Raw genomic sequence first — 69,392 nt, forward strand, 5'->3', positions numbered from 1 at the left:
CTGACTGAAACCGGGGCAGCAGGGTCAGGGGTGCTGAGCAGCTTCGGGCAGACCTCTGCCCGTTGCAGGCCTCTCTCTGGCTCCTGTCTGCTCCTCCCTCCAGCCTGCCCTGGAGAGCCCTTTGTCTTCTCCTAAGTGGCTCAAACCCTCTCTGAGCAACTCGGGACTCCTGGAAGCAGCTCTGCACACCTCTGAGCAGCTCCCAGGCTCTCCAACTTGCTCCCCAGGCCTGGGGTGGCACAGGGGTGGGGGATGGGTCTGTGCAGTGCTGGGTTGCCGGGGGTGCCTGGTGCCAGCCCCAGCAGAGGCTGGGCAGCACCCAGGCTCCCTGTTGGCCAGCCGGGGAGTCGCCATGCCAGCCAAGGTCTCTCCTCACAGGCCAGCAGCCCGTGGTGTCCGTAGCTGGGGGAAGAGGGCGCAGGCAGACGAGACAGATGGGTCGCTGCTGCAGGAGATGGTGGCCGTGCGGCTGGTAGGACAGACAACCCTGCTGTGGGCCTTGGGGAGGGAAGGGGCTGCACTGTGCCCGCGGGACGTGGGGTCACTGATCTCAGCGGGGATGAGGGAGGGGACCTGAGCCCCCAAACCTCGGCCTCCTCGCACACCCCAACACATGTCCCTGCTGTGCCTTGGCCTGTAGGAGGAGCAGCTGGCGTCAAGGAGGAATAGTATCGCTTCTTGGCTGAGGTGAGTTGCCTGGCGGGCGTGGGGTGCTGGGGCTCTTCCATCGGCAGTGGAATGAGAGAGCTGCCCGGGCCCCTCCCCTCAGTCCTGAGCAGGGAGTCTTGTGCCCAGCACGGTGCGAGGTCCCACGGTGCTGTTTGAAGAGGGTGGTTGGAAAGAGCTGAGACAAATTTGCCCCCAGCTCTGCCTGACCCCTCTCCTGTCCCGCAGGAGACTTCTTCTGTTCCTCGCCCTCCTGCAGATCCTTGTCCTCATCGTGGTCTTACTGAAGAGGGACATCCTTAACTGGGTCCTGCCACCAAAGCTGGCGGCCGCCTTTGGGAGCCGCCCAGCCAGGTCCCGGTTCTTTTGAAATGGCGCTAGAAAGAGAATAAAGACATCTCTGATAGCAGGACAAGTGCGTGACCTTGTCAATGAATGTCAGCTGACATGTTGGAGGGAGGTGGCTGCTGCTTTCCCTTCCGCCTGTGCGTGCCCCACGATGGCTCTGCCTCAGACCTGGCTCTTGCCCAATTTGGAGGCAGGAGGGTGTATCCAGCATCCTGCGTAAACGGCTGCCCTCGCTGCACCGGCAGGAGCTGTTGCCCGTGGCCCCTTTCCTTCTGCTGTAGAGCTCCAGCCCCCGGCAGAACCTCCAGCGGGACACAGGGAGCTCCTTCCTCTTCAGCCCCTGCCCGGGGGCACGACGACCAGGTTCTGCGAGAAACACACAAGGGTGCTGCCCCGTGGGCACTGCCGTGGCTGAGTACGTGTCCCAGAGACCACACAGAGCCACCCCACAGGTCCCCTTCTTGCCGGCTGCTCCAGATTGATGCTCACTGCAAACATGCAGCAGTTCCCTTTCCTTTCCCCGTTCCCTTTCTATATTCTTTTCCTGTGCTACCACCTTGTTGTTTGGGGGCAGAAATACCATCCATCCCTATGGCCCTACTGCATTTTTTGTGGGGGGAAATAAATCCCCCCAACATCGTACTCTATTTTATTGGGGGGGAACTAATTTTCATCCCATGGCCTCCTCTATTTTGCGGTTAGCAATAACTCATGTTCATCTTATTTTCCAGCCAGCCAAGTTGTGTGCGACTGCTCCCTGCAGGTCGTGAGCCCCCTCCTGTCCCTCCCGTTCCCCTCTCTGCAGCTCGGCAAGGGCCTTGGTGCCATTCAGCATCTGCTGTCCTCACCCCATCGCTGGGCAGGGCGAGGCGGGACTGTTGTCTTTCCACCGCGCGCTTTGCCAGCAGCCCTGCTGCAGCCGGCAGACGAGGTCATGGAAGAGGGAGAAGGCGTAAGGCAGATCAGGCAGCCCGCAGGCTACTACACATCTTCAGGCGCTGACGCCCCACCTCCTGCGAGCACATCGAGATCGAGAGCAGCACCTGGAAACCAGGCCAAAGAGGTGGAAAGGAGGAGTCTCGGAAGAGGGCTGAAGAGCAGCCCCCTCCTGCTGCCCTGTTGCGGATCACTCCTCTGTGCTCCGACCCCACGGCATGGGAGGCGGTACTGAGATGCTGGAGTGAAACGTTAGGATGCTGCAAAGGAGCAGGCAGCGACAGCCGAGAGGCAGATCCTCTCCTCGGCTGCATCGTCACTCCCGTGTTTAACAAAGTCGTTGGGCTCCAGCGGTGCCCGTGAACAGTTTGTGGTGCCTGGCAGGAGCATCGCAGACTAGTTGGGTCTCCTTCTGTGCTCTGAACTTGCAGAGAGCTACAGAGGTGCCAAAACGTCTTGGCCAAGAAGATCCTCCTCAGGTGACCCCAACGTGTGTTTGGAATGCACCCAGAGAGTATTTCTTCTTGAAGAAGAAAGCCAATCCCAAAGCATCAAGCTTTGGATGGCTGCAGCAGCTTTTGGCGTAAACAAAGACAGCAAAGTCAGAGCACTGCTCTTCTTGTTCATCTCAGCTACAGCACTGTTAGGTACTGCAGGGACGGGCAATGGATCAAGTCTGCAGATAGCTTCACAAGTTGGCAATAGAAACGTCAAGAGTGTCTGACGAGGGCAGACACGGTCTGCACAGGTCTGCCAGAGCTTCCTAGAGCCTGGAAGCCCTGGCAGCTGCTTCTGGCCAGGCTCCTTGTTGCCTTTACTAATAACAGCAGTGAAATATATTGTGGGTTTTTCACCTTTCTTTTTTCTGTTTTCTTTTTCCCCCAAGGAACCTTCAGAGGAATAATACTAAAAAGTCGAGCAAGAAAAAGCTCTGGCCGGTTCAAGGTATGGCCAAGATGCCTTCCATAAAAGGAGCCTCTCAGGACACAGGAATTCTTCAGCCACCTTCACCCAACCAAGCCTGCCTGCCGTGGCATTTTGTGAAGGGTGACGAACGCCACTCTGCCCCAGCACAAAAGCCGGCTCCTGAGCTCTGACCCTCTAATGAGCTCAGCAGTGAGGTAACTTTGCACCTCGGAATGTCAGATGCCAGCTGGAGGAGCGGTGCTAGAGGAGGCTTGCAAGCAAAGCTGACTTTGTGCTGGAAGGCGAGGTTGTGGGGCAAAACCAGCCACCCCGATTTGGGCAGGGGCATAAAGAGCCACTTGAGCATGTTATAGCACATCTCAAAACTCAAGGTCAAAAATAAGTGAAAAAGAATGGAAAGAACAGAAGGAAGACACTTTGTAAGGAATGCACCTGGCATTTAGACGTGTTAAAGATAAAACCTGTCTCCACTAACTAACAATAAGCATTAACACAAGGACGACTTCAAGGAAGATAGAATAGATTGCCAATACAGTGTCCGAAGGCTGACCCGCCTCATTATCCTGCGAAAACCACACCTTCTAGGTAGAAAACGCCCCCAACCCAAATAAGCCCCCTCCTCTCTGGGCATGCGTAGTGAATTAAAAGAGAACTGTCGCTTTCAGGTGAAGTAAGAAAGGTACCAACCAATAGCTAAGGGGTGGGACCGGTAGGCGTCACTCACTTTGCTAACTGTTTAAATACTTGTCATGATTTCAAGCGGGTGTGCATGCTAGGAGGAGAAATCCCCCATGCACCCAGCGCAGCAATAAACCAATGTCGGCTTTCTGAACTGTCATTTGGCTTTGGGAGTTTTCTTGGTTACGATTTTCCGTAACAGGCAGGGCAGGAGTAAATCCAGGTACCCTGCGTGGAGAAGGGGGAAAAAAGAGCTTCCCCAAGCAAGAGAGGGGAACAAAGAGCCGTCCCGAGAGGGACGTGATGAGAAAAAGCCGAGCAAGGCCGTGGCCAAACTGGATGCCCCAAGTAGAGGATAAAAAGAAGAAAACCTCCCTGAGTGGAGCAGGGGCTAAACTCCCTGCCCTGACTGAGCAGGAGTACAACTAACGGCCCCGAGTAGGACTGGGGAAACTAGATGACCCAGGTGGGGCAGGGGCCAAACCAGACAGTTCAAGTAGGGCAGGAATAAGAACCAGCTGCCTCGTCGGGGCAGGAACAATACAAGTGCCCGCCGAGCAGGAACAGGGGATTATAGCAGACGTCCCAAGTGAGGACTGCCCAAAACTACATAAGCCAAGCGGGGCGGGAATAAAACTGCCTCCAGCCACCCCGAGTGGGAATTGGGCAAAGCTGTGGCAGCCAGAAATCTCACAAACCCTGGAGGCGGGAGAAAATGTGAAGACGCTAAAAATTCGCTCGTGAACCCTTTTTGGAGCTCCAGGGTGGGAGAGCAGCTGGGTGGGGGCCTGGCAGCCAGCCAAGGTCAACCCTGCCCAGTTGCTGATTGTTCCTGTGGTAGCACTAGTTCAGAGTCAGCCTGAGGCTGTATCTTGGGGGGGCAGATGAAATTCATTGGAAACAAACCCGTAAGAGACCTGGTGCTTTGCTGCACGCGTCTCACGGACACAGTCCCGTAGCTGGGAAGAGCGGAAAAGAAACTCTCAGTAACCCAATGTGCCAGCCAAAGCTGTGAAACAGGCACGCTTACAGCCCTGGGCAGGTTTTTATTCCTCTGGCTGTGCGGCTCAGGGAAGAGGTGGGAGCTCTGCCGGCGGACGAACAGCCCTTTGCCAGCAGTGTGTGGGGAAGCCCAGCGGCTGCCAGCTGCTGGCTACGTGAGGTGCCCAGGCTGCAGCGGCTGCGTGGCCGCAGTGCGTCCCCATGAGTCCCCGTGCGTCCCCGTGCGTCTCCGTGTCACAAAGGGGCAGTGATGCGGCACCCGCCCGCTGCTTGTGAGCTCACCAGGCCAGGGCTTCATATCCTGAAAAGCGGGCCAGTGAAAGCCACTTGGGCTGAGCTGGCCTTCGGGATAACTTGGCTCCTTCCTTTGCTTCTTGCGTGGCTACGTTGTTCCAACCATTTATCGTTTACTGCCCACTTGGCCTCCACTTCCATCCTCTTTCAAAGGTAATTAAGATTTGACTTTCGGGACAGATCACAGAGTAGGTAGATACAGGATAAAAGTCTCCGCTGGTCTATACCTTCCGAGCTGTCGGCTGAGCTATTACACCTCTCTGGGCTGGCCAGATATGCGCTATGGGTAGAGTTCCTATTTGCTAATTCTGATGTCTCTACCGTAGCCTGGGATAGGTAAGTGGGGGGTGGGGGCAGCGTAGTCTGAGGCGTTGGGCTCAGCCTAGAATGACAAGGAGCCCACCCTGGCTGCTGCGGTAGGAAGGAAGGCAGAAAAGGAGCACGGCAAAGGCAGCCGTTAAAGTAGTGGCCAAAAGCTGGTCCGTCACTCCTGCATCCGAGGTGGGAAAGTGTGGGCTGGAGAGCCAGAGGGCTCTGCTGCTAAAGCTGGCAACAGGTCAGCAGCAGGTCCTCTTCCGAGAAGGTGACGCACATTTGAGCCTTTCAAAAGGGCCTTTGGAAGTGCTGTGAACCAGGGCCCCGTGACAGTGATGGTGAGGTCGTCAGCCTGCGGCTCTGCAGCAGTTAAAACTACCACGGAAACAGTTTTGATGGCAGATGCTGTTCTGTGAGTTTCCTTTGGGGTTTTCTTCCATCATTTTGTTGAGCTACAATTATTTCTTGGCGATCAGGTGACGGGATTGGCGCTGGTCTTCTCTTCCGCGAGCACATCCTGACATCCTTTGTCATCCCGAGCTTTCCCCTCTGTTCCTGAGAGGAGCGATGTCCGCAATGGGGAACGACTCCTGTGAGTAACAGTTTCCCCAGCAGGCTTGGACTTTGTGAATCCCCAAAGGCGATGGACGCGGCTGGTCCTCCATCCCTGAAAGCTGATGTGCTGACAACCTGGAGTGAAGTCTGGGGCGTTTCCTTATAGTGGCCAGATCTACCCAGGTGTTTTCGATTAGACACAGGAAACGGCGTTTTCTCACTCCTCTGCCACTCTGTACAAGACGTTGAAAGATGACATTGCTCATAGAAAGCTCTGACATCAGTAGGGTTACCTTCTGTGCTAGGGTCTTGCTTGTTTTTGTCCAGTTACAATCAGGAAAAGGGAAGACTTGACCTGATAATCTAATTCAAGAGCCTAGAGGGAAAGGAAGGTAGCCCGAGGCACAGAAATCAGAGTGTGGGTTTGTTGGACTTTGGGCAACGTAAGCGAGGGAACAGACTATCTTCCACAGCTGTTTCTTAACAAGCAAATTTCAATGGCAGCGTTAGGCTTCCCCCAATGTCTCTGTGTTGGAGGTTAGAGCTGGTTGTCCTGGGTGCTCCTGCACAGAACTCGACTTTGAAATATGCTTTTGTGCAACAGTATCGTCTCACCTCTTTTCAAACGTCGTTTCCCTGCAGTCATTGCCGAGGGAATGGCTCCACCACAAAGGATCCTCTTTCCCCCGGAGAAGATTTGCATGGGCTGGCAGCAACGACAGAGAGCTGGAGCGGGACTCCACAACCTGCACAATACGTGCTTCCTCAACTCCGTCCTGCAGTGCCTGACGTACACACCCCCTCTGGCCAACTACCTGCTCTCTCGTGAGCACAGCTTGTCGTGTGAGTACTTTTAGGAACAGCTCTTTGTCAATCTGTTGGGCACTTCCTGAGGATTCCCAGAACCTGGAATTTGATTTAGGGGAAAAGCAGCCCTTCTTTGTCAACCCCCCACCCCGCCCGCCCCGAGCGGGTGTCCTTTGAACGCTCAAGCCTAGAAGCCGCTTGTCGTACCTAGGCGTGTTCCTCTTCAGAAAGTCACCTCTTTCTAGCCCCGGGTCTCCGTCCCTATTCCTGCAGCTTAAACTCTCTTTGCTTACGGCACACAAAACTTCTGTCAGTTTAGCATCCCTCTGAAAAAAGTTTTCTACGCACAGAAATGTCCCGGGCTTGTTGGGACATTGTCACCCTAGGAGAAGAGAGTAGAACTCCTCTCCATTAAGTTTCCCGTTGCTACGGATATTTTGCTAAGCTGACAAATCGCTTTCCTCTCTCTCCTCAGGTCGCCAGCTAGGCTTCTGCATGATGTGCAGAATGGAAGCGCACGTTAACATGGTCTTGCGTTCCTCCGCCAGTGCCATCGAGCCTTGGGCTGTCCTCAGTGTCCTCAAGCGTAAGTCATTTCAGGTGCTTTGACACGGTGTCTTCTGTTCTCGTAGGAGAGAACTCCTAACTTCTTCTTTCTTAGGAATAGGAGAACATTTCCAGCTTGGCATGCAGGAAGACGCCCACGAGTTCTTACGCTATACTGTCGATGCCATGCAGAGAGCTTGTCTGAGTGGAAGCAGCGAGTAAGCACAAGCAAATGACCTTTTGAATGTTCCCCAGCCCTTTGGACTCCTCGACGTACTCCCATCAGGGAAAAACTGCGCCCAGGGCTTTCAGACAAAGTAAAACTCTTGGAGGAGATAACTCCCTGCCTTACCATTTATTTCCAGCTTGGACATCTCTTCTCAATCAACTACCGTTGTCCATCAAATATTTGGGGGCTTTCTGAGATCCAGAGGTACTTTTCCACACCTATTGCTCTCCTTGGAATTGTCTGTGCCCTTCTGTCTGCCTGTGATCAACAGCTGTTCTTGTGACTGGCGTAGTAGGTACGACGAGCGTAAACCCGCACAGTCCACTCCCTCTATCGCTGAGCATTTCCATTTGCCTTCCAGTCACGTGCTTGAGCTGCAAAGCGGTTTCTGATGCCTACGAGACCTTCCTGGATGTTCCTCTGGATATAAAAGTAAGAGGGTTTGGAACTGTGCTTCCAGACGTCCCAAGGCTCCTGTAGCTTTCCAGCATAAACGCAGTTGGCTTTAAAAACGTAGACGGCAAACACAAGAGAGCTTGGTGGTGGGTGGGGAGTGGAATGGAAGGCGTCCTTCTGGGGAGGCCGTGGCAGTGGTCTCCCTGCAGGTGCCGGCTTTAAGCCGGACAAGCACGAATTATCCTCTCTGCAGCCTCGACGTGCTCTCATCCTTCTTCCCTTTGCCCTCCCTCCACACCCGTCTGACTCCCAGGCTGATGGGTTGTGGTGTTTTCCTTATTGATGACCCTGCACACCATCGGTAGCTGAACCGTGCGGTGCCCCAGAGAGGTGGCTCTTGATGGCCCTGGGATTCCGTGGAATTGAGGGGAATGTTCAGCATAATCCCCTCTTTCGGCCTCCTCCTGGGCGCTGCTTGCGGGTTCAGGGTGGGTCTCCTCAGCGTCAGCTACCTGGCTCTTCTGGTCAACTCCTAGGAAGTGTTGGGACGAGGGCGTTGCCCTCAGCTCAGTGCTCTCCTTTCTCACTCCTCCAGGCAGCCTCATCGGTCAGCGCAGCTCTCGAGGACTTTGTGAAACCTGAGCAGCTGGATGGTGAAAACTGCTTTAAATGTAGCAAGTAAGATGATTCCTAACGACATATTAATACTAGATCCTGGGGGAAGGTGCTGCATGTCATCGAGCGTAAGTCATCTTTTCCTCTAGGTGAGATGCACAACAAGGACACGCGGCTTTTATTTTTAATCTGGCCTTAGACAACCGAATAGCCTTAAAATAGCGGAAGGACGTGTGAGACATGAAAGCTTGTCCGGCCTTCTGGGGGAGAAAAGGGGGCATTTAAGGCTGCGTTTCACCACTCGGCTCTGTGCTTGGATTCCAGGTGTGACAAGATGGTTGCCGCCTCCAAGAGGTTTACAATCCATCGGGCGCCAAAGGTTCTCACGGTGTGTCTGAAAAGGTTTGACCATTTCACCGGCGGGAAGATCAGCAAGGTGCGTACGCAATTGGAGCGCGACTTTCTCCCTGGAGCGGGAGGTTTCCCAAAGCAGTGCGCTCTTTCCCAAGCTCTTCATGTTGAGATTTTCGTATTCCCTTCTGGGGAGAGGAGAGCTCCCGTGGGAAGATGAGCATGCACTCTGCTCCGGCAGAGCTGCTTTGGCTGAGAACACTTTCCTGCCACCCAAACCACGACATGTCGCTTTAGGGAAAACCAAGTTTCCAACAGCCGCAAAAGATGTATTTGTAAACCTCTGGCCCCTGGTCTTGGAAAGCTATTTCGTGTCGAATTTCAGGATCATTTCTGAGCCCTCTTGGTCTCTCCGTAGGTTGTGGAGTATCCCATGTACTTGGATCTTCGGCCATACACGTCTCAGACAGCTGGAGAACCCCTCCTCTACTCCTTATATGCTGTCCTGGTGCACAGCGGTGGCAGCTGTCATACAGGACACTATTTCTGCTACACGAAGGTGAAGAGCAACTTCTCGCCTAACAAGGGAAAAACGTACCCGGGGGAAGACAACTTCCGTGGCACTGTTCCCGGCAGCCAAGCTTTTGGGGGGAAGGTCTCCTTACCGGCCGGGTTGGATCGGTTTTGGCGTCCTCTTGGTTCTGTAGTTTTCTGCCTGTCTTTTTGTGGAGACACCATGCAGTTCATCTCCAGATACCGATGCCTTCTTTGCAGGCCAGCAATGGACTGTGGTACGAGATGGACGATTCGTCTGTGGTTCCCTGTGACATCAACACAGTTCTCAGGCAGCAAGCCTATTTACTGTTCTATGTCAGGTAATAAGCAGTATTAACTGTGTTCAGAATACTGTGTTTCCTTTTCCTGGCTTTGCTACTTTTCTTCTCGTCCTCCTGAGTGTTTCTCTTTCCGTCACAGGAGACAATTACTACCTGCATCGTTCAGTGCTGTCAAACCCGAGCTACCCCACGTCAGTCCTTATCCTTCCTTGCTGGGCTTTAGGCTGCTGCCCAGGTCTAAACTGCGAGAACAGCCCTAAACAGAGATCACTCTTTCTCTCCAGATGCTCCGATCTGAAAATGGGAGAAAGGACTTCTTCCTCACCGGCACCATCACATGCCCGCTCCTTCCTCAGTCAGTGGGCGGCCGGCAGCAAGCAGGCGGGTTCTGTGGGAGCATGGGATCTGCCTCGTCAGACTAAGGTAGCTCTGGGGAAGTGGGTCAGGGCACCAGGCGCATTTCTTTCTGGGATCTTGGCGTTGCTCTCTTTTCCCTCCCACACTGCAGCTTTCTTCACAGCCGCGAGGCTGCTCCCTCTGAAAGCATCCCGCCTAGATCCATCCCCTTTGTCCGCCTTTGGCCCTTCTGCCTTGGCAGCCCTCCAGAAGAGCCTTTGGGAGGCCTTTAGCTGTCCCCTCCCAGAGCTCCTGGGGTTTCCCCACTGTTGTGGTCCTCTTGGGAGGAAAGGGCAGGACCTTTTCACAGCTCTCTTTGCAGGACATGGCGGTGGGCATGGAGGACTCTCCAGAGCACGGCAGCTCCTCCGCACCAGCCAGCACCAGCCAGCTAACCTGGGCAGGTGCCCGGGAGGCGTCTGCAGGCCGGCCGTGCCTCATCTGGCCAGGCAGGCTCAGCGTCACCTCCGCCGTGCCCAGAAGACAGCCTGATTTCCCGCTCCACCGTCAACCATTTGACCGTGCGCTGCACAGCGTGCGAGAAGATGACAACGACGAGGAGCACGGATTCGGCCCTTTTTCCTGCTGCCAGAGGAACGGGGCCAGGGAGAGGGCCTGGAGCAGATCCCCGCAGTGGGGCAGTGGTCTCCGCAGCTGGTTCGTGGACGCCACGGACTATGACCACTCAACAGGGAGGAGAAGGATGATAACTGGTCCTCCAAATTGTGGCCATGCTCCCAGGGATGACGCAGCTCCAGGGCCCTCCGATGTCAGCTTCCAGTTGGCTCCCCCACCCAGTGCTGCTTGGGAGCACACCCTGCCGAGGCAGAGAGAGCGGAGCAGATCCCCGCGGCGGGGCTATGATCTCCGCAGCCGTTTTGTAGAGTACAGTGAGTACTGCTCAGCAAGGAGGAGGAGGAGGAGGGGGAGAATAAGTCTTCCACGTTGTGACCGAGCCCCAAGGGATGATGGAGCTCCAGGGCCCTCCAACGCCAGCTCCCAGTTGGCTCCCGCACCCAGGGCTGCTCGGGGGCAAACTTGGCTGAGGCAGAGAGAGCGGAGTAGATCCCCGCCACGGGGCTATGATCTCCGCAGCCGGTTTGTGGCCACCACGGACTGTGACCCCTCAGCAGGGAGGAGGAGAAGGGTTTCAGCGCCCCAGAGAGACATGCCAGACAAACACTGCAGCGGTGATGGGGGCAGCTTGTGACCCTGGTTGAGGGAGGAGCACAACATCTGACTCCTGCAAAGCCAGAGATGAGGAGGAGGAGGAGGAGGAGGAGGAATCCAGGAAGCACCAAAGCTGCCCCCAGCAGGGACCAAGCTGCACTAAGGGCACCAGCAGCCCACCCTGTCCCTCCTCCCAGTGCTGCCTCTGGCCAGGAAGAGCTCAGAGAGACCTTCCAGAGCGATGGACAGCTCTGCCGCCTGGCCCGCCTGCCCACAGGTCCCTCGAGGAAGACCTTTAATCCGTGGTCAGATTTTGGTATCGCCTTGCAAAAACAACACTCCTTTGGAACCAACAGGCAGAAAAGCCAAAGCCAGAATTAAAAACATTTGTTGGCCTTCCAGGGTGTTTTCTTCTCTCTCGGTTTTGAGGCTTTTGGTGGAAATACCCACTGTGGGAGGTTTATATCTTGAGATTTTGAAAGCCGTGTGCTTGCACATGCCCATCTTCCAATCTCTTCTTTTTAAATATGGAGTTCAAGTCACACAAACAGAAATGGGCTGGATGAGCTGACAGCGAGGGGAACCAAAACCGGCTGAACGGCCGGGCCCAGAGGGTGCTGCTCAGTGGCACCAAGACGAGTTGGAGGCCGGTAATTCCTGGTGTTGCCCAGGGGTCAGTTCTGGCTCCAATCCTGTTTAACATCTTCCTTAATGGTCTGGATGATGGGGCAGAGTGCACCCTCAGCAAGCTGGCAGATGACACCAGACTGGGAGGAGTGGCGCTTAGGCCGGGGCGCTGTGCTGCCATCCTGAGGGACCTGGGCAGGCTGTAGAGATGGTCTGACAGGGACCTCATGCAGTTCAGCAAGGGGAAGTGCGAAGGGTGCTGTGCGGGTGACGAGCAGCGGCACAGAGTGCCCAGGGAGCTTGTGGCGTCTCCATCCTTGGAGATGTTCCACAGCCCTCTGGACGTGGTCATGGACAACTGGCTGCAGGTGGCCCTGCTTGAGCAAGGGGGGTTGGACCAGGTGACTTCACCCTCCAGGTGACCTCCCGGCCAGCCTCAAGTAGCCTGTGATTCTGCGAAATGGATCCAGCCACCAACGCTGTCCCCCTCAGGCGGCCATCGACAGCTCCACCAGGAAGCTGCAACCCCTGGAGAAAAGCCCAGGCCGGAGCAGGCTCCTGGCAGGAGCTGCGGCCCCTGGGGCCCAGGCGGGAGCAGGGGGACAAGGTGAGGAGGAGGAAGGGGTGGCAGGGACGAGGCGCTGTGGGCTGCCCACAGCCCCATTCCCCATCGCCCTGTGCCGCTTGGAGGGGAGAGGGGGCGGAGGAGTCGGGAAGGGAGGAGTGAGGCTGAGCCTGGGAAGAGTGGGGCTGGGGGAAGCCGTTATGGTTGGGGTTTGTTGCTGCTCTCCTGCTCCCTTTTTAATTGCCTAATTGGTTAATTACATGAATTGCATCCTCTCCCCCAGCCTAAACCAGTTCCCACCAGTGTAGCACTGGCTGAGGACACCCGTGGTAAGAGCAGCACAAACCCGTTTCCCTTTTCCCACCCCTCCAGCTGCCGGGTGTAGCCGAGCCAGAGGCCGAGCAGGGGAGGGCTCATCCTGCCAGCGCTGCTCGCAGCAGCACAGGAGGGAGCGGCCCGATCCTGCTGAGCGCGGGGTCGCTCTCCTGCCTCGGCTGCCCCTCGGCCCGGCGCTGTTTGATGCGCCGCTGCCGCAGGCAGGCCGGGCAGTTTGCCTGTTGAGCGCTGGGGACGGCTGCCCCAGGGGAAGGGGGAGATGTCTCTGCTCCGTCCTGCTGCGGGAGCTGGGCTGAGCCTCAGTGTTGAGGGCTGAGAGCGGGTCTTTGCGTTCGTCTAGCTCGGAGAAAAGGAGGCCGAGGGGCGAAGACGTTGCTCTCCGCAGCTTCCTGGGGAGGGGACGTGGAGAGGGAGGTGCTGAGCACTTCTCCCAGCGATAGGACACATGGGAATGGTTCAAAGCTGCCCCAGGGGAGGTTCAGACTTGACCTTAGGAGGCATTTCTTTACCGAGAGGGTGCTCAAGCACTGCCACAGGCCTCTCAGTGTTTAAGAAGCATTTGGAAAATGCCCTTAACAACATGCTTTAACTTTTGGTCAGCCCTGAATCGGTCAGGCAGTTGGACTAGGCGATCCTTGTAGGTCCCTTCCAAATGAAATATTTTATTCTCTTGTATGCTATGCTGTGCTATAAAGAGGACAGTGTGGGCTGAAGGCATTGCAGTTTCTACAGCTGTGCAACCTGGGCTCGAAAACCAGCTCGACCCGATGCAACCGAGATCAACCCAACCATAATTGTACAGTGCCGATAGGATTTGTCTTAGAAGATGACGCCTCCCCACCAAAGCCCTCCTGGTACCGTAACCATGGGATTTGAGGAGAATGGGAGTGGACGGGGTGTACGCAAAGAGGTGACGTTTGAGCAGGTGCCTCTTGTCAACATCTGCACCTTCCCGGCTCATGCTCCTTATCTCTTCTCCTCTGGTGATAGTCTACAGTTCCACCTTTGTCCTGGAGTAGAGATGTTGTACAAAACGTTGGAAATATCTCTGGTCCCGCCAGCCCTACACAGAGAAAACCTTTCGCTTCCCCATTCAGGAGCTCCTCTCAGACACGTGAATTGCTTTACGCAGGACTGGGAGCCGGGAGCTTCCAGAAGCTGAGCATCAGCAAGGAGTTGTTTTGTGATCTGGGACGACCCCACCTTCCTTCATCCCTTTCTCTGTTGCCCAAATGAGAAGTGAAATGCCAGCCTGTTGTAGGTGAAAGCTGAAGGTCTTGTTTGCCTTGGTAAAGGCTTGGGCTGGTAGAAATCACTCTGTACCTGCCAAATACCGTTACGCCAAGGCTCGCCTCCGGCTCGGATGCCCCTGCCTGTTGTCCGTGCCTCCTTGACAGCCCTCCCCGTAGCAAGGTTGCGCTGGCTGATGTCAGACAGCAGAGAGAAACCAGAGCAGAGCAGAAGCCTACGGCTGTGCCCCCCAGCAGGCTGGTGCTACCCACAGCGGGGCGCAGGGAGCAAGGAAAGGCACCAGGAGAAGGGGGAGAAAGCGACATGGGGAGACCTGCCCTGTCCAGGAGTGGAGGAGCTGCGGCTGCGGCCCTGGGCAGAGGGACCCGCTGCTGCTGCCTCCCCCGGCTCCTCCTGGGGCTGCTCCTGTTCTGCAGGGACGGGCACAGATGGGGCACAGCTGGGACCCCTGCGGAGGGTGACCTCCAATGTTCTTGCTTCCTCCTCCGTGTCGGAGCTGCCAGGCTGTGGCGACTGAGGGCTACGCAGGGCAAGGGGACGCGATGACATACTCCAGGTAGTCATCTGCTCCCTGCGCAGAGAACTTGATCTCCTACCTCCATCCTCTGCAGAGCGGGCAATTTGACGTCCTTCTTGCGGAAAATGGCGGCAGATGTTTTGGACCTTCAAAATGCCTATTTGGACCCTCAAAATGAGAATTTGGACTGTCAATAAGAGTCTTTGGACCTTCAAATGACGCTTTGGGACTTCAAAATAACAATTTTGACCCTCAGAATGAGATTTTGCGCCCTCAAAATGGCTATTTAGAGCCTCAAAATGAGACTAAGGGCCCTCAAAATGACTATTTGGACCCTCAAATTGACGATTTGCATCCACGAAATGTCTATTTGGATGCTGAAAATTATGCTTTGGACCTTCAAAATGACTCTTTGGACCCTCAAAATGAAGTTTTGGACCCACAAAATGATGGCTGGCGTCCTCAAAATCAGGTTTTGGACGCTCACAATGAGGATCTGGGCCCTCAAAATGACTATTTGGACTCTCAAAACAAAGATTTCCTTCCTCAAAATGAAGACTGCAGCCCTCCAAAAGGGGGTTCCGCCCTCAAAATGAAGATTTCGAAGCCCAAAATGAAGATTTCAGCCCTCAAATCAGGGGCTTCAGGCCCTCAAAATGAAGATTTGGGCCTCAGTACAAGGCTTCGGATTTGGACATTAGGTTTTGTGCCCTCAAGGGATCTGTCGCCACTAAAAACGGAGGCGTGGCAGCCTAAAAACAGGGTGGCAGAAGCTCAAAATGAGGCTTTGGACCCTCAAAATGACTATTTGGGCCTTTAGAATGTGGGTTTGGACCCTCAAAATGAGGCTTTGGAGACTCAAAATGACTATTTGAGGCTCAAAATTAGCATTAGGACACTGAAAATCATACGTTGGGTCCTCCAGAAGGTGATTTGGACCGTCAAAATGGGTTTTTGGGCCCTCAAAATTACTATTTAGGCCTTTAAAATGAGGCTTTGGACCCTCAAAATGACTATTTGGGCCCTCAAAATGAGGCTCTGGGCCCTCAAAATGAGGCTTTGGAACCTCAAAATGACAATTCGGACCATCAACATGACTATTTGCACCCTCCAAATGACTGTTTAGGCCTTTAAAATGTGGTTTTGGCCTCTCAAATTGCAGCTTTGGAGACTCAAAATGACTATCTGGGCCCTCAAAATAACCATTTGAACCCTCAAAATACGGATATGGACGCTCAAAACGAGGTTTCAAACCCTTGAAATGAGGCCTTGACCCTTAAATGAGCCTTTGGGCCCTCAAAATGAAGCTACGGGCCCTCAAAAGGACTATTTGGGCCCTCAAAATGAGGCTCTGGGCCCTCAAAATGGCTATTTGGAGCCACAAAATGAGGCTACAGGCCCTAAAATTAGGGTTTGGATGCTCAAAAAGAATACTTGGACCTTCAAAATGAGGCTTTGGACTCACAAAATGGGGATTCCAGCCCTCAAAACGGGGCCTCGGACCTTGACAATAGGTTTTGTGCCCTCAAGGGATCCCTTGCCACTAAAAACTGTGTCGCAGCAGCCTAAATATGCGTCTGCGGAGGTGCAAAAATGAGATTTTGGGACCTCAAAATGAGGCTTTGGACCCTCAAAATGACCATTTGGACCCTCAAGATGCCTCTTTGGACCCTCAAAATGATGCTTTTGACCTTCAAAATGACAATTTCAACCCTCAAAGTAACTATCTGAACCCTCAAAATGAGGCTTTGGGTCCTCATACTGTCTATTTGTACCCCAAACGTGAGTATTTAGACCGTCAAAATGAGGTTTTGGAAGATCAAAATCAGATTTTGGGCCCTCAAAATGACTATTTAGGCCCTCAAAATGACTATTTGGTCCCTCCAAATGCGGAATTATACCCTCATAAGAAGACTTTCAGACTTCAAAGCGAGGCTTTAGACTATCAAAATGAGGCCCTGGGGCCTCAAAATGAAATCTTGGAACCTCAAAATGACATCTGGAGTCCTCAAAATGAGCTTTTGGATCATCACAATCAGGCTTTGGGACATCAAAATGACAATTTGGACCCTCAAAATGAGGTTTTGGATCCTCAAAATGGGGATTTGGACCTTCAAAATGAGATTTTGGGCCCTTAAAATGAGGTTTGGGGCTTTCAAAATTACTATTTGGATGCTGAAAATGAGGCTTTGGAGACTCAAAATGACTATTTGGACCCTCAAAATGCCTATTTGGACCCTCAAAATGAAGCTATGGGCCCTCAAAATGACTATCTGGAACCTCAAAATGAGGCTCTGGGCCCTCAAAATGGCTATTTGGAGCCACAAAATGAGGCTAAGGGCCCTAAAATGAGGATTTTGATGCAGAAAAAGAATACTTGGACCTTCAAAATGAGGCTTTGGACCCTCAAATCGGGGCTTAGAACCTTGAAAATACGTTTTTTGCCCTCAAGTGGATCCATTGCCACTAAAAACTGTGTCGCGGCAGCCTAAAAACGGGTCTGCGGAGGCGCAAAAATGAGAGTTTGGATCCTCAAAATGAGGTTTTGGACCCTCAAAATGACCATTTGGACCCTCAAGATGCCTCTTTGGACCCTCAAAATGATGTTTTGGACCATCAAAATGACTATTTTTACCCACAAAATTACTATCTGAACCCTCAAAACGAGGCTTTGGACCCTCAAAATGAGGATTTGGGCCCTCAAAATGAAGTTTTGGACTCTCAAAACGACTCCTCAAGTTCTCTGTCTCTGAGTCTGGGGATGGGAGGGCATTGGGTAAAGACGTTCAGGCCATGGAGGAAAGAGAGACACCATTTCTTCCGCGTTTCCTCACTTTTAGGGCCCCAACCTGTCTTTCATGACCCCCAGCCTTTTCTCAGGGCCCCCAGTTCCCTCTCGAGGGCCTAAACCCTGAAGGCGGAGCTGGTCGCCTGGCAACGGCCGCCCAGGAGTCTGGGGGGAGTCAGTGGACCCAGGACAGCCAATCGCATTTGGGGAAGGGTGTGATTGACATGTAACCAGACAGCCAATCCGAGGCAACATCACCTCAGGGAAGGGCGGGCAGTGATGGGGGTGGGGAGGGAGCCCTCAGGCAGCCAATAAGAGAGAGCATCCCCTCAGGGGAGGGTGGGCCCCAACTGAGGGCAGAGTGACAGCCCATGTGGGCAATCAGAGGTCAGAGTCCAGGTGAAGGGCGGGAGCCCACCAGGGCAGCCTGAACCAGCTGGGGGCCAATCAGAGGCAGCATCCCCTCAGGGGAGGAGACTGACAGCCCTCCCGACCTATGCCGGCAAAGACTGGTGTGAGAAGAAGGCGGGCTCCACCGGCAGCCGGGCCGAGCTTCAAGATGGCGCAGGTGGGGCCTGCTGTGAGGCTGAGGGTGGGGAGGAGGGGGAGGACCCGGCCGCCATCCGGCGTCTCCCGCCTGAGGCGGTGAGTTGAGTAGGGGGGATGTGGGGCTGGGGTCCCCCCTCAGAGCAGGGGGGTCCCAGGGTTGATGCTCTCCCCACCTCTCTCCCCACAGCTGCTGCACATCATCTCCTTCCTGACGCTGCCCCCACCCCCTGCTGAGACTGGGCCAGACCTGCCGCTGCCTCCACGAGGTGTGCGACAGCGAGGCCGCCTGGCGCCACCTCTGCACCCCTCTCTCCTCGGCCTCTACCATCGCCCGTCCCTGCAGGAGGGCCGCCATCCTCACCTGTGAGTCCCTGTCATTGCCAAGGGATGGGGGGTGGCACTTTGTCCCCCAGCCTCATTTTCAGAGTCCACAGCTTTGATTTTACGGTTGAAAGCCTCATTTGTATGGTCCCAAACCCTCATTTTTAGGGTACAAACCCTCATTTATAAGTTCCAAACCCCCCTTTTAAGGTTCAAAGACTCAAACCCTCATTTTTAGGGTACAAACCCTCATTTATAAGTTCCAAACCCCCCTTTTAAGGTTCAAAGACTCAGCGATGAACGACTTAAACGATTCTATATTTCTACGATTCTATGATTCTATGCTTTTAAGGGCCCAGAGTTTCATTTTTAAAGCCTAAAGTCTGATTGTGAAGGTCCAAAGCCTCAGTTTTAGAGGCCAAAGGCTTATGTAGTGGGTCCAAAGGCTCATTTGTAGCTTCCAAAGCCTCCTTTTCAGGGACCAAAGCCTCCTTTTCAGAATTCGGTCCACAATTTGGAGAACCCCAAGGCTATTTTGAGCCTCCCAAGAGCCATTTCTAGGGTGCAAAGGCTTAGGTTTTGGTACGGAAGCATCATTTGAGGGCACAAAACCTAATTTCTGCGTTTGAAGTCTCAATCTCATTTCCAAAGCCCCGTTTTTAAAGAACAAAGCCCCATTTTGAAGGCCCACACCCTCCTTTTGAGGGTCCAAACTCTCATTTATTATTAGGTCCAAACCTCTCTTTTACAGCTCTGAGCCTCCACTGGAGTGCCCAAAGCCCTAAAGCTTCATTTCTTGGGGCCATGGACGGTCCAAGAGTTTCCCCTCCTTTGCAGGCTCCAAAGCCTCATTTTTAGCATCGAGCCCATCTTTTAGCCCCAAAAGTCTCTTTTTTAGGGCCAGACCCCTCATTTCTAGGGTCCCAACCTGTCTTTTATTACCCATAGTCTATTTTTAGGGCCCACGGTTTCATTCTGAGGGTCTAATCCCGCACCATCAGGGCAGAAAGCCTCTTTTTAGGCTCCAAAGCTACATTTCTAGTGTCCAGAGCCTCCTTTTTACCTTCCAAATCTTAGGTTTGGTTTCCAAAGCCTCATTTCAGGCTCCAAAGCCTCAGTTTTATGGTCCCAAGTGTTATGGCTTTCCACATGCCAGCAAGTGTGCCAGGGTCCGGCCCTAGGATACGGCTGAAAGTGCAAGGTCCGAGTGAAGGTGTCCAATTCCTCTTTTATTACTTCTCAGATGACAGCTCATGCTGGTGCCTGAGGCATTTCTCGAATGACGGTTCAGTTGAGGCAGGTGGGCGTCCGTGGGGAAGCAAGTGTTACCAAAATCTTCAACAGCAGTAGAATGATGTCTCTTCCTTTGGTCTTGGAGGAGGCTGCACAACCAAAAGGTAGACTAGACGGTTCTTGGTGGGATTTTCCAAACTGGTTACCCCCTTCAAAAGAAGGAAGAATCCACACTGCGCTTCTTTTCTGGTTTGCAGCGCTGCTATCAGTAGCTTCCCAGGCAAGTGGGCCGCGGGGTTTCGTTAGAGTCGCAGGTACAGTTCCAATCTGTGGTAAACTCACGGTGACGGGTTGTCCTGGCTGTAACGCCATCGGATAGTTTCCTTCATCAGAAGGGGGAGCATCAAGCTCAGCTTCTGCAAAGAATGCTCGGCTCACGGGGCTCCCGCTGGGCCCGTGCCGATTATTCAGCTGATGAAGTGTTTGGGGAAGTTGAGTGTCCCTCTGGGCCTTCAGACTCGTTCTCAAGAGGCCCTTAGCTCTTTCTACCACCCCATCTGATTGAGGATAACAGGGGGTGTGGAATAGCCATTGGATATCTTCTTGTGTTGCCCATTCTTGCACTTCCTACACGGGAGAAGTGCGAGCCGTTATCACTGCGGATGACATCAGGAGTAGGTAGACTTGAGAACCAAAACCATACTCCTCGTACTGTATTTCACCCATCGGCCTTCGGGCACTTTGTTGCCAAAAGCAAGCTGGAGACGACTTCCGCTCCCGTGAGGATGCATCGATATCCCGCAGAGGGTTTGAATGGCCCGACACAATCAATTTGCTGTGTAGACCATAAGGTTTTACCGTCATTGCTATGGAGGGGTGGTGCTTTAGCAGGGCGATTTTGCATCATTTTAATCGACATTGAGGACACTCTGCGAGAATAACTGCACAAGTTTTCCTGTCTAGGGGCCAACCCGTGCCCTGTGCAGCAAAAGAAAGTGCTGCTTTACCTGTGTGACCTGACGATGTGTCCCGCTTGCTTTGCAGAGGGAGCAGTGGTCGGAGCTGCTAGAAGCTGTTGAAGAACGGGTTGAGGTCAAGAAGGTACTGGGGACAGGAGGGCCGGGGGCTCAACAGGTTTGTGGGGGAAGCCCCCTCAGAGCGGGCATGGCCAGGACTCTTGACCGGGCCCTTTGCTTCTCCAGCTTCTCAGGAACAAGGTCCAGCGCCTCCTGGAGAGATGGCAATGCCTCCGACAGGCAACAGCTCTGTGAGTGGCGATGGGGCCCTGACTGAAACCGGGGCAGCAGGGTCAGGGGTGCTGAGCAGTTTCGGGCAGACCTCTGCCCGTTGCAGGCCTCTCTCTGGCTCCTGTCTGCTCCTCCAGCCTGCCCTGGAGAGCCCTTTGTCTTCTTCTAAGTGGCTCAAACCAGGCAGCTCCCAGGCTCTCCAACTTGCTCCTCAGGCCTGGGGTGGCACAGGGGTGGGGGATGGGTCTGTGCAGTGCTGGGTTGCCGGGGGTGCCTGGTGCCAGCCCCAGCAGAGGCTGGGCAGCACCCAGGCTCCCTGTTGGCCAGCCGGGGAGTCGCCATGCCAGCCAAGGTCTCTCCTCACAGGCCAGCAGCCCGTGGTGTCCGTAGCTGGGGGAAGAGGGCGCAGGCAGACGAGACAGATGGGTCGCTGCTGCAGGAGATGGTGGCTGTGCGGCTGGTAGGACAGACAACCCTGCTGTGGGCCTTGGGGAGGGAAGGGGCTGCACTGTGCCCGCGGGACGTGGGGGCACTGATCTCAGCGGGGACGAGGGAGGGGACCTGAGCCCCCAAACCTCGGCCTCCTCGCACACCCCAACACATGTCCCTGCTGTGCCTTGGCCTGTAGGAGGAGCAGCTGGCGTCAAGGAGGAATAGTATCGCTTCTTGGCTGAGGTGAGTTGCCTGGCAGGCGTGGGGTGCTGGGGCTCTTCCATCGGCAGTGGGATGAGAGAGCTGCCCGGGCCCCTCCCCTCAGTCCTGAGCAGGGAGTCTTGTGCCCAGCACGGTGCGAGGTCCCACGGTGCTGTTTGAAGAGGGTGGTTGGAAAGAGCTGAGACAAATTTGCCCCCAGCTCTGCCTGACCCCTCTCCTGTCCCGCAGGAGACTTCTTCTGTTCCTCGCCCTCCTGCAGATCCTTGTCCTCATCGTGGTCTTACTGAAGAGGGACATCCTTAACTGGGTCCTGCCACCAAAGCTGGCGGCCGCCTTTGGGAGCCGCCCAGCCAGGTCCCGGTTCTTTTGAAATGGCGCTAGAAAGAGAATAAAGACATCTCTGATAGCAGGACAAGTGCGTGACCTTGTCAATGAATGTCAGCTGACATGTCGGAGGGAGGTGGCTGCTGCTTTCCCTTCCGCCTGTGCGTGCCCCACGATGGCTCTGCCTCAGACCTGGCTCTTGCCCAATTTGGAGGCAGGAGGGTGTATCCACCATCCTGCGTAAACGGCTGCCCTCGCTGCACCAGCAGGAGCCGTTGCCCGTGGCCCCTTTCCTTCTGCTGTAGAGCTCCAGCCCCCGGCAAAACCTCCAGCGGGACACAGGGAGCTCCTTCCTCTTCAGCCCCTGCCCGGGGGCACGACGACCAGGTTCTGCGAGAAACACACAAGGGCGCTGCCCCGTGGGCACTGCCGTGGCTGAGTACGTGTCCCAGAGACCACACAGAGCCACCCCACAGGTCCCCTTCTTGCCGGCTGCTCCAGATTGATGCTCACTGCAAACATGCAGCAGTTCCCTTTCCTTTCCCAGTTGCCTTTCTATATTCTTTTCCTGTGCTACCACCTTGTTGTTTGGGGGCAGAAATACCATCCGTCCCTATGGCCCTACTGCATTTTTTGTGGGGGGAAATAAATCCCCCCAACATCGTCCTCTATTTTATTGGGGGGGAACTAATTTTCATCCCATGGCCTCCTCTATTTTGCGGTTAGCAATAACTCATGTTCATCTTATTTTCCAGCCAGCCAAGTTGTGTGCGACTGCTCCCTGCAGGTCGTGAGCCCCCTCCTGTCCCTCCCGTTCCCCTCTCTGCAGCTCGGCAAGGGCCTTGGTGCCATTCAGCATCTGCTGTCCTCACCCCATCGCTGGGCAGGGCGAGGCAGGACTGTTGTCTTTCCACCGCGCGCTTTGCCAGCAGCCCTGCTGCAGCCAGCAGACGAGGTCATGGAAGAGGGAGAAGGCGTAAGGCCGATCAGGCAGCCCGCAGGCTACTACCCATCTTCAGGCGCTGACGCTCCACCTCCTGCGAGCACATCGAGATCGAGAGCAGCACCTGGAAACCAGGCCAAAGAGGTGGAAAGGAGGAGTCTTGGAAGAGGGCTGAAGAGCAGCCCCCTCCTGCTGCCCTGTTGCGGATCACTCCTCTGTGCTCCGACCCCACGGCATGGGAGGCGGTACTGAGATGCTGGAGTGAAACGTTAGGCTGCTGCAAAGGAGCAGGCAGCGACAGCCGAGAGGCAGATCCTCTCCTCGGCTGCATCGTCACTCCCGTGTTTAACAAAGTTGTCGGGTTCCAGTGGTGCCCGTGAACAGTTTGTGGTGCCTGGCAGGAGCATCTCAGACTAGTTGGGTCTCCTTCTGTGCTCTGAACTTGCAGAGAGCTACAGAGGTGCCAAAACGTCTTGGCCAAGAAGATCCTCCTCAGGTGACCCCAACGTGTGTTTGGAATGCACCCAGAGAGTATTTCTTCTCGAAGAAGAAAGCCAATCCCAAAGCATCAAGCTTTGGATGGCTGCAGCAGCTTTTGTAGTAAACAAAGACAGCAAAGTCAGAGCACTGCTCTTCTTGTTCATCTCAGCTACAGCACTGTTAGGTACTGCAGGGACGGGCAATGGATCAAGTCTGCAGATAGCTTTGCAAGTTGGCATTAGAAACGTCAAGAGTGTCTGACGAGAGTAGACACGGTCTGCACAGGTCTGCCAGAGCTTCCTAGAGCCTGGAAGCCCTGGCAGCTGCTTCTGGCCAGGCTCCTTGTTGCCTTTACTTATAACAGCAGTGAAATATATTGTGGGTTTTTCATCTTTCTTTTTTCTGTTTTCTTTTTCCCCCCAGGAACCTTCAGAGGAATAATACTAAAAAGTCGAGCAAGAAAAAGCTCTGGCCGGTTCAAGGTATGGCCAAGATGCCTTCCATAAAAGGAGCCTCTCAGGACACAGGAATTCTTCAGCCACCTTCACCCAACCAAGCCTGCCTGCCGTGGCATTTTGTGAAGGGTGACGAGCGCCACTCTGCCCCAGCACAAAAGCCGTGGCTAAAGTGTATGAGTGAGGAGCCAGCGGCAGAGGCACCCCCTGCCCCACACCCAGCTGCCGGGGTCCTCTGCTTCCCTGGGTGGCATCAGGCGCTGCCGGCTCCTGAGCCCTGACCCTGTAATGAGCTCAGCAGTGAGGTAACTTTGCACCTCGGAATGTCAGATGCCAGCTGGAGGAGCGGTGCTAGGGGAGGCTTGCAAGCAAAGCTGACTTTGTGCTGGAAGACAAGGTTGTGGGGCAAAACCAGCCACCCCGATTTGGGCAGGGGCATAAAGAGCCACTTGAGCATGTTATAGCACATCTCAAAACTCAAGGTCAAAAATAAGTGAAAAAGAATGGAAAGAATGGAAGGAAGACACTTTGTAAGGAATGCACCTGGCATTTAGATGTGTTAAAGATAAAACCTGTCTCCACTAACTAACAATAAGCATTAACACAAGGACGACTTCTAGGAAGATAGAATAGAGTGCCAATACAGTGTCCGAAGGCTGACCCGCCAACCAATAGTTAGTTAAGGGGTGGGACCGGTAGGCGTCACTCACTTTGCTAACTGTTTAAATACTTGTCATGATTTCAAGCGGGTGTGCATGCTAGGAGGAGAAATCCCCCATGCACCCAGCGCAGCAATAAACCAATGTCGGCTTTCTGAACTGTCATTTCGCTTTGGGAGTTTTCTTGGTTACGATTTTCCGTAACAGGCAGGGCAGGAGTAAATCCAGGTACCCTGCATGGAGAAGGGGGAAAAAAGAGCTTCCCCAAGCAAGAGAGGGGAACAAAGAGCCGTCCCGAGAGGGACGTGATGAGAAAAAGCCGAGCAAGGCTGTGACCAAACTGGATGCCCCACGTAGAGGATAAAAAGAAGAAAACCTCCCTGAGTGGAGCAGGGGCTAAACTCCCTGCCCTGACTGAGCAGGAGTACAACTAACGGCCCCGAGTAGGACTGGGGAAACTAGATGACCCAGGTGGGGCAGGGGCCAAACCAGACAGTTCAAGTAGGGCAGGAATAAGAACCAGCTGCCTCGTCGGGGCAGGAACAATACAAGTGCCCGCCGAGCAGGAACAGGGGATTATAGCAGACGTCCCAAGTGAGGACTGCCCAAAACTACATAAGCCAAGCGGGGCGGGAATAAAACTGCCTCCAGCCACCCCGAGTGGGAATTGGGCAAAGCTGTGGCAGCCAGAAATCTCACAAACCCTGGAGGCGGGAGAAAATGTGAAGACGCTAAAAATTCGCTCGTGAACCCTTTTTGGAGCTCCAGGGTGGGAGAGCAGCTGGGTGGGGGCCTGGCAGCCAGCCAAGGTCAACCCTGCCCAGTTGCTGATTGTTCCTGTGGTAGCACTAGTTCAGAGTCAGCCTGAGGCTGTATCTTGGGGGGGCAGATGAAATTCATTGGAAAGGAACCCGTAAGAGACCTGGTGCTTTGCTGCACACGTCTCACGGACACAGTCCCGTAGCTGGGAAGAGCGGAAAAGGAATTCTCAGTAACCCAATGTGCCAGCCAAAGCTGTGAACAGGCACGCTTACAGCCCTGGGCAGGTTTTTATTCCTCTGGCTGTGCGGCTCAGGGAAGAGGTGGGAGCTCTGCCGGGGGACGAACAGCCCTTTGCCAGCAGCGTGTGGGGAAGCCCAGCGGCTGCCAGCTGCTGGCTATGTGAGGTGCCCAGGCTGCAGCGGCTGCGTGGCCGCAGTGCGTCCCCATGAGTCCCCGTGCGTCCCCGTGCGTCTCCGTGTCACAAAGGGGCAGTGATGCAGGACCCGCCCGCTGCTTGTGAGCTCACCAGGCCAGGGCTTCATATCCTGAAAAGCGGGCCAGTGAAAGCCACTTGGGCTGAGCTGGCCTTCGGGATAACTTGGCTCCTTCCTTTGCTTCTTGCGTGGCTACGTTGTTCCAACCATTTATCGTTTACTGCCCACTTGGCCTCCACTTCCATCCTCTTTCAAAGGTAATTAAGATTTGACTTTCAGGACAGATCACAGAGTAGGTAGATACAGGATAAAAGTCTCCGCTGGTCTATACCTTCCGAGCTGTCGGCTGAGCTATTACACCTCCCTGGGCTGGCCAGATATGCGCTATGGGTAGAGCTCCTATTTGCTAATTCTGATGTCTCTACCGTAGCCTGGGATAGGTAAGTGGGGGGTGGGGGCAGCGTAGTCTGAGGCGTTGGGCTCAGCCTAGAATGACAAGGAGCCCACCCTGGCTGCTGCGGTAGGAAGGAAGGCAGAAAAGGAGCACGGCAAAGGCAGCCGTTAAAGTAGTGGCCAAAAGCTGGTCCGTCACTCCTGCATCCGAGGTGGGAAAGTGTGGGCTGGAGAGCCAGAGGGCTCTGCTGCTAAAGCTGGCAACAGGTCAGCAGCAGGTCCTCTTCCGAGAAGGTGACGCACATTTGAGCCTTTCAAAAGGGCCTTTGGAACTGCTGTGAACCAGGGCCCCGTGACAGTGATGGTGAGGTCGTCAGCCTGCGGCTCTGCAGCAGTTAAAACTACCACGGAAACAGTTTTGATGGCGGATGCTGTTCTGTGAGTTTCCTTTGGGGGTTTCCTCCATCATTTTGTTGAGCTACAATTATTTCTTGGCGATCAGGTGACGGGATTGGCGCTGGTCTTCTCTTCCGCGAGCACATCCTGACATCCTTTGTCATCCCGAGCTTTCCCCTCTGTTCCTGAGAGGAGCGATGGCTGCAATGGGGAACGACTCCTGTGAGTAACAGTTTCCCCAGCAGGCTTGGACTTTGTGAATCCCCAAAGGCGATGGACGCGGCTGGTCCTCCATCCCTGAAAGCTGATGTGCTGACAACCTGGAGTGAAGTCTGGGGCGTTTCCTTATAGTGGCCAGATCTACCCAGGTGTTTTCGATTAGACACAGGAAACGGCGTTTTCTCACTCCTCTGCCACTATGTACAAGACGTTGAAAGATGACATTGCTCATAGAAAGCTCTGACATCAGTAGGGTTACCTTCTGTGCTAGGGTCTTGCTTGTTTTTGTCCAGTTACAATCAGGAAAAGGGAAGACTTGACCTGATAATCTAGTTCAAGAGCCTAGAGGGAAAGGAAGGTAGCCCGAGGCACAGAAATCAGAGTGTGGGTTTGTTGGACTTTGGGCAACGTAAGCGAGGGAACAGACTATCTTCCACAGCTGTTTCTTAACAAGCAAATTTCAATGGCAGCGTTAGGCTTCCCCCAATGTCTCTGTGTTGGAGGTTAGAGCTGGTTGTCCTGGGTGCTCCTGCACAGAACTCGACTTTGAAATATGCTTTTGTGCAACAGTATCGTCTCACCTCTTTTCAAACGTCGTTTCCCTGCAGTCATTGCCGAGGGAATGGCTCCGCCACAAAGGATCCTCTTTCCCCTGGAGAAGATTTGCATGGGCTGGCAGCAACGACAGAGAGCTGGAGCGGGACTCCACAACCTGCACAATACGTGCTTCCTCAACTCCGTCCTGCAGTGCCTGACGTACACACCCCCTCTGGCCAACTACCTGCTCTCTCGTGAGCACAGCTTGTCGTGTGAGTACTTTTAGGAACATCTCCTTGTCAATCTGTTGGGCACTTCCTGAGGATTCCCAGAACCTGGAATTTGATTTAGGGGAAAAGCAGCCCTTCTTTGTCAACCCCCCACCCCGCCCGCCCCGAGCGGGTGTCCTTTGAACGCTCAAGCCTAGAAGCCGCTTGTCGTACCTAGGCGTGTTCCTCTTCAGAAAGTCACCTCTTTCTAGCCCCGGGTCTCCGTCCCTATTCCTGCAGCTTAAACTCTCTTTGCTTACGGCACACAAAACTTCTGTCAGTTTAGCATCCCTCTGAAAAAAGTTTTCTACGCACAGAAATGTCCCGGGCTTGTTGGGACATTGTCACCCTAGGAGAAGAGAGTAGAACTCCTCTCCATTAAGTTTCCCGTTGCTACGGATATTTTGCTAAGCTGACAAATCGCTTTCCTCTCTCTCCTCAGGTCGCCAGCTAGGCTTCTGCATGATGTGCAGAATGGAAGCGCACGTTAACATGGTCTTGCGTTCCTCCGCCAGTGCCATCGAGCCTTGGGCTGTCCTCAGTGTCCTCAAGCGTAAGTCATTTCAGGTGCTTTGACACGGTGTCTTCTGTTCTCGTAGGAGAGAACTCCTAACTTCTTCTTTCTTAGGAATAGGAGAACATTTCCAGCTTGGCATGCAGGAAGACGCCCACGAGTTCTTACGCTATACTGTCGATGCCATGCAGAGAGCTTGTCTGAGTGGAAGCAGCGAGTAAGCACAAGCAAATGACCTTTTGAATGTTCCCCAGCCCTTTGGACTCCTCGACGTACTCCCGTCAGGGAAAAACTGCGCCCAGGGCTTTCAGACAAAGTAAAACTCTTGGAGGAGATAACTCCCTGCCTTACCATTTATTTCCAGCTTGGACATCTCTTCTCAATCAACTACCGTTGTCCATCAAATATTTGGGGGTTTTCTGAGATCCAGAGGTACTTTTCCACACCTATTGCTCTCCTTGGAATTGTCTGTGCCCTTCTGTCTGCCTGTGATCAACAGCTGTTCTTGTGACTGGCGTAGTAGGTACGCCGAGCGTAAACCCGCAGAGTCCACTCCCTCTATCGCTGAGCATTTCCATTTGCCTTCCAGTCACGTGCTTGAGCTGCAAAGCGGTTTCTGATTCCTACGAGACCTTCCTGGATGTTCCTCTGGATATAAAAGTAAGAGGGTTTGGAATTGTGCTTCCAGACGTCCCAAGGCTCCTGTAGCTTTCCAGCATAAACGCAGTTGGCTTTAAAAACGTAGACGGCAAACACAAGAGAGCTTGGTGGTGGGTGGGGAGTGGAATGGAAGGCGTCATTCTGGGGAGGCCGTGGCAGTGGTCTCCCTGGAGGTGCCGGCTTTAAGCCGGACAAGCACGAATTATCCTCTCTGCAGCCTCGACGTGCTCTCATCCTTCTTCCCTTTGCCCTCCCTCCACACCCGTCTGACTCCCAGGCTGATGGGTTGTGGTGTTTTCCTTATTGATGACCCTGCACACCATCGGTAGCTGAACCGTGCGGTGCCCCAGAGAGGTGGCTCTTGATGGCCCTGGGATTCCGTGGAATTGAGGGGAATGTTCAGCGTAATCCCCTCTTTCGGCCTCCTCCTGGGCGCTGCTTGCGGGTTCAGGGTGGGTCTCCTCAGCGTCAGCTACCTGGCTCTTCTGGTCAACTCCTAGGAAGTGTTGGGACGAGGGCGTTGCCCTCAGCTCAGTGCTCTCCTTTCTCACTCCTCCAGGCAGCCTCATCGGTCAGCGCAGCTCTCGAGGACTTTGTGAAACCTGAGCAGCTGGATGGTGAAAACTGCTTTAAATGTAGCAAGTAAGATGATTCCTAACGACATATTAATACTAGATCCTGGGGGAAGGTGCTGCATGTCATCGAGCGTAAGTCATCTTTTCCTCTAGGTGAGATGCACAACAAGGACACGCGGCTTTTATTTTTAATCTGGCCTTAGACAACCGAATAGCCTTAAAATAGCGGAAGGACGTGTGAGACGTGAAAGCTTGTCCGGTCTTCTGGGGGGAGAAAAGGGGGCATTTAAGGCTGCGTTTCACCACTCGGCTCTGTGCTTGGATTCCAGGTGTGACAAGATGGTTGCCGCCTCCAAGAGGTTTACAATCCATCGGGCGCCAAAGGTTCTCACGGTGTGTCTGAAAAGGTTTGACCATTTCACCGGCGGGAAGATCAGCAAGGTGCGTACGCAATTGGAGCGCGACTTTCTCCCTGGAGCGGGAGGTTTCCCAAAGCAGTGCGCTCTTTCCCAAGCTCTTCATGTTGAGATTTTCGTCTTCCCTTCTGGGGAGAGGAGAGCTCCCGTGGGAAGATGAGCATGCACTCTGCTCCGGCGGAGCTGCTTTGGCTGAGAACACTTTCCTGCCACCCAAACCACGACATGTCGCTTTAGGGAAAACCAAGTTTCCAACAGCCCCAAAAGATGTATTTGTAAACCTCTGGCCCCTGGTCTTGGAAAGCTATTTCGTGTCGAATTTCAGGATCATTTCTGAGCCCTCTTGGTCTCTCCGTAGGTTGTGGAGTATCCCATGTACTTGGATCTTCGGCCATACACGTCTCAGACAGCTGGAGAACCCCTCCTCTACTCCTTATATGCTGTCCTGGTGCACAGCGGTGGCAGCTGTCATACAGGACACTATTTCTGCTACACGAAGGTGAAGAGCAACTTCTCGCCTAACAAGGGAAAAATGTACCCGGGGGAAGACAACTTCCGTGGCACTGTTCCTGGCAGCCAAGCTTTTGGGGGGAAGGTCTCCTTACCGGCCGGGTTGGATCGGTTTTGGCGTCCTCTTGGTTCTGTAGTTTTCTGCCTGTCTTTTTGTGGAGACACCATGCAGTTCATCTCCAGATACCGATGCCTTCTTTGCAGGCCAGCAATGGACTGTGGTACGAGATGGACGATTCGTCTGTGGTTCCCTGTGACTTCAACACAGTTCTCAGGCAGCAAGCCTATTTACTGTTCTATGTCAGGTAATAAGCAGTATTAACTGTGTTCAGAATACTGTGTTTCCTTTTCCTGGCTTTGCTACTTTTCTTCTCGTCCTCCTGAGTGTTTCTCTTTCCGTCACAGAAGACAATTACTACCTGCGTCGTTCAGTGCTGTCAAACCCGAGCTACCCCACGTCAGTCCTTATCCTTCCTTGCTGGGCTTTAGGCTGCTGCCCAGGTCTAAACTGCTGCTCCTCTGCTATCTGAAGCTGGCTAATATAGAGGAGAGTACTTAACGGGGGCCTACGGGAAAGATGGGGAGGGGCTCTTGATCAGGGAGCGCAGGGATAGGACGAGGGGTAACGGTTTGAAGCTGAAGGAGGGTAGATTTCAATTAGACGTTAGGAAGAAATTCTTTATGCTGGAGGTGGTGAGGCACTGGAAGAGGTTGCTAAGGGAACTTGCGGATGTCCCTCCCTGGACATGTTCCAGGCCAGGCTGGACAGGGCTTTGAGCAACCTGATCTAGTGGAAGGTGTCTCTGCCCGTGGCAGGGGAGATGGAACTAGATGATGCCTTCCAACCCAAACCATTTGATGATCCTATGATTCTATGAAACGGCGGTTGTAGGGGGTGTAAAGACGAGGTCTTGCTCCGACAGGGGCAGACCTGGTGGGAAGACCCTAATCGAATTTCCCACTTGTAGTTTTGGTTGCGTCTTCTCTCTGTCATAGAATCTGCCCTGAGAAAATGACAGGTTGGAACTGAACCCCAGAGGAGGCTGCGAGAACAGCCCTAAACAGAGATCACTCTTTCTCTCCAGACGCTCCGATCTGAAAATGGGAGAAAGGACTTCTTCCTCACCGGCACCATCACATGCCCGCTCCTTCCTCAGTCAGTGGGCGGCCGGCAGCAAGCAGGCGGGTTCTGTGGGAGCATGGGATCTGCCTCGTCAGACTAAGGTAGCTCTGGGGAAGTGGGTCAGGGCACCAGGCGCATTTCTTTCTGGGATCTTGGCGTTGCTCTCTTTTCCCTCCCACACTGCAGCTTTCTTCACAGCCGCGAGGCTGCTCCCTCTGAAAGCATCCCGCCTAGATCCATCCCCTTTGTCTGCCTTTGGCCCTTCTGCCTTGGCAGCCCTCCAGAAGAGCCTTTGGGAGGCCCTTAGCTGTCCCCTCCCAGAGCTCCTGGGGTTTCCCCACTGTTGTGGTCCTCTTGGGAGGAAAGGGCAGGACCTTTTCACAGCTCTCTTTGCAGGACATGGCGGTGGGTATGGAGGACTATCCAGAGCACGGCAGCTCCTCCGCACCAGCCAGCACCAGCCAGCTAACCTGGGCAGGTGCCCGGGAGGCGTCTGCAGGCCGGCCGTGCCTCATCTGGCCAGGCAGGCTCAGCGTCACCTCCGCCGTGCCCAGAAGACAGCCTGATTTCCCGCTCCACCGTCAACCATTTGACCGTGCGCTGCACAGCGTGCGAGAAGATGACAACGACGAGGAGCACGGATTCGGCCCTTTTTCCTGCTGCCAGAGGAACGGGGCCAGGGAGAGGGTCTGGAGCAGATCCCCGCAGTGGGGCAGTGGTCTCCGCAGCTGGTTTGTGGACGCCACGGACTATGACCACTCAACAGGGAGGAGAAGGAGAACTTGTCCTCCAAATTGTGGCCATGCTCCCAGGGATGACGCAGCTCCAGGGCCCTCCGATGTCAGCTTCCAGTTGGCTCCCCCACCCAGTGCTGCTTGGGAGCAAACCCTGCCGAGGCAGAGAGAGCGGAGCAGATCCCCGCGGCGGGGCTATGATCTCCACAGCCGTTTTGTAGAGTACAGTGAGTACTGCTCAGCAAGGAGGAGGAGGAGGAGGGGGAGAATAAGTCTTCCACGTTGTGACCAAGCCCCAAGGGATGATGGAGCTCCAGGGCCCTCCAACGCAAGCTCCCAGTTGGCTCCCGCACCCAGGCCTGCTCGGGGGCAAACTTGGCTGAGGCAGAGAGAGCGGAGTAGATCCCCGCCGCGGGGCTATGATCTCCGCAGCCGGTTTGTGGCCACCACGGACTGTGACCCCTCAGCAGGGAGGAGGAGAAGGGTTTCAGCGCCCCAGAGAGACATGCCAGACAAACACTGCAGCGGTGATGGGGGCAGCTTGCGACCCTGGTTGAGGGAGGAGCACATCTGACTCCTGCAAAGCCAGAGAGGAGCAGAAGGAGGAGGAGGAATCCAGGAAGCACTAAAGCTGCCCCCAGCAGGGACCAAGCTGCACAAAGGGCACCAGCAGCCCATCCTGTCCCTCCTCCCAGTGCTGCCTCTGGCCAGGAAGAGCTCAGAGAGACCTTCCAGAGCGATGGACAGCTCTGCCGCCTGGCCCGCCTGCCCACAGGTCCCTCGAGGAAGACCTTTAATCCGTGGTCAGATTTTGGTATCACCTTGCAAAAAACATCACTCCTTTGGAACCAACAGGCAGAAAAGCCAAAGCCAGAATTAAAAACATTTGTTGGCCTTCCAGGGTGTCTTCTTCTCTCTCGGTTTTGAGGCTTTTGGTGGAAATACCCACTGTGGGAGGTTTATATCTTGAGATTTTGAAAGCTGTGTGCTTGCACATGCCCATCTTCCAATCTCTTCTTTTTAAATATGGAGTTCAAGTCACACAAACAGAAATGGGCTGGATGAGCTGACAGCGAGGGGAACCGAAAACCGGCTGAACGGCCGGGCCCAGAGGGTGCTGCTCAGTGGCACCAAGACGAGTTGGAGGCCGGTAATTCCTGGTGTTGCCCAGGGGTCAGTACTGGCTCCAATCCTGTTTAACATCTTCCTTAATGGTCTGGATGATGGGGCAGAGTGCACCCTCAGCAAGCTGGCAGATGACACCAGACTGGGAGGAGTGGCGCTTAGGCCGGGGGGCCGTGCTGCCATCCCGAGGGACCTGGGCAGGCTGGAGAGATGGGCTGACAGGGACCTCATGCAGTTCAGCAAGGGAAAGTGCAAAGGGTGCTGTGCGGGTGATGAGCAGCGGCACAGAGTGCCCAGGGAGCTTGTGGCGTCTCCATCCTTGGAGATGTTCCACAGCCCTCTGGACATGGTCATGGACAACCGGCTGCAGGTGGCCCTGCTTGAGCAAGGGGGGTTGGACCAGGTGACTTCACCCTCCAGGTGACCTCCCGGCCAGCCTCAAGTAGCCTGTGATGCTGTGAAATGGATCCAGCCACCAACGCTGTCCCCCTCAGGCGGCCATCGACAGCTCCACCAGGAAGCTGCAACCCCTGGAGAAAAGCCCAGGCCGGAGCAGGCTCCTGGCAGGAGCTGCGGCCCCTGGGGCCCAGGCGGGAGCAGGGGGACAAGGTGAGGAGGAGGAAGGGGTGGCAGGGACGAGGCGCTGTGGGCTGCCCACAGCCCCATTCCCCATCGCCCTGTGCCGCTTGGAGGGGAGAGGGGGCGGAGGAGTCGGGAAGGGAGGAGTGAGGCTGAGCCTGGGAAGAGTGGGGCTGGGGGAAGCCGTTATCGTTGGGGTTTGTTGCTGCTCTCCTGCTCCCTTTTTAATTGCCTAATTGGTTAATTACATGAATTGCATCCTCTCCCCCAGCCTAAACCAGTTCCCACCAGTGTAGCACTGGCTGAGGACACCCGTGGTAAGAGCAACACAAACCCGTTTCCCTTTTCCCACCCCTCCGGCTGCCGGGTGTAGCCGAGCCAGAGGCCGAGCAGGGGAGGGCTCATCCTGCCAGCGCTGCTCGCAGCAGCACAGGAGGGAGCGGCCCGATCCTGCTGAGCGCGGGGTCGCTCTCCTGCCTCGGCTGCCCCTCGGCCCGGCGCTGTTTGATGCGCCGCTGCCGCAGGCAGGCCGGGCAGTTTGCCTGTTGAGCGCTGGGGACAGCTGCCCCAGGGGAAGGGGGAGATGTCTCTGCTCCGTCCTGCTGCGGGAGCTGGGCTGAGCCTCAGTGTTGAGGGCTGAGAGCGGGTCTTTGCGTTCGTCTAGCTCGGAGAAAAGGAGGCCGAGGGGCGAAGACGTTGCTCTCTGCAGCTTCCTGGGGAGGGGATGTGGAGAGGGAGGTGCTGAGCACTTCTCCCAGGGATAGGACACATGGGAATGGTTCAAAGCTGCCCCAGGGGAGGTTCAGACTTGACCTTAGGAGGCATTTCTTTACCGAGAGGGTGCTGAAGCACCGCCACAGGCCTCTCAGTGTTTAAGAAGCATTTGGACAACGCCCTTAACAACATGCTTTAACTTTTGGTCAGCCCTGAATCGGTCAGGCAGTTGGACTAGACGATCCTTGTAGGTCCCTTCCAAATGAAATATTTTATTCTCTTGTATGCTATGCTGTGCTATAAAGAGGACAGCGTGGGCTGAAGGCATTGCAGTTTCTACAGCTGTGCAACCTGGGCTCGAAAACCAGCTCGACCCAACCCAACCCAGCTCAACCCAACCATAATTGTACAGTGCCGATAGGATTTGTCTTAGAAGATGACGCCTCCCCACCAAAGCCCTCCTGGTACCGTAACCGTGGGATTTTAGGAGAATGGGAGTGGACGGGGTGTACGCAAAGAGGTGACGTTTGAGCAGGTGCCTCTTGTCAACATCTGCACCTTCCCGGCTCATGCTCCTTATCTCTTCTCCTCTGGTGATAGTCTACAGTTCCACCTTTGTCCTGGAGTAGAGATGTTGTACAAAACGTTGGAAATATCTCTGGTCCCGCCAGCCCTACACAGAGAAAACCTTTCGCTTCCCCATTCAGGAGCTCCTCTCAGACATGTGAATTGCTTTACGCCGGACTGGGAGCCGGGAGCTTCCAGAAGCTGAGCATCAGCAAGGAGTTGTTTTGTGATCTGGGACGACCCCACCTTCCTTCATCCCTTTCTCTGTTGCCCAAATGAGAAGTGAAATGCCAGCCTGTTGTAGGTGAAAGCTGAAGGTCTTGTTTGCCTTGGTAAAGGCTTGGGCTGGTAGAAATCACTCTGTACCTGCCAAATACCGTTACGCCAAGGCTCGCCTCCGGCTCGGATGCCCCTGCCTGTTGTCCGTGCCTCCTTGACAGCCCTTCCCATAGCAAGGTTGCCCTGGCCGACGTCAGACAGCAGAGAGAAACCAGAGCAGAGCAGAAGCCTACGGCTGTGCCCCCCAGCAGGCTGGTGCTACCCACAGCGGGGCGCAGGGAGCAAGGAAAGGCACCAGGAGAAGGGGGAGAAAGCGGCATGGGGAGACCTGCCCTGTCCAGGAGTGGAGGAGCTGCGGCTGCGGCCCCGGGCAGAGGGACCTGCTGCTGCTGCCTCCCCCGGCTCCTCCTGGGGCTGCTGCTGTTCTGCAGGGACAGTCACAGACGGGGCACAGCTGGGACCCCTGCGGAGGGTGACCTCCAATGTTCTCGCTTCCTCCTCCGTGTCGGAGCTGCCAGGCTGTGGCGACTGAGGGCTACGCAGGGCAGGGGGACGCGATGACATGCTCCAGGTAGTCATCTGCTCCCTGCGCAGAGAACTTGATCTCCTACCTCCGTCCTCTGCAGAGCGGGCAATTTGACGTCCTTCTTGCGGAAAATGGCGGCAGATGTTTTGGACCTTCAAAATGCCTATTTGGACCCTCAAAATGGGGATTTGGACCATCAAGAAGAGTCTTTGGACCCTCAAATGACGCTTTGGGACTTCAAAATAACAATTTTGACCCTCGGAATGAGATTTTGGACCCTCAAAATGGCTATTTAGAGCCTCAAAATGAGACTAAGGGCCCTCAAAATGACTATTTGGACCCTCAAATTGACGATTTGCATCCACGAAATGTCTATTTGGATGCTGAAAATTATGCTTTGGACCTTCAAAATGACTCTTTGGACCCTCAAAATGAAGTTTTGGACCCACAAAATGATGGCTGGCGTCCTCAAAATCAGGTTTTGGACCCTCACAATGAGGATTCGGGCCCTCAAAATGACTATTTGGACTCTCAAAACAAAGATTTCCTTCCTCAAAATGAAGATTTCAGCCCTCAGAAAGGGGGTTCCGCCCTCAAAATGAAGATTTCGAAGCCCAAAATGAAGATTTCAGCCCTCTAATCAGGGGCTTCAGGCCCTCAAAATGAAGATATTGGCCCTGGAAATGAGGATTTCAGCCCTCAGAATGAAGATTTTGTACCTCAATTGAAGGCTTCAGATTTTGACATTAGGTTTTGTGCCCTCAAGGGATCTGTCGCCACTAAAAACTGAGGCATGGCAGCCTAAAAATGGGTTCGCAGAAGCTCAAAGTGAGGATTTGGACCCTTAAAACGAGGCTTTGGACCCTCAAAATGAGGTCTTAGGCCCTCAAAATGGAGTTTTGGGAGCTCAAAATGACGTCTGGGGTCCTCCAAATGAGGTTTTGGATCCTCACAATGAGGCCTTAGGACTTCAAAATGACAATTTGGACCATCAAAATGACTATTTGCACCCTTAAAATGAATATTTAGGCCTTTAAAATGTAAGTTTGGATTCTCAAAATAAAGCACTGGGCCCTCAAAATGAGGCTTTGGAACCTCAAAGTGACAATTTGGATTTTCAAAATGGGGATTTGCACCCTCAAAATGAGGATTTCAACCCTCAGAATGAGGCTCTGGGCCATCAAAATGGCTATTTGGAGCCACAAAATGAGGCTGCGGGACACAAAATGAGGATTTGGATACTCAGAAAGAATACCTGGACCTTCAAAATGAGGCTTTCTTCCTCAAAACTGGGATCCCGGCCCTCAAAATGGGGCCTCGGACCTTGACAATAGGTTTTGTGCCCTCAAGGGATCTGTTGCCACTAAAAAATGAGGCGTGGCAGCCTAAAAACGGGTCTGCGGAGGTGCAAAATGAGGCTATGGACCCTCAAAATGACCATTTGGATGCTCCAAATGAGGTTTTGAACCTTCAAAATTGCTACTTCGATCCTCAAAATGAGGATATGGACTTTGCGTACTCAAACTGCCTATTTGAACCCTCAAAATGTGGTTTCGAACCCTTAAATAAGGCTTAGGACCCTCAAAATGAACTTTTGGACCCTCAAAATGATGTCTGGGGTCCTCATAATGAGGTTTTGGGCCCTTACAATGAGGATTTGGGACCTCAAAATAAAAATCTGGACCCTCAAAATGAGGCTTTGGGCCCTCAAACTGTCTATTTGGACCCTAAACGTGAGTATGTAGACGGTCACAATGAGGTTTTGGAAGATCAAAATCAGATTTTGGGCCCTCAAAATGACTATTTGGGGCCTCAAAATGAGGAATTATACCCTCCAAAGAAGACTTTCAGACTTCCAAATGAGGCTTTGGACCCTCAAAATGGGGATTCGGGCCCTCAGAATAAAGCTTTTGGCCCTCAAAACAAAGATTTCCTTCCTCAAAATGAAGATTTCAGCCCTCAGAAAGGGGGTTCGCGCCCTCAAAATGAAGAAATCGATGCTCAAAATGAAGATTTCGGCCCTCAAATCAGGGGCTTCAGGCCCTCAAAATGAAGATTTGGGCCTCAGTACAAGGCTTCGGATTTGGACATTAGGTTTTGTGCCCTCAAGGGATCTGTCGCCACTAAAAACGGAGGCGTGGCAGCCTAAAAACAGGGTGGCAGAAGCTCAAAATGAGGCTTTGGACCCTCAAAATGACTATTTGGGCCTTTAGAATGTGGGTTTGGACCCTCAAAATGAGGCTTTGGAGACTCAAAATGACTATTTGAGGCTCAAAATTAGCATTTGGACACTGAAAATCAGACGCTGGGTCCTCCAGAAGGTTATTTGGACCATCAAAATGGGTTTTTGGGCCCTCAAAATTACTATTTAGGCCTTTAAAATGAGGCTTTGGACCCTCAAAATGACTATTTAGGCCCTCAAAATGAGGCTCTGGGCCCTCAAAATGAGGCTTTGGAACCTCAAAATGACAATTCGGACCATCAACATGACTATTTGCACCCTCCAAATGACTGTTTAGGCCTTTAAAATGTGGTTTTGGCCTCTCAAATTGCAGCTTTGGAGACTCAAAATGACTATCTGGGCCCTCAAAATAACCATTTGAACCCTCAAAATACGGATATGGACGCTCAAAACGAGGCTTCAAACCCTTGAAATGAGGCCTTGACCCTTAAATGAGCCTTTGGGCCCTCAAAATGAAGCTACGGGCCCTCAAAAGGACTATTTGGGCCCTCAAAATGAGGCTCTGGGCCCTCAAAATGGCTATTTGGAGCCACAAAATGAGGCTACAGGCCCTAAAATTAGGGTTTGGATGCTCAAAAAGAATACTTGGACCTTCAAAATGAGGCTTTGGACTCTCAAAATGGGGATTCCGGCCCTCAAAACGGGGCCTCGGACCTTGACAATAGGTTTTGTGCCCTCAAGGGATCCACTGCCACTAAAAACTGTGTCGCGGCAGCCTAAAAACGGGTCTGCGGAAGCGCAAAAATGAGATTTTGGGACCTCAAAATGAGGCTTTGGACCCTCAAAATGACCATTTGGACCCTCAAGATGCCTCTTTGGACCCTCAAAATGATGCTTTTGACCTTCAAAATGACAATTTCAACCCTCAAAGTAACTATCTGAACCCTCAAAATGAGGCTTTGGGTCCTCATACTGTCTATTTGTACCCTAAACGTGAGTATTTAGACTGTCAAAATGAGGTTTTGGAAGATCAAAATCAGATTTTGGGCCCTCAAAATGACTATTTAGGCCCTCAAAATGACTATTTGGTCCCTCCAAATGCGGAATTATACCCTCATAAGAAGACTTTCAGACTTCAAAGCGAGGCTTTAGACTATCAAAATGAGGCCCTGGGGCCTCAAAATGAAATCTTGGAACCTCAAAATGACATCTGGAGTCCTCAAAATGAGCTTTTGGATCATCACAATCAGGCTTTGGGACATCAAAATGACAATTTGGACCCTCAAAATGAGGTTTTGGATCCTCAAAATGGGGATTTGGACCTTCAAAATGAGATTTTGGGCCCTTAAAATGAGGTTTGGGGCTTTCAAAATTACTATTTGGATGCTGAAAATGAGGCTTTGGAGACTCAAAATGACTATTTGGACCCTCAAAATGCCTATTTGGAACCTCAAAATGAGGCTCTGGGCCCTCAAAATGGGTATTTGGAGCCACAAAATGAGGCTAAGGGCCCTAAAATGAGGATTTTGATGCAGAAAAAGAATACTTGGACCTTCAAAATGAGGCTTTGGACCCTCAAATCGGGGCTTAGAACCTTGAAAATACGTTTTTTGCCCTCAAGTGGATCCATTGCCACTAAAAACTGTGTCGCGGCAGCCTAAAAACGGGTCTGCGGAGGCGCAAAAATGAGAGTTTGGATCCTCAAAATGAGGTTTTGGACCCTCAAAATGACCATTTGGACCCTCAAGATGCCTCTTTGGACCCTCAAAATGATGTTTTGGACCTTCAAAATGACTATTTTTACCCACAAAATTACTATCTGAACCCTCAAAACGAGGCTTTGGACCCTCAAAATGAGGATTTGGGCCCTCAAAATGAAGTGTTGGACTCTCAAAATGACTCCTCAAGTTCTCTGTCTCTCAGTCTGGGGACGGGAGGGCATTGGTTAAAGAGGTTCAGGCCGTGGAGAAAAGAGAGACACCATTTCTTCCGCGTTTCCTCACTTTTAGGGCCCCAACCTGTCTTTCATGACCCCCAGCCTTTTCTCAGGGCCCCCAGTTCCCTCTCGAGGGCCTAAACCCTGAAGGCGGAGCTGGTTGCCTGGCAACGGCCGCCCAGGAGTCTGGGGGCAGTCAGTGGACCCAGGACAGCCAATCGCATTTGGGGAAGGGTGTGATTGACATGTAACCAGACAGCCAATCGGAGGCAACATCACCTCAGGGAAGGGCGGGCACTGATGGGGGTGGGGAGGGAGCCCTCAGGCAGCCAATAAGAGAGAGCATCCCCTCAGGGGAGGGTGGGCCCCAACTGAGGGCAGAGTGACAGCCCATGTGGGCAATGAGAGGTCAGAGTCCAGGTGAAGGGCGGGAGCCCACCAGGGCAGCCTGAACCAGCTGGGGGCCAATCAGAGGCAGCATCCCCTCAGGGGAGGAGACTGACAGCCCTCCCGACCTATGCCGGCAAAGACTGGTGTGAGAAGAAGGCGGGCTCCACCGGCAGCCGGGCCGAGCTTCAAGATGGCGCAGGTGGGGCCTGCTGTGAGGCTGAGGGTGGGGAGGAGGGGGAGGACCCGGCCGCCATCCGGCGTCTCCCGCCTGAGGTGGTGAGTTGAGTAGGGGGGATGTGGGGCTGGGGTCCCCCCTCAGAGCAGGGGGGTCCCAGGGTTGATGCTCTCCCCACCTCTCTCCCCACAGCTGCTGCACATCATCTCCTTCCTGACGCTGCCCCCACCCCCTGCTGAGACTGGGCCAGACCTGCCGCTGCCTCCACGAGGTGTGCGACAGCGAGGCCGCCTGGCGCCACCTCTGCACCCCTCTCTCCTCGGCCTCTACCAGCGCCCGTCCCTGCAGGAGGGCCGCCATCCTCATCCTCACCTGTGAGTCCCTGTCATTGCCAAGGGATGGGGGGTGGCACTTTGTCCCCCAGCCTCATTTTCAGAGTCCACAGCTTTGATTTTACGGTTGAAAGCCTCATTTGTATGGTCCCAAACCCTCATTTTTAGGGTACAAACCCTCATTTATAAGTTCCAAACCCCCCTTTTAAGGTTCAAAGACTCAACGATGAACGACTTAAACGATTCTATATTTCTACAATTCTATGATTCTATGATTTTAAGGGCCCAGAGTTTCATTTTTAAAGCCCAAAGTCTGATTGTGAAGGTCAAAGCCTCAGTTTTAGAGGCGAAAGGCTTATGTAGAGGGTCCAAAGGCTCATTTGTAGCTTCCAAAGCCTCCTTTTCAGGGACCAAAGCCTCCTTTTCAGGATTCGGTCCACAATTTGGAGAACCCAACACCTATTTTGAGCCTCCCAAGAGCCATTTCTAGGGTGCAAAGGCTTAGGTTTTGGTACGGAAGCATCATTTGAGGGCACAAAACCTAATTTCTGTGTTCGAAGTCTCAATCTCATTTCCAAAGCCCCATTTTTAAAGAACAAAGCCCCATTTTGAAGGCCCACACCCTCCTTTTGAGGGTCCAAACTCTCATTTATTATTAGGTCCAAACCTCTCTTTTACAGCTCTGAGCCTCCACTGGAGTGCCCAAAGCACTAAAGCTTCATTTCTTGGGGCCATGGACGATCCAAGAGTTTCCCCTCCTTTGCAGGCTCCAAAACCTCATCTTTAGCATCGAGCCCATCTTTTAGCCCCAAAAGTCTCTTTTTTAGGGCCAGACCCCTCATTTCTAGGGTCCCAACCTGTCTTTTATTACCCATAGTCTATTTTTAGGGCCCACGGTTTCATTCTGAGGGTCTAATCCCGCACCATCAGGGCAGAAAGCCTCTTTTTAGGCTCCAAAGCTACATTTCTAGTGTCCAAAGCCTCCTTTTTACTTTCCAAATCTTAGTTTGCGTTTCCAAAGCCTCATTTCAGGCTCCAAAGCCTCAGTTTTATGGTCCCAAGTGTTATGGCTTTCCACATGCCAGCAAGCGTGCCAGGGTCCGGCCCTAGGATATGGCTGAAAGTGCAAGGTCCGAGTGAAGGTGTCCAATTCCTCTTTTATTACTTCTCAGATGACAGCTCATGCTGGTGCCTGAGGCATTTCTCGAATGACGGTTCAGTTGAGGCAGGTGGGCGTCCGTGGGGAAGCAAGTGTTACCAAAATCTTCAACAGCAGTAGAATGATGTCTCTTCCTTTGGTCTTGGAGGAGGCTGCACAACCAAAAGGTAGACTAGACGGTTCTCGGTGGGATTTTCCAAACTGGTTACCCCCTTCGAAAGAAGGAAGAATCCACCCTGCGCTTCTTTTCTGGTTTGCAGCGCTGCTATCAGTAGCTTCCCAGGCAAGTGGGCCGCGAGGTTTCGTTAGAGTCGCAGGTACAGTTCCAATCTGTGGTAAACTCAAGGTGACGGGTTGTCCTGGCTGTAACGCCATCGGATAGTTTCCTTCATCAGAAGGGGGAGCATCAAGCTCAGCTTCTGCAAAGAATGCTCGGCTCACGGGGCTCCCGCTGGGCCCGTGCCGATTATTCAGCTGATGAAGTGTTTGGGGAAGTTGACTGTCCCTCTGGGCCTTCAGACTCGTTCTCAACAGGCCCTTAGCTCTTTCTACCACCCCATCTGATTGAGGATAACAGGGGGTGTGGAATAGCCATTGGATTTCTTCTTGTGTTGCCCATTCTTGCACTTCCTACACGGGAGAAGTGCGAGCCGTTATCACTGCGGATGACATCAGGAGTAGGTAGACTTGAGAACCAAAACCATAGTCCTCGTACCGTATTTCACCCATCGGCCTTCAGGCACTTTGTTGCCAAAAGCAAGCCGGAGACGACTTCCGCTCCTGTGAGGATGCATCGATATCCCGCAGAGGGTTTGAATGGCCCGACACAATCAATTTGCCGTGTAGACCATAAGGTTTTTCCTTTATTGCTATGGAGGGGTGGTGCTTTAGCAGGGCGATTTTGCATCATTTTAATGGACATTGAGGACACTCTGCGAGAATAACTGCACAAGTTTTCCTGTCTAGGGGCCAACCCGTGCTCTGTGCAGCAAAAGAAAGTGCTGCTTTACCTGTGTGACCTGATTTTTGACGTCGCCATTCCCCCATTTGATACCACTCAGAATTTAGGGAGTTCCCTGTTTAGGTTTTCCTGATCTTTGTCAATTCATCCACCTTTCTGTTCCAGTCCGTTGCTGGCTTATTATCTTTGGTGTGAGCTTTCACCCGTCCCACCCTGAATGGGGTTTTTCTGGCTACATTTAATAACAGTTGTCAATCTTGAGTTCTCCAAACGGGAGATCGCTTTACTTCCCAGTTCAGCGATTCCCACTGTCAGAGCCGGTATGTGGCTCCAGCCCGCACAGCACAGGAGTCCACGGATATAACTTCTGCTCCGTTCTGTGCTGCTAAAGCAACTGCCCTTCATTCTCCTGCTTGTGCACTGCCTTCGCCTTCTCCTCTAATTTGTTGGCCAGTGTTAATGTTCAATGTGGCAGCTTTATATTGCCATTTAGCATTTGTTCTTTCTGCATCAGTGAACCAAATGTCTTCTGTTGGCATTCCCTCAGTGAGGGGAGGTGCGTTTGAAATTGGTGAGGGTTTGAAAGGCTGTTGTAACACTGATGGGTCTGCACTTAGAGGCATCTGGAATTTGGAAACTTTAGAATGTCCTTGGGTCAGTTGCATGTCATCTGCTGCTCCCATCGGGTAGGAATACCATTGCCTGAGAGTGGGATTTTGTGCAATTCCTTCTGGGGGAGCAGCCCAGCCAAGGTCATCCCACCGCAGTGTCTTTGCTGGCCGCACTGGAGACCTTGGCTTCACCCTCCGGTCACGGAGGTGTACAACAAAAAACATGATAACCCACAGCCCCCTAGACACCCCAAAGGCCCCTCCATTCCTCCCCACAGCTCCCCATACCCCCCGCAGCCGCCCGTATGCCCTTGTGCCCTACAGCCCCTATGGCCTCCACACTCCTCCTCCCACGCAAAAGCCCCATCCTGTGCCCTTCTCCCTCCCCACAGCCCCACGGCCCCTGTCTCCCCCACTCCCCATGCTCCCATCCTGGGTGGCCCCACAGCCCCGTGGGCCCCTGTCCCAATACCCAGCAGTGCTGGCCCCATGGTCCTCTTGCCTCTTGCACCCCATCCCCTGGGGCCCATTCTAGCAATCTCGTAGCCGCTGGCCCTGTCCCCAAAGCCCTGTCCCTGCTGACCCCACAGCCACCGGCCGGCACAGCCCCGGCTGCTCCCTGCCAGCTTCTCCAGGCACTCCCAGGTTTTGCTGCCGAGGGGAAAGGCGCTGTCGGATGGAGGCCGGAGCGACCCGGCCTGCTAACTCCTGAATGTGGCACCGCTGCACGCAGCCGCTTGAAGCGTCACAGCTGAAGCACGTGGCTCACTGCCTGCCTGCTACGTGCCCCTACCCCTTCCTCCTGGCGTCCCCCCGGGTGCCGGCAGCCGCAGCTCTCTGAGCAAGTGAGAGAGCCCATTCCTCTTGGGAGGCTTCAAACACGGTGTCTGCCTGGGCTAGAGCAGAGGACTAGGCTTTATTTTGCCCCTTCCTGGGCTGAAGTTCCGCCCCGGGGCTGGATGCTGGAACCAAACAGGGGCTGGATGCTTGAGCCCTGGGCTAGAGCCCGTGTGGTGTTGCTGCCCGTGCACATGTGCACACCTGTGGTGCACATGTGGGTGTGTGATTGTCTGCAGTTGCCTGCTGGGAATACCTGCGCAGCCTGGCTCATGCTGGTGCCCGCAATCGCTCCTGCCCGTGCACTGAGAGTGGGTGCTGAGAGCAATGCCCTGATTCCCCGGTGGCCGCGCCTGGGCCTCAGGTCAGCTCTTGGCGCCAGTCCCAGGGAGGTGATGGTCGTGTCACAGGAGGCGGGGATGGCCATGTCACCATGATGTCACTGTGGGTTTGTGACACAGGCGCCCTGGCAGGTATAAAAGGGGGCTGCTCCCTGAGGCGGGGGAGCATCTGGAGGAGAACCTCGGTGCTGCTGGGCAGGAGTTTGGAGAATACTCGCCAATGGCCTGTCCTGTGTCTGCCGTGCAGTGGAAGGCCCCTAACGGGGGAGAGGAGGGTGAGGGCAGAGTATCCCCACGGTCCCCACAGCCCAGGGGCTCAGTGCCTGTGTCTGGATCCTCTCCCCAGAGCTGTGTCGTGGCGCGGTGCTGCGAAAACAACCCCCAGGAGCTCCAGCAGCTGGAGGGGCTGCTCACCCAGACGATGGTGAGTTCACAGAAGGATGGCCTGGTTGAGGCTGGAAGCGACCCCTGGAGATGATCTTGTCTTGTGCAGTGCCCCTGCTCAAGCAGGGTCGCCTACAGTCAGTTGCTCAGCAACATGTCCAGATGTGGACCGTGTCAGAGTTGGGCCTGGGGGTCCCTCTGTCTCCCTGCAATGTGTCCCGCTTGCTTTGCAGAGGGAGCAGTGGTCGGAGCTGCTAGAAGCTGTTGAGGAACGGGTTAAGGTCAAGAAGGTACTGGCGACAGGAGGGCCGGGGGCTCAACAGGTTTGTGGGGGAAGCTCCCTCAGAGCGGGCATGGCCAGGACTCTTGACCGGGCCCTTTGCTTCTCCAGCTTCTCAGGAACAAGGTCCAGCGCCTCCTGGAGAGACGGCAATGCCTCCGACAGGCAACAGCTCTGTGAGTGGCGATGGGGCCCTGACTGAAACCGGGGCAGCAGGGTCAGGGGTGCTGAGCAGCTTCGGGCAGACCTCTGCCCGTTGCAGGCCTCTCTCTGGCTCCTGTCTGCTCCTCCCTCCAGCCTGCCCTGGAGAGCCCTTTGTCTTCTCCTAAGTGGCTCAAACCCTCTCTGAGCAACTCGGGACTCCTGGAAGCAGCTCTGCACACCTCTGAGCAGCTCCCAGGCTCTCCAACTTGCTCCCCAGGCCTGGGGTGGCACAGGGGTGGGGGATGGGTCTGTGCAGTGCTGGGTTGCCGGGGGTGCCTGGTGCCAGCCCCAGCAGAGGCTGGGCAGCACCCAGGCTCCCTGTTGGCCAGCCGGGGAGTCGCCATGCCAGCCAAGGTCTCTCCTCACAGGCCAGCAGCCCGTGGTGTCCGTAGCAGGGGGAAGAGGGCGCAGGCAGACGAGACAGATGGGTCGCTCCTGCAGGAGATGGTGGCTGTGCGGCTGGTAGGACAGACAACCCTGCTGTGGGCCTTGGGGAGGGAAGGGGCTGCACTGTGCCCGCGGGACGTGGGGGCACTGATCTCAGCGGGGACGAGGGAGGGGACCTGAGCCCCCAAACCTCGGCCTCCTCGCACACCCCAACACATGTCCCTGCTGTGCCTTGGCCTGTAGGAGGAGCAGCTGGCGTCAAGGAGGAATAGTATCGCTTCTTGGCTGAGGTGAGTTGCCTGGCAGGCGTGGGGTGCTGGGGCTCTTCCATCGGCAGTGGGATGAGAGAGCTGCCCGGGCCCCTCCCCGCAGTCCTGAGCAGGGAGTCTTGTGCCCAGCACGGTGCGAGGTCCCACGGTGCTGTTTGAAGAGGGTGGTTGGAAAGAGCTGAGACAAATTTGCCCCCAGCTCTGCCTGACCCCTCTCCTGTCCCGCAGGAGACTTCTTCTGTTCCTCGCCCTCCTGCAGATCCTTGTCCTCATCGTGGTCTTACTGAAGAGGGACATCCTTAACTGGGTCCTGCCACCAAAGCTGGCGGCCGCCTTTGGGAGCCGCCCAGCCAGGTCCCGGTTCTTTTGAAATGGCGCTAGAAAGAGAATAAAGACATCTCTGATAGCAGGACAAGTGCGTGACCTTGTCAATGAATGTCAGCTGACATGTCGGAGGGAGGTGGCTGCTGCTTTCCCTTCCGCCTGTGCGTGCCCCACGATGGCTCTGCCTCAGACCTGGCTCTTGCCCAATTTGGAGGCAGGAGGGTGTATCCACCATCCTGCGTAAACGGCTGCCCTCGCTGCACCGGCAGGAAGGCCCTGCAGAGGGATCTGGACAGGCCGGATCGATGGGCCGAGGCCAATTGTATGAGGTTGAACAAGGCCAAGTGCTGAGTCTTGCAGTCGGGTCGCAAAACCCCCCTGCAACGTTACAGGCTTGGGGACGAGTGGCTGGAAAGCTGCCCGGCAGAAAAGGACCTGCGGGTGTTGATTGACAGCTGGCTGAATATGAGCCGGCAGTGTGCCCAGGTGGCCAAGAAGGCCAATGGCATCCTGGCCTGTATCAGAAACAGTGTGACCAGCAGGAGTAGGGAAGTGAGGGTCCCCCTATACTCGGCACTGGTGAGGCCAACATAATTGAGGATTTGAATGGCCCGACATAATTAATTCTGCTCGTGAAAGGGACCTGCCAAAGGTCTTCCTGAATGGAGAGAGACACTTTGGGGGGGTTTCTATGAGAAATGGCTTTGGTGCTGCTCCGAGAAGTCTCTCAGAACCTGTCACTGTCTTTTCCCTCCCTGAGGGAGCAGTGGGTAGCCCTGTGGTATGCCCAGGGATTTCGGGCCCTGAAGGCACCCAAGGCTGTCCCTGGGCACGCGGGCAGGTGCAGCCTGTCAAAGGTGAGTGAAATGTGCCTCCCTCCAAAGAGGGAAGCAGAAATATGTTTTAGTGAGGTAAAATAATCATGGTTGGACAGAGTTTAATAGGTTTGACAGAATTTAACAAAGTCCAACAGTGGTTAACAAGGTTCTCGAAGTTTGATGGGCTGTGGCTCCTTAGTCAGCCTGAACCAAAGTACGGCTAGGGCTCACGTGCATCCGTCACACTGCGCCTCGCCCCACCTCCTGCGAGCACATCGAGATCAAGAGCAGCACCTGGAAACCAGGCCAAAGAGGTGGAAAGGAGGAGTCTCGGAAGAGGGCTGAAGAGCAGCCCCCTCCTGCTGCCCTGTTGCGGATCACTCCTCTGTGCTCCGACCCCACGGCATGGGAGGCAGTACCGAGATGCTGGAGTGAAACGTTAGGATGCTGCAAAGGAGCAGGCAGCGACAGCCGAGAGGCAGATCCTCTCCTCGGCTGCATTGTCACTCCCGTGTTTAACAAAGTCGTTGGGTTCCAGCGGTGCCCGTGAACAGTTTGTGGTGCCTGGCAGGAGCATCGCAGACTAGTCGGGTCAAGAGTGTCTGACGAGGGCAGACACGGTCTGCACAGGTCTGCCAGAGCTTCCTAGAGCCTGGAAGCCCTGGCAGCTGCTTCTGGCCAGGCTCCTTGTTGCCTTTACTAATAACAGCAGTGAAATATATTGTGGGGTTTTCATCTTTCTTTTTTCTGTTTCCTTTTCCCCCCCAGGAACCTTCAGAGGAATAATACTAAAAAGTCGAGCAAGAAAAAGCTCTGGCCGGTTCAAGGTATGGCCAAGATGCCTTCCATAAAAGGAGCCTCTCAGGACACAGGAATTCTTCAGCCACCTTCACCCAACCAAGCCTGCCTGCCGTGGCATTTTGTGAAGGGTGACGAGCGCCACTCTGCCCCAGCACAAAAGCCGTGGCTAAAGTGTATGAGTGAGGAGCCAGCGGCAGAGGCACCCCCTGCTCCACACCCAGCTGCCGGGATCCTCTGCTTCCCTGGGTGGCATCGGGCGCTGCCGGCTCCTGAGCTCTGACCCTCTAATGAGCTCAGCAGTGAGGTAACTTTGCACCTCGGAATGTCAGATGCCAGCTGGAGGAGCGGTGCTAGAGGAGGCTTGCAAGCAAAGCTGACTTTGTGCTGGAAGGCGAGGTTGTGGGGCAAAACCAGCCACCCCGATTTGGGCAGGGGCATAAAGAGCCACTTGAGCATGTTATAGCACATCTCAAAACTCAAGGTCAAAAATAAGTGAAAAAGAATGGAAAGAACGGAAGGAAGATACTTTGTAAGGAATGCACCTGGCATTTAGACGTGTTAAAGATAAAACCTGTCTCCACTAACTAACAATAAGCATTAACACAAGGACGACTTCTAGGAAGATAGAATAGAGTGCCAATACAGTGTCCGAAGGCTGACCCGCCTCATTATCCTGCGAAAACCACACCTCCTAGCTAGAAAACACCCCCAACCCAAATAAGCCCCCTCCTCTCTGGGCATGCATAGTGAATTAAAAGAGAACTGTCACTTTAAGGTGAAGTAAGAAAGGTATCAACCAATAGTTAGTTAAGGGGTGGGACCGGTAGACGTCACTCACTTTGCTAACTGTTTAAATACTTGTCATGATTTCAAGCGGGTGTGCATGCTAGGAGGAGAAATCCCCCATGCACCCAGCGCAGCAATAAACCAATGTCGGCTTTCTGAACTGTCATTTGGCTTTGGGAGTTTTCTTGGTTGCGATTTTCTGTAACAGGCAGGGCAGGAGTAAATCCAGGTACCCTGCATGGAGAAGGGGGAAAAAAGAGCTTCCCCAAGCAAGAGAGGGGAACAAAGAGCCGTCCCGAGAGGGACGTGATGAGAAAAAGCCGAGCAAGGCCGTGGCCAAACTGGATGCCCCACGTAGAGGATAAAAAGAAGAAAACCTCCCTGAGTGGAGCAGGGGCAAAACTCCCTGCCCTGAGCTGAGCAGGAGTACAACTAACTGCCCCGAGTAGGACTGGGGAAACTAGATGACCCAGGTGGGGCAGGGGCCAAACCAGACAGTTCAAGTAGGGCAGGAATAAGAACCAGCTGCCTCGTCGGGGCAGGAACAATACAACTGCCCGCCGAGCAGGAACAGGGGGTTATAGCAGACGTCCCAAGTGAGGACTGCCCAAAACTACATAAGCCAAGCGGGGCGGGAATAAAACTGCCTCCAGCCACCCCGAGTGGGAATTGGGCAAAGCTGTGGCGGATAGAAAGCTCACAAACCCTGGAGGCGGGAGAAAATGTGAAGACGCTAAAAAGCCGCTCCTGAACATTTTTGGAGCTCCAGGGTGGGAGAGCAGCTGGGTGGGGGCCTGGCAGCCAGCCAAGGTCAACCCTGCCCAGTTGCTGAGTGTTCCTGTGGTAGCACTAGTTCAGAGTCAGCCTGAGGCTGTATCTTGGGGGGGCAGATGAAATTCATTGGAAACGAACCCATAAGAGACCTGGTGCTTTGCTGCACGCGTCTCACGGACACAGTCCCGTAGCTGGGAAGAGCGGAAAAGGAACTCTCAGTAACCCAATGTGCCAGCCAAAGCTGTGAACAGGCACGCTTACAGCCCTGGGCAGGTTTTTATTCATCTGGCTGTGCGGCTCAGGGAAGAGGTGGGAGCTCTGCCGGGGGACGAACAGCCCTTTGCCAGCAGTGTGTGGGGAAGCCCAGCGGCTGCCAGCTGCTGGCTACGTGAGGTGCCCAGGCTGCAGGGGCTGCGTGGCCGCAGTGCGTCCCCATGAGTCCCCGTGCGTCCCCGTGCGTCTCCATGTCACAAAGGGGCAGTGATGCAGGACCCGCCCGCTGCTTGTGAGCTCACCAGGCCAGGGCTTCATATCCTGAAAAGCGGGCCAGTGAAAGCCACTTGGGCTGAGCTGACCTTCGGGATAACTTGGCTCCTTCCTTTGCTTCTTGCGTGGCTACGTTGTTCCAACCATTTATCGTTTACTGCCCACTTGGCCTCCACTTCCATCCTCTTTCAAAGGTAATTAAGATTAGACTTTCAGGACAGATCACAGAGTAGGTAGATACAGGATAAAAGTCTCCGCTGGTCTATACCTTCCGAGCTGTCGGCTGAGCTATTACACCTCCCTGGGCTGGCCAGATATGCGCTATGGGTAGAGTTAAAACTATGGGTAGTTAAAACTACCATGGAAACAGTTTTGATGGCAGATGCTGTTCTGTGAGTTTCCTTTGGGGTTTTCTTCCATCATTTTGTTGAGCTACAATTATTTCTTGGCGATCAGGTGACGGGATTGGCGCTGGTCTTCTCTTCCGCGAGCACATCCTGACATCCTTTGTCATCCCGAGCTTTCCCCTCTGTTCCTGAGAGGAGCGATGGCCGCAATGGGGAACGACTCCTGTGAGTAACAGTTTCCCCAGCAGGCTTGGATTTTGTGAATCCCCAAAGGCGATGGACGCGGCTGGTCCTCCATCCCTGAAAGCTGATGTGCTGACAACCTGGAGTGAAGTCTGGGGCGTTTCCTTATAGTGGCCAGATCTACCCAGGTGTTTTCGATTAGACACAGGAAACGGCGTTTTCTCACTCCTCTGCCACTGTGTACAAGACGTTGAAAGATGACATTGCTCATAGAAAGCTCTGACATCAGTAGGGTTACCTTCTGTGCTAGGGTCTTGCTTGTTTTTGTCCAGTTACAATCAGGAAAAGGGAAGACTTGACCTGATAATCTAATTCAAGAGCCTAGAGGGAAAGGAAGGTAGCCCGAGGCACAGAAATCAGAGTGTGGGTTTGTTGGACTTTGGGCAACGTAAGCGAGGGAACAGACTATCTTCCACAGCTGTTTCTTAACAAGCAAATTTCAATGGCAGCGTTAGGCTTCCCCCAATGTCTCTGTGTTGGAGGTTAGAGCTGGTTGTCCTGGGTGCTCCTGCACAGAACTCGACTTTGAAATATGCTTTTGTGCAACAGTATCGTCTCACCTCTTTTCAAACGTCGTTTCCCTGCAGTCATTGCCGAGGGAATGGCTCCGCCACAAAGGATCCTCTTTCCCCCGGAGAAGATTTGCATGGGCTGGCAGCAACGACAGAGAGCTGGAGCGGGACTCCACAACCTGCACAATACGTGCTTCCTCAACTCCGTCCTGCAGTGCCTGACGTACACACCCCCTCTGGCCAACTACCTGCTCTCTCGTGAGCACAGCTTGTCGTGTGAGTACTTTTAGGAACATCTCCTTGTCAATCTGTTGGGCACTTCCTGAGGATTCCCAGAACCTGGAATTTGATTTAGGGGAAAAGCAGCCCTTCTTTGTCAACCCCCCACCCCGCCCGCCCCGAGCGGGTGTCCTTTGAACGCTCAAGCCTAGAAGCCGCTTGTCGTACCTAGGCGTGTTCCTCTTCAGAAAGTCACCTCTTTCTAGCCCCGGGTCTCCGTCCCTATTCCTGCAGCTTAAACTCTCTTTGCTTACGGCACACAAAACTTCTGTCAGTTTAGCATCCCTCTGAAAAAAGTTTTCTACGCACAGAAATGTCCCGGGCTTGTTGGGACATTGTCACCCTAGGAGAAGAGAGTAGAACTCCTCTCCATTAAGTTTCCCGTTGCTACGGATATTTTGCTAAGCTGACAAATCGCTTTCCTCTCTCTCCTCAGGTCGCCAGCTAGGCTTCTGCATGATGTGCAGAATGGAAGCGCACGTTAACATGGTCTTGCCTTCCTCCGCCAGTGCCATCGAGCCTTGGGCTGTCCTCAGTGTCCTCAAGCGTAAGTCATTTCAGGTGCTTTGACACGGTGTCTTCTGTTCTCGTAGGAGAGAACTCCTAACTTCTTCTTTCTTAGGAATAGGAGAACATTTCCAGCTTGGCATGCAGGAAGACGCCCACGAGTTCTTACGCTATACTGTCGATGCCATGCAGAGAGCTTGTCTGAGTGGAAGCAGCGAGTAAGCACAAGCAAATGACCTTTTGAATGTTCCCCAGCCCTTTGGACTCCTCGACGTACTCCCGTCAGGGAAAAACTGCGCCCAGGGCTTTCAGACAAAGTGAAACTCTTGGAGGAGATAACTCCCTGCCTTACCATTTATTTCCAGCTTGGACATCTCTTCTCAATCAACTACCGTTGTCCATCAAATATTTGGGGGCTTTCTGAGATCCAGAGGTACTTTTCCACACCTATTGCTCTCCTTGGAATTGTCTGTGCCCTTCTGTCTGCCTGTGATCAACAGCTGTTCTTGTGACTGGCGTAGTAGGTACGACGACCGTAAACCCGCACAGTCCACTCCCTCTATCGCTGAGCATTTCCATTTGCCTTCCAGTCACGTGCTTGAGCTGCAAAGCGGTTTCTGATTCCTACGAGACCTTCCTGGATGTTCCTCTGGATATAAAAGTAAGAGGGTTTGGAATTGTGCTTCCAGACGTCCCAAGGCTCCTGTAGCTTTCCAGCATAAACGCAGTTGGCTTTAAAAACGTAGACGGCAAACACAAGAGAGCTTGGTGGTGGGTGGGGAGTGGAATGGAAGGCGTCCTTCTGGGGAGGCCGTGGCAGTGGTCTCCCTGGAGGTGCCGGCTTTAAGCCGGACAAGCACGAATTATCCTCTCTGCAGCCTCGACGTGCTCTCATCCTTCTTCCCTTTGCCCTCCCTCCACACCCGTCTGACTCCCAGGCTGATGGGTTGTGGTGTTTTCCTTATTGATGACCCTGCACACCATCGGTAGCTGAACCGTGCGGTGCCCCAGAGAGGTGGCTCTTGATGGCCCTGGGATTCCGTGGAATTGAGGGGAATGTTCAGCGTAATCCCCTCTTTCGGCCTCCTCCTGGGCGCTGCTTGCGGGTTCAGGGTGGGTCTCCTCAGCGTCAGCTACCTGGCTCTTCTGGTCAACTCCTAGGAAGTGTTGGGACGAGGGCGTTGCCCTCAGCTCAGTGCTCTCCTTTCTCACTCCTCCAGGCAGCCTCATCGGTCAGCGCAGCTCTCGAGGACTTTGTGAAACCTGAGCAGCTGGATGGTGAAAACTGCTTTAAATGTAGCAAGTAAGATGATTCCTAACGACATATTAATACTAGATCCTGGGGGAAGGTGCTGCATGTCATCGAGCGTAAGTCATCTTTTCCTCTAGGTGAGATGCACAACAAGGACACGCGGCTTTTATTTTTAATCTGGCCTTAGACAACTGAACAGCCTTAAAATAGCGGAAGGACGTGTGAGACGTGAAAGTTTGTCCGGCCTTCTGGGGGGAGAAAAGGGGGCATTTAAGGCTGCGTTTCACCACTCGGCTCTGTGCTTGGATTCCAGGTGTGACAAGATGGTTGCCGCCTCCAAGAGGTTTACAATCCATCGGGCGCCAAAGGTTCTCACGGTGTGTCTGAAAAGGTTTGACCATTTCACCGGCGGGAAGATCAGCAAGGTGCGTACGCAATTGGAGCGCGACTTTCTCCCTGGAGCGGGAGGTTTCCCAAAGCAGTGCGCTCTTTCCCAAGCTCTTCATGTTGAGATTTTCGTGTTCCCTTCTGGGGAGAGGAGAGCTCCCGTGGGAAGATGAGCATGCACTCTGCTCCGGCAGAGCTGCTTTGGCTGAGAACACTTTCCTGCCACCCAAACCACGACATGTCGCTTTAGGGAAAACCAAGTTTCCAACAGCCCCAAAAGATGTATTTGTAAACCTCTGGCCCCTGGTCTTGGAAAGCTATTTCGTGTCGAATTTCAGGATCATTTCTGAGCCCTCTTGGTCTCTCCGTAGGTTGTGGAGTATCCCATGTACTTGGATCTTCGGCCATACACGTCTCAGACAGCTGGAGAACCGCTCCTCTACTCCTTATATGCTGTCCTGGTGCACAGCGGTGGCAGCTGTCATACAGGACACTATTTCTGCTACACGAAGGTGAAGAGCAACTTCTCGCCTAACAAGGGAAAAACGTACCCGGGGGAAGACAACTTCCGTGGCACTGTTCCCGGCAGCCAAGCTTTTGGGGGGAAGGTCTCCTTACCGGCCGGGTTGGATCGGTTTTGGCGTCCTCTTGGTTCTGTAGTTTTCTGCCTGTCTTTTTGTGGAGACACCATGCAGTTCATCTCCAGATACCGATGCCTTCTTTGCAGGCCAGCAATGGACTGTGGTACGAGATGGACGATTCGTCTGTGGTTCCCTGTGACTTCAACACAGTTCTCAGGCAGCAAGCCTATTTACTGTTCTATGTCAGGTAATAAGCAGTATTAACTGTGTTCAGAATACTGTGTTTCCTTTTCCTGGCTTTGCTACTTTTCTTCTCGTCCTCCTGAGTGTTTCTCTTTCCGTCACAGAAGACAATTACTACCTGCGTCGTTCAGTGCTGTCAAACCCGAGCTACCCCACGTCAGTCCTTATCCTTCCTTGCTGGGCTTTAGGCTGCTGCCCAGGTCTAAACTGCTGCTCCTCTGCTATCTGAAGCTGGCTAATGTAGAGGAGAGTAGTTAACGGGGGCCTACGGGAAAGATGGGGAGGGGCTCTTGATCAGGGAGCGCAGGGATAGGACGAGGGGTAACGGTTTGAAGCTGAAGGAGGGTAGATTTCAATTAGACGTTAGGAAGAAATTCTTTATGCTGGAGGTGGTGAGGCACTGGAAGAGGTTGCTAAGGGAACTTGCGGATGTCCCTCCCTGGACATGTTCCAGGCCAGGCTGGATGGGGCTTTGAGCAACCTGATCTAGTGGAAGGTGTCTCTGCCCGTGGCAGGGGAGATGGAACTAGATGATGCCTTCCAACCCAAACCATTTGATGATCCTATGATTCTATGAAACGGCGGTTGTAGGGGGTGTAAAGACGAGGTCTTGCTCCGACAGGGGCAGACCTGGTGGGAAGACCCTAATCGAATTTCCCACTTGTAGTTTTGGTTGCGTCTTCTCTCTGTCATAGAATCTGCCCTGAGAAAATGACAGGTTGGAACTGAACCCCAGAGGAGGCTGCGAGAACAGCCCTAAACAGAGATCACTCTTTCTCTCCAGACGCTCCGATCTGAAAATGGGAGAAAGGACTTCTTCCTCACCGGCACCATCACATGCCCGCTCCTTCCTCAGTCAGTGGGCGGCCGGCAGCAAGCAGGCGGGTTCTGTGGGAGCATGGGATCTGCCTCGTCAGACTAAGGTAGCTCTGGGGAAGTGGGTCAGGGCACCAGGCGCATTTCTTTCTGGGATCTTGGCGTTGCTCTCTTTTCCCTCCCACACTGCAGCTTTCTTGACAGCCGCGAGGCTGCTCCCTCTGAAAGCATCCCGCCCAGATCCATCCCCTTTGTCTGCCTTTGGCCCTTCTGCCTTGGCAGCCCTCCAGAAGAGCCTTTGGGAGGCCTTTAGCTGTCCCCTCCCAGAGCTCCTGGGGTTTCCCCACCGTTGTGGTCCTCTTGGGAGGAAAGGGCAGGACCTTTTCACAGCTCTCTTTGCAGGACATGGCGGTGGGCATGGAGGACTCTCCAGAGCACGGCAGCTCCTCCACACCAGCCAGCACCAGCCAGCTAACCTGGGCAGGTGCCCGGGAGGCGTCTGCAGGCCGGCCGTGCCTCATCTGGCCAGGCAGGCTCAGCGTCACCTCCGCCGTGCCCAGAAGACAGCCTGATTTCCCGCTCCACCGTCAACCATTTGACCGTGCGCTGCACAGCGTGCGAGAAGATGACAACGACGAGGAGCACGGATTCGGCCCTTTTTCCTGCTGCCAGAGGAACGGGGCCAGGGAGAGGGCCTGGAGCAGATCCCCGCAGTGGGGCAGTGGTCTCCGCAGCTGGTTCGTGGACGCCACGGACTATGACCACTCAACAGGGAGGAGAAGGATGATAACTGGTCCTCCAAATTGTGGCCATGCTCCCAGGGATGACGCAGCTCCAGGGCCCTCCGATGTCAGCTTCCAGTTGGCTCCCCCACCCAGTGCTGCTTGGGAGCAAACCCTGCCGAGGCAGAGAGAGCGGAGCAGATCCCCGCGGCGGGGCTATGATCTCCGCAGCCGTTTTGTAGAGTACAGAGAGTACTGCTCAGCAAGGAGGAGGAGGAGGAGGGGGAGAATAAGTCTTCCACGTTGTGACCGAGCCCCAAGGGATAATGGAGCTCCAGGGCCCTCCAACGCCAGCTCCCAGTTGGCTCCCGCACCCAGGGCTGCTCGGGGGCAAACTTGGCTGAGGCAGAGAGAGCGGAGTAGATCCCCGCCACGGGGCTATGATCTCCGCAGCCGGTTTGTGGCCACCACGGACTGTGACCCCTCAGCAGGGAGGAGGAGAAGGGTTTCAGCGCCCCAGAGAGACATGCCAGACAAACACTGCAGCGGTGATGGGGGCAGATTGTGACCCTGGTTGAGGGAGGAGCACATCTGACTCCTGCAAAGCCAGAGAGGAGAAGGAGGAGGAGGAGGAATCCAGGAAGCACTAAAGCTGCCCCCAGCAGGGACCAAGCTGCACAAAGGGCACCAGCAGCCCACCCTGTCCCTCCTCCCGGTGCTGCCTCTGGCCAGGAAGAGCATAGAGAGACCTTCCAGAGCGATGGACAGCTCTGCCGCCTGGCCCACCTGCCCACAGGTCCCTCGAGGAAGACCTTTAATCCGTGGTCAGATTTTGGTATCACCTTGCAAAAACAACTCCTTTGGAACCAACAGGCAGAAAAGCCAAAGCCAGAATTAAAAACATTTGTTGGCCTTCCAGGGTGTTTTCTTCTCTCTCGGTTTTGAGGCTTTTGGTGGAAATACCCACTGTGGGAGGTTTATATCTTGAGATTTTGAAAGCCGTGTGCTTGCACATGCCCATCTTCCAATCTCTTCTTTTTAAATATGGAGTTCAAGTCACACAAACAGAAATGGGCTGGATGAGCTGACAGCGAGGGGAACCAAAAACCGGCTGAACGGCCGGGCCCAGAGGGTGCTGCTCAGTGGCACCAAGACGAGTTGGAGGCCGGTAATTCCTGGTGTTGCCCAGGGGTCAGTACTGGCTCCAATCCTGTTTAACATCTTCCTTAATGGTCTGGATGATGGGGCAGAGTGCACCCTCAGCAAGCTGGCAGATGGCACCAGACTGGGAGGAGTGGCGCTTAGGCCGGGGGGCCGTGCTGCCATCCCGAGGGACCTGGGCAGGCTGGAGAGATGGGCTGACAGGGACCTCATGCAGTTCAGCAAGGGGAAGTGCAAAGGGTGCTGTGCGGGTGACGAGCAGCAGCACAGAGTGCCCAGGGAGCTTGAGGCGTCTCCATCCTTGGAGATGTTCCACAGCCCTCTGGACGTGGTCATGGATAACTGGCTGCAGGTGGCCCTGCTTGAGCAAGGGGGGGTTGGACCAGGTGACTTCACCCTCCAGGTGACCTCCCGGCCAGCCTCAAGTAGCCTGTGATTCTGCGAAATGAATCCAGCCACCAACGCTGTCCCCCTCAGGCGGCCATCGACAGCTCCACCAGGAAGCTGCAACCCCTGGAGAAAAGCCCAGGCCGGAGCAGGCTCCTGGCAGGAGCTGCGGCCCCTGGGGCCCAGGCGGGAGCAGGGGGACAAGGTGAGGAGGAGGAAGGGGCGGCAGAGACGAGGCGCTGTGGGCTGCCCACAGCCCCATTCCCCATCGCCCTGTGCCGCTTGGAGGGGAGAGGGGGCGGAGGAGTCGGGAAGGGAGGAGTGAGGCTGAGCCTGGGAAGAGTGGGGCTGGGGGAAGCCGTTATGGTTGGGGTTTGTTGCTGCTCTCCTGCTCCCTTTTTAATTGCCTAATTGGTTAATTACATGAATTGCATCCTCTCCCCCAGCCTAAACCAGTTCCCACCAGTGTAGCACTGGCTGAGGACACCCGTGGTAAGAGCAGTACAAACCCATTTCCCTTTTCCCACCCCTCCGGCTGCCGGGTGTAGCCGAGCCAGAGGCCGAGCAGGGGAGGGCTCATCCTTCCAGCGCTGCTCGCGGCAGCACAGGAGGGAGCGGCCCGATCCTGCTGAGCGCGGGGTCGCTCTCCCGCCTCGGCTGCCCCTCGGCCCGGTGCTGTTCGATGCGCCGCTGCCGCAGGCAGGCCGGGCAGTTTGCCTGTTGAGCGCTGGGGACGGCTGCCCCAGGGGAAGGGGGAGATGTCTCTGCTCCGTCCTGCTGCGGGAGCTGGGCTGAGCCTCAGTGTTGAGGGCCGAGAGCGGTTCTTTGCGTTCGTCTAGCTCGGACAAAAGGAGGCCGAGGGGCGACCGCGTTGCTCTCCGCAGCTTCCTGGGGAGGGGACGTCGAGAGGGAGGTGCTGAGCACTTCTCCCAGGGATAGGACACATGGGAATGGTTCAAAGCTGCCCCAGGGCAGGTTCAGACTTGACATTAGAAGTCATTTCTTTACCGAGAGAGTGCTCAAGCACTGCCACAGGCTTCCTAGAGAGGTGGTCCATGCCACAGGCCTCTCAGTGTTTAAGAAGCATTTGGACAACGCCCTTAACAACATGCTTTAACTTTTGGTCAGCCCTGAATCGGCCAGGCAGTTGGACTAGACGATCCTTGTAGGTCCCTTCCAAATGAAATATTTTATTCTCTTGTATGCTATGCTGTGCTATAAAGAGGACAGCGTGGGCTGAAGGCATTGCAGTTTCTACAGCTGTGCAACCTGGGCTCGAAAACCAGCTCGACCCAACGCAACCCAACCCAACCCAACCCAACTCAACCCAACCATCATTGTACTTTCTCTTGGAGGTAGTGCTGATAGGATTCGGCTTAGAAGATGATGCCTCCCTACCAAAGCCCTCCTGGTACCGCAACTGTGGGATTTTAGGAGAATGGGAGTGGACGGGGTGTACGCAAAGAGGTGACGTTTGAGCAGGTGCCTCTTGTCAACATCTGCACCTTCCCGGCTCATGCTCCTTATCTCTTCTCCTCTGGTGATAGTCTACAGTTCCACCTTTGTCCTGGAGTAGAGATGTTGTACAAAACGTTGGAAATATCTCTGGTCCCGCCAGCCCTACACAGAGAAAACCTTTCGCTTCCCCATTCAGGAGCTCCTCTCAGACACGTGAATTGCTTTACCCAGGACTGGGAGCCGGGAGCTTCCAGAAGCTGAGCATCAGCAAGGAGTTGTTTTGTGATCTGGGACGACCCCACCTTCCTTCATCCCTTTCTCTGTTGCCCAAATGAGAAGTGAAATGCCAGCCTGTTGTAGGTGAAAGCTGAAGGTCTTGTTTGCCTTGGTAAAGGCTTGGGCTGGTAGAAATCACTCTGTACCTGCCAAATACCGTTACGCCAAGGCTCGCCTCCGGCTCGGATGCCCTTGCCTGTTGTCCGTGCCTCCTTGACAGCCCTCCCCGTAGCAAGGTTGCGCTGGCTGACGTCAGACAGCAGAGAGAAACCAGAGCAGAGCAGAAGCCTACAGCTGTGCCCCCCAGCAGGCTGGTGCTACCAACAGCGGGGCGCAGGGAGCAAGGAAAGGCACCAGGAGAAGGGGGAGAAAGCGGCACGGGGAGACCTGCCCTGTCCAGGAGTGGAGGAGCTAGTGGATGAGGGGAAGGCTGTTGATGTTGTCTACCTGGACTTCAGTAAAGCCTTTGACACTGTTCCCCACAGTATTCTCCTGGAGAAGCTGGCGGCCCGTGGTTTAGACAGGTACACTCTTCACTGGGTAAAAAACTGGCTGGATGGCCGAGCCCAGAGAGTCATCCGGCTGCCTGAGCAGATCTGGCCAAGGGCTTTCACCATCTGGCATATCTCCGAGGCAGTCTCTCCTTCCGGAGAAGTCAGCAGCGCCCCCAAGGAGTTTGCCGTCTCCGTAAGTCTTTTCCTTGTGCTTCTTAGGGTGGGGCCTGGCCCCAGGGAAAAGCTCTACCAGAGACGTGCTTCTCACAGCAGCTTCTCTCAGAGCTCTGTCTGGGGCTGGCTGCTGCAGGGCACCGCCTCCCCTGGGGGGCCACTGGGGGCACGTGGCGGGTCTGTGCCTCTGGGGGCTTCTCTCTGCTTCATGGCCAAGGATCCTGGAGCACGTGCTCAAAGCACCCAGAGTCAGCCTAAGCCGTGCTAGTCTACCGCTAGAGCCGAGGGAGGTGGGCAAGGCTTCCCGGTTCGGCCTCGGCGGGCCCTTTTTCTGGCGCCCTGCTCGAGCCTGACCTGCTCCCTTTGTCTCTTGTCTGTGAGGGCGTGGATGAGGCAGGGGCAGAAACTCTCCTGGGGACATTCACCTACGAGGTGCACAAGGAGGTGGCTCAGACGTTCCACGTGCAGGTACCGCAAGAGCTGTGGGCAGCATGCGCGGGAAGAAGGCCGGGTTCCCTGCAAGTCCGTGGAGGAAAGAGCTCTGGTTGCCCTTGCTTCCTCCTTCGTCAGGGCTGCCGTTTGGTCCTCGGCAGGGGCAGCGTGGGCAGAGGGGCCTCCGGCGATGTGCTGTGGCTCTTGCCACCTGCCTAATGATGGCTGCCCCCATTTCTTTACAGAAGGAGCTTCCCAGGACCTTTCGCTACATCAAATTCGAGGTGCAGAGCAACTGGGGAAACCCAGAGTACACCTGTGTGTACCGTGTACAGGTTCACGGGAAGACGGCGAGCCACCACGACCACCCACAGGCCCAAGATCTCCTTTGAGAAGACTAATAAAACAAGATGTGTGGCAGTTTGGCTTGTGTGTCTTCCTTGTAAAAAGGAAGGTCTGAGGTCTGCCTCAGACCTGGCTCTTGCCCAATTTGGAGGCAGGAGGGTGTATCCACCATCCTGCATAAACGGCTGCCCTCGCTGCACCGGCAGGAGCCATTGCCCATGGCGCCTTTCCTTCTGCTGTAGAGCTCCAGCCCCCGGCAAAACCTCCAGCGGGACACAGGGAGCTCCTTCCTCTTCAGCCCCTGCCCGGGGGCACGACGACCAGGTTCTGCGAGAAACACGCAAGGGCGCTGACCCGTGGGCACTGCCGTGGCTGAGTACGTGTCCCAGAGACCACACAGAGCCACCCCACAGGTCCCCTTCTTGCCGGCTGCTCCAGATTGATGCTCACTGCAAACATGCAGCAGTTCCCTTTCCTTTCCCAGTTGCCTTTCTATATTCTTTTCCTGTGCTACCACCTTGTTGTTTGGGGGCAGAAATACCATCCGTCCCTATGGCCCTACTGCATTTTTTGTGGAGGGAAATAAATCCCCCCAACATCGTCCTCTATTTTATTGGGGGGGAACTAATTTTCATCCCATGGCCTCCTCTATTTTGCGGTTAGCAATAACTCATGTTCATCTTATTTTCCAGACAGCCAACTTGTGTGCGACTGCTCCCTGCAGGTCGTGAGTCCCCTCCTGTCCCTCCCGTTCCCCTCTCTGCAGCTCGGCAAGGGCCTTGGTGCCATTCAGCATCTGCTGTCCTCACCCCATCGCTGGGCAGGGCGAGGCGGGACTGTTGTCTTTCCACCGCGCGCTTTGCCAGCGGCCCTGCTGCAGCCGGCAGACGAGGTCATGGAAGAGGGAGAAGGCGTAAGGCCGATCAGGCAGCCCGCAGGCTACTACCCATCTTCAGGCGCTGACGCTCCACCTCCTGCGAGCACATCGAGATCGAGAGCAGCACCTGGAAACCAGGCCAAAGAGGTGGAAAGGAGGAGTCTCGGAAGAGGGCTGAAGAGCAGCCCCCTCCTGCTGCCCTGTTGCGGATCACTCCTCTGTGCTCCGACCCCACGGCATGGGAGGCGGTACTGAGATGCTGGAGTGAAACGTTAGGATGCTGCAAAGGAGCAGGCAGCGACAGCCGAGAGGCAGATCCTCTCCTCGGCTGCATCGTCACTCCCGTGTTTAACAAAGTCGTTGGGTTCCAGCGGTGCCCGTGAACAGTTTGTGGTGCCTGGCAGGAGCATCGCAGACTAGTCGGGTCTCCTTCTGTGCTCTGAACTTGCAGAGAGCTACAGAGGTGCCAAAACGTCTTGGCCAAGAAGATCCTCCTCAGGTGACCCCAACGTGTGTTTGGAATGCACCCAGAGAGTATTTCTTCTCGAAGAAGAAAGCCAATCCCAAAGGTAAGGAAGGAAGACACTTTGTAAGGAATGCACCTGGCATTTAGACGTGTTAAAGATAAAACCTGTCTCCACTAACTAACAATAAGCATTAACACAAGGACGACTTCTAGGAAGATAGAATAGAGTGCCAATACAGTGTCCGAAGGCTGACCCGCCTCATTATCCTGCGAAAACCACACCTCCTAGGTAGAAAACGCCCCCAACCCAAATAAGCCCCCTCCTCTCTGGGCATGCGTAGTGAATTAAAAGAGAACTGTCGCTTTAAGATGACGTAAGAAAGGTACCAACCAATAGTTAGTTAAGGGGTGGGACCGGTAGGCGTCACTCACTTTGCTAACTGTTTAAATACTTGTCATGATTTCAAGCGGGTGTGCATGCTAGGAGGAGAAATCCCCCATGCACCCAGCGCAGCAATAAACCAATGTCGGCTTTCTGAACTGTCATTTGGCTTTGGGAGTTTTCTTGGTTACGATTTTCTGTAACAGGCAGGGCAGGAGTAAATCCAGGTACCCTGCGTGGAGAAGGGGGAAAAAAGAGCTTCCCCAAGCAAGAGAGGGGAACAAAGAGCCGTCCCGAGAGGGACGTGATGAGAAAAAGCCGAGCAAGGCTGTGGCCAAACTGGATGCCTCACGTAGAGGATAAAAAGAAGAAAACCTCCCTGAGTGGAGCAGGGGCAAAACTCCCTGCCCTGACTGAGCAGGAGTACAACTAACTGCCCCGAGTAGGACTGGGGAAACGAGATGACCCAGGCGGGGCAGGGGCCAAACCAGACAGTTCAAGTAGGGCAGGAATAAGATCCGGCTGCCTCGTCAGGGCAGGAGCAATACAACTGCCCGCCGAGCAGGAACAGGGGGTTATAGCAGACGTCCCAAGTGAGGACTGCCCAAAACTACATAAGCCAAGCGGGGCGGGAATAAAACTGCCTCCAGCCACCCCGAGTGGGAATTGGGCAAAGCTGTGGCAGCCAGAAATCTCACAAACCCTGGAGACGGGAGAAAATGTGAAGACGCTAAAAATTCGCTCGTGAACCGTTTTTGGAGCTCCAGGGTGGGAGAGCAGCTGGGTGGGGGCCTGGCAGCCAGCCAAGGTCAACCCTGCCCAGTTGCTGAGTGTTCCTGTGGTAGCACTAGTTCAGAGTCAGCCTGAGGCTGTATCTTGGGGGGGCAGATGAAATTCATTGGAAACGAACCCATAAGAGACCTGGTGCTTTGCTGTACACGTCTCACGGACACAGTCCCGTAGCTGGGAAGAGCGGAAAAGGAACTCTCAGTAACCCAATGTGCCAGCCAAAGCTGTGAACAGGCACGCTTACTGCCCTGGGCAGGTTTTTATTCCTCTGGCTGTGCGGCTCAGGGAAGAGGTGGGAGCTCTGCCGGGGGACGAACAGCCCTTTGCCAGCAGTGTGTGGGGAAGCCCAGCGGCTGCCAGCTGCTGGCTACGTGAGGTGCCCAGGCTGCAGGGGCTGCGTGGCCGCAGTGCGTCCCCATGAGTCCCCGTGCGTCTCCGTGTCACAAAGGGGCAGTGATGCAGGACCCGCCCGCTGCTTGTGAGCTCACCAGGCCAGGGCTTCATATCCTGAAAAGCGGGCCAGTGAAAGCCACTTGGGCTGAGCTGACCTTCGGGATAACTTGGCTCCTTCCTTTGCTTCTTGCGTGGCTACATTGTTCCAACCATTTATCGTTTACTGCCCACTTGGCCTCCACTTCCATCCTCTTTCAAAGGTAATTAAGATTTGACTTTCAGGACAGATCACAGAGTAGGTAGATACAGGATAAAAGTCTCCGCTGGTCTATACCTTCCGAGCTGTCGGCTGAGCTATTACACCTCTCTGGGCTGGCCAGATATGCGCTATGGGTAGAGTTCCTATTTGCTAATTCTGATGTCTCTACCGTAGCCTGGGATAGGTAAGTGGGGGGTGGGGGCAGCGTAGTCTGAGGCGTTGGGCTCAGCCTAGAATGACAAGGAGCCCACCCTGGCTGCTGCGGTAGGAAGGAAGGCAGAAAAGGAGCACGGCAAAGGCAGCCGTTAAAGTAGTGGCCAAAAGCTGGTCCGTCACTCCTGCATCCGAGGTGGGAAAGTGTGGGCTGGAGAGCCAGAGGGCTCTGCTGCTAAAGCTGGCAACAGGTCAGCAGCAGGTCCTCTTCCGAGAAGGTGACGCACATTTGAGCCTTTCAAAAGGGCCTTTGGAAGTGCTGTGAACCAGGGCCCCGTGACAGTGATGGTGAGGTCGTCAGCCTGCGGCTCTGCAGCAGTTAAAACTACCACGGAAACAGTTTTGATGGCGGATGCTGTTCTGTGAGTTTCCTTTGGGGGTTTCCTCCATCATTTTGTTGAGCTACAATTATTTCTTGGCGATCAGGTGACGGGATTGGCGCTGGTCTTCTCTTCCGCGAGCACATCCTGACATCCTTTGTCATCCCGAGCTTTCCCCTCTGTTCCTGAGAGGAGCGATGGCCGCAATGGGGAACGACTCCTGTGAGTAACAGTTTCCCCAGCAGGCTTGGACTTTGTGAATCCCCAAAGGCGATGGACGCGGCTGGTCCTCCATCCCTGAAAGCTGATGTGCTGACAACCTGGAGTGAAGTCTGGGGCGTTTCCTTATAGTGGCCAGATCTACCCAGGTGTTTTCAATTAGACACAGGAAACGGCGTTTTCTCCCTCCTCTGCCACTATGTACAAGACGTTGAAAGATGACATTGCTCATAGAAAGCTCTGACATCAGTAGGGTTACCTTCTGTGCTAGGGTCTTGCTTGTTTTTGTCCAGTTACAATCAGGAAAAGGGAAGACTTGACCTGATAATCTAGTTCAAGAGCCTAGAGGGAAAGGAAGGTAGCCCGAGGCACAGAAATCAGAGTGTGGGTTTGTTGGACTTTGGGCAACGTAAGCGAGGGAACAGACTATCTTCCACAGCTGTTTCTTAACAAGCAAATTTCAATGGCAGCGTTAGGCTTCCCCCAATGTCTCTGTGTTGGAGGTTAGAGCTGGTTGTCCTGGGTGCTCCTGCACAGAACTCGACTTTGAAATATGCTTTTGTGCAACAGTATCGTCTCACCTCTTTTCAAACGTCGTTTCCCTGCAGTCATTGCCGAGGGAATGGCTCCGCCACAAAGGATCCTCTTTCCCCCGGAGAAGATTTGCATGGGCTGGCAGCAACGACAGAGAGCTGGAGCGGGACTCCACAACCTGCACAATACGTGCTTCCTCAACTCCGTCCTGCAGTGCCTGACGTACACACCCCCTCTGGCCAACTACCTGCTCTCTCGTGAGCACAGCTTGTCGTGTGAGTACTTTTAGGAACAGCTCTTTGTCAATCTGTTGGGCACTTCCTGAGGATTCCCAGAACCTGGAATTTGATTGAGGGGAAAAGCAGCCCTTCTTTGTCAACCCCCCACCCCGCCCGCCCCGAGCGGGTGTCCTTTGAACGCTCAAGCCTAGAAGCCGCTTGTCGTACCTAGGCGTGTTCCTCTTCAGAAAGTCACCTCTTTCTAGCCCCGGGTCTCCGTCCCTATTCCTGCAGCTTAAACTCTCTTTGCTTACGGCACACAAAACTTCTGTCAGTTTAGCATCCCTCTGAAAAAAGTTTTCTACGCACAGAAATGTCCCGGGCTTGTTGGGACATTGTCACCCTAGGAGAAGAGAGTAGAACTCCTCTCCATTAAGTTTCCCGTTGCTACGGATATTTTGCTAAGCTGACAAATCGCTTTCCTCTCTCTCCTCAGGTCGCCAGCTAGGCTTCTGCATGATGTGCAGAATGGAAGCGCACGTTAACATGGTCTTGCCTTCCTCCGCCAGTGCCATCGAGCCTTGGGCTGTCCTCAGTGTCCTCAAGCGTAAGTCATTTCAGGTGCTTTGACACGGTGTCTTCTGTTCTCGTAGGAGAGAACTCCTAACTTCTTCTTTCTTAGGAATAGGAGAACATTTCCAGCTTGGCATGCAGGAAGACGCCCACGAGTTCTTACGCTATACTGTCGATGCCATGCAGAGAGCTTGTCTGAGTGGAAGCAGCGAGTAAGCACAAGCAAATGACCTTTTGAATGTTCCCCAGCCCTTTGGACTCCTCGACGTACTCCCGTCAGGGAAAAACTGCACCCAGGGCTTTCAGACAAAGTAAAACTCTTGGAGGAGATAACTCCCTGCCTTACCATTTATTTCCAGCTTGGACATCTCTTCTCAATCAACTACCGTTGTCCATCAAATATTTGGGGGCTTTCTGAGATCCAGAGGTACTTTTCCACACCTATTGCTCTCCTTGGAATTGTCTGTGCCCTTCTGTCTGCCTGTGATCAACAGCTGTTCTTGTGACTGGCGTAGTAGGTACGCCGAGCGTAAACCCGCACAGTCCACTCCCTCTATCGCTGAGCATTTCCATTTGCCTTCCAGTCACGTGCTTGAGCTGCAAAGCGGTTTCTGATGCCTACGAGACCTTCCTGGATGTTCCTCTGGATATAAAAGTAAGAGGGTTTGGAATTGTGCTTCCAGACGTCCCAAGGCTCCTGTAGCTTTCCAGCATAAACGCAGTTGGCTTTAAAAACGTAGACGGCAAACACAAGAGAGCTTGGTGGTGGGTGGGGAGTGGAATGGAAGGCGTCCTTCTGGGGAGGCCGTGGCAGTGGTCTCCCTGGAGGTGCCGGCTTTAAGCCAGACAAGCACGAATTATCCTCTCTGCAGCCTCGACGTGCTCTCATCCTTCTTCCCTTTGCCCTCCCTCCACACCTGTCTGACTCCCAGGCTGATGGGTTGTGGTGTTTTCCTTATTGATGACCCTGCACACCATCGGTAGCTGAACCGTGCGGTGCCCCAGAGAGGTGGCTCTTGATGGCCCTGGGATTCCGTGGAATTGAGGGGAATGTTCAGCGTAATCCCCTCTTTCGGCCTCCTCCTGGGCGCTGCTTGCGGGTTCAGGGTGGGTCTCCTCAGCGTCAGCTACCTGGCTCTTCTGGTCAACTCCTAGGAAGTGTTGGGACGAGGGCGTTGCCCTCAGCTCAGTGCTCTCCTTTCTCACTCCTCCAGGCAGCCTCATCGGTCAGCGCAGCTCTCGAGGACTTTGTGAAACCTGAGCAGCTGGATGGTGAAAACTGCTTTAAATGTAGCAAGTAAGATGATTCCTAACGACATATTAATACTAGATCCTGGGGGAAGGTGCTGCATGTCATCGAGCGTAAGTCATCTTTTCCTCTAGGTGAGATGCACAACAAGGACACGCAGCTTTTATTTTTAATCTGGCCTTAGACAACTGAACAGCCTTAAAATAGCGGAAGGACGTGTGAGACGTGAAAGCTTGTTCGGCCTTCTGGGGGGAGAAAAGGGGGCATTTAAGGCTGCATTTCACCACTCGGCTCTGTGCTTGGATTCCAGGTGTGACAAGATGGTTGCCGCCTCCAAGAGGTTTACAATCCATCGTGCGCCAAAGGTTCTCACGGTGTGTCTGAAAAGGTTTGACCATTTCACCGGCGGGAAGATCAGCAAGGTGCGTACGCAATTGGAGTGCGACTTTCTCCCTGGAGCGGGAGGTTTCCCAAAGCAGTGCGCTCTTTCCCAAGCTCTTCATGTTGAGATTTTCGTGTTCCCTTCTGGGGAGAGGAGAGCTCCTGTGGGAAGATGAGCATGCACTCTGCTCCGGCAGAGCTGCTTTGGCTGAGAACACTTTCCTGCCACCCAAACCACGACATGTCGCTTTAGGGAAAACCAAGTTTCCAACAGCCCCAAAAGATGTATTTGTAAACCTCTGGCCCCTGGTCTTGGAAAGCTATTTCGTGTCGAATTTCAGGATCATTTCTGAGCCCTCTTGGTCTCTCCGTAGGTTGTGGAGTATCCCATGTACTTGGATCTTCGGCCATACACGTCTCAGACAGCTGGAGAACCGCTCCTCTACTCCTTATATGCTGTCCTGGTGCACAGCGGTGGCAGCTGTCATACAGGACACTATTTCTGCTACACGAAGGTGAAGAGCAACTTCTTGCCTAACAAGGGAAAAACGTACCCTGGGGAAGACAACTTCCGTGGCACTGTTCCTGGCAGCCAAGCTTTTGGGGGGAAGGTCTCCTTACCGGCCGGGTTGGATCGGTTTTGGCGTCCTCTTGGTTCTGTAGTTTTCTGCCTGTCTTTTTGTGGAGACACCATGCAGTTCATCTCCAGATACCGATGCCTTCTTTGCAGGCCAGCAATGGACTGTGGTACGAGATGGACGATTCGTCTGTGGTTCCCTGTGACTTCAACACAGTTCTCAGGCAGCAAGCCTATTTACTGTTCTATGTCAGGTAATAAGCAGTATTAACTGTGTTCAGAATACTGTGTTTCCTTTTCCTGGCTTTGCTACTTTTCTTCTCGTCCTCCTGAGTGTTTCTCTTTCCGTCACAGAAGACAATTACTACCTGCATCGTTCAGTGCTGTCAAACCCGAGCTACCCCACGTCAGTCCTTATCCTTCCTTGCTGGGCTTTAGGCTGCTGCCCAGGTCTAAACTGCTGCTCCTCTGCTATCTGAAGCTGGCTAATGTAGAGGAGAGTAGTTAACGGGGGCCTACAGGAAACATGGGGAGGGGCTCTTGATCAGGGAGCGCAGGGATAGGACGAGGGGTAACGGTTTGAAGCTGAAGGAGGGTAGATTTCAATTAGACGTTAGGAAGAAATTCTTTATGCTGGAGGTGGTGAGGCACTGGAAGAGGTTGCTAAGGGAACTTGCGGATGTCCCTCCCTGGACATGTTCCAGGCCAGGCTGGACGGGGCTTTGAGCAACCTGATCTAGTGGAAGGTGTCTCTGCCCGTGGCAGGGGAGATGGAACTAGATGATGCCTTCCAACCCAAACCATTTGATGATCCTATGATTCTATGAAACGGCGGTTGTAGGGGGTGTAAAGACGAGGTCTTGCTCCGACAGGGGCAGACCTGGTGGGAAGACCCTAATCGAATTTCCCACTTGTAGTTTTGGTTGCGTCTTCTCTCTGTCATAGAATCTGCCCTGAGAAAATGACAGGTTGGAACTGAACCCCAGAGGAGGCTGCGAGAACAGCCCTAAACAGAGATCACTCTTTCTCTCCAGACGCTCCGATCTGAAAATGGGAGAAAGGACTTCTTCCTCACCGGCACCATCACATGCCCGTTCCTTCCTCAGTCAGTGGGCGGCCGGCAGCAAGCAGGCGGGTTCTGTGGGAGCATGGGATCTGCCTCGTCAGACTAAGGTAGCTCTGGGGAAGTGGGTCAGGGCACCAGGCGCATTTCTTTCTGGGATCTTGGCGTTGCTCTCTTTTCCCTCCCACACTGCAGCTTTCTTGACAGCCGCGAGGCTGCTCCCTCTGAAAGCATCCCGCCCAGATCCATCCCCTTTGTCCGCCTTTGGCCCTTCTGCCTTGGCAGCCCTCCAGAAGAGCCTTTGGGAGGCCCTTAGTGTCCCCTCCCAGAGCTCCTGGGGTTTCCCCACTGTTGTGGTCCTCTTGGGAGGAAAGGGCAGGACCTTTTCACAGCTCTCTTTGCAGGACATGGCGGTGGGCATGGAGGACTCTCCAGAGCACGGCAGCTCCTCCGCACCAGCCAGCACCAGCCAGCTAAC

At 54.2% G+C, this 69,392-nt stretch overlaps 1 protein-coding gene across 1 annotated transcript; it reads left to right on the forward strand.

The window, feature by feature from the left end:
• Window positions 1–31,223: 31,223 nt before the first annotated feature.
• Window positions 31,224–54,394, forward strand: LOC132321147 (ubiquitin carboxyl-terminal hydrolase 42-like). Its single transcript, XM_059834723.1, has 16 exons — window positions 31,224–31,511; window positions 44,619–44,696; window positions 44,890–44,946; window positions 45,048–45,112; window positions 46,025–46,150; window positions 47,707–47,765; window positions 50,963–51,163; window positions 51,603–51,713; window positions 51,789–51,891; window positions 52,039–52,106; window positions 52,264–52,334; window positions 52,894–52,976; window positions 53,239–53,350; window positions 53,684–53,824; window positions 54,040–54,140; window positions 54,241–54,394. Exons 1-16 carry the CDS (start codon window positions 31,224–31,226, stop codon window positions 54,392–54,394), a joined length of 1,818 nt encoding a protein of 605 aa, XP_059690706.1.
• Window positions 54,395–69,392: the final 14,998 nt, after the last annotated feature.

This window comes from Gavia stellata, unplaced genomic scaffold (genome assembly GCF_030936135.1).
Source record: "Gavia stellata isolate bGavSte3 unplaced genomic scaffold, bGavSte3.hap2 HAP2_SCAFFOLD_53, whole genome shotgun sequence".
NCBI lineage: Eukaryota > Metazoa > Chordata > Aves > Gaviiformes > Gaviidae > Gavia > Gavia stellata.

Bases quoted from the DNA above. Each gene is read 5' to 3' on its own strand.
- LOC132321147 (XM_059834723.1), top strand. From the start codon at position 31,224: ATGGCGGTGGGTATGGAGGACTATCCAGAGCACGGCAGCTCCTCCGCA. The intron at 51,714-51,788 runs GTAAGTCATTTC...CTTCTTTCTTAG, and splicing joins TGTCCTCAGTGTCCTCAAGC to GAATAGGAGAACATTTCCAG. The intron at 53,825-54,039 runs GTGAAGAGCAAC...CCTTCTTTGCAG, and splicing joins ACTATTTCTGCTACACGAAG to GCCAGCAATGGACTGTGGTA.